The 71,875-nt window shown below is 44.4% G+C and overlaps 1 protein-coding gene across 1 annotated transcript; it reads left to right on the top strand.

Annotated features, from left to right (window-relative positions):
- The first annotated feature begins 19,987 nt into the window (after positions 1 to 19,987).
- Positions 19,988 to 47,779, top strand: Sepsecs (Sep (O-phosphoserine) tRNA:Sec (selenocysteine) tRNA synthase). The gene is made up of 11 exons (XM_051164838.1): positions 19,988 to 20,165; positions 20,659 to 20,813; positions 23,582 to 23,700; positions 24,354 to 24,512; positions 25,318 to 25,471; positions 29,224 to 29,326; positions 33,232 to 33,361; positions 33,512 to 33,603; positions 41,941 to 42,034; positions 44,349 to 44,439; positions 47,473 to 47,779. The coding sequence occupies exons 1-11, from the start codon at positions 20,052 to 20,054 to the stop codon at positions 47,777 to 47,779; spliced, it is 1,518 nt and encodes a 505-aa protein (XP_051020795.1). The 5' UTR covers positions 19,988 to 20,051.
- The last annotated feature ends 24,096 nt before the right edge of the window (positions 47,780 to 71,875 follow it).

Below are 71,875 nucleotides of genomic sequence, written 5' to 3'. Positions count from 1 at the left end.
TAGGCTGCCCACCGCTTCTCTATTCAAGTAAAAAGCCTGGGAGTCAATGACAGGTAACTTCATTTAACTGCTATAAAAGGGACCCCATTTTCCTCAGGGACTCTCCTCTCTCTCTCTCTCTCTCTCTCTCTCTCTCTCTCTCTCTCTCTCTCTCTCTTCCACAGTGTCTATTCTTTCTTAAATCTTTTATGTCACTTCTGGTCTGGTAAATACTCCTATTCCTATGCCTTGAATTTGTTCCCAGCACAAGTTCTAGCATTTTCCAATAACTGGGGACCAAGCATTTAAAATGTGGGCCTTTAAGGGACTGTCTATGTTTACACACACACACACACACACACACACACACACACACACACACACACACACGTGTATATACACATACTTATGAATGTGTGTATATGCAGATGTAAGCAAAGTTTCTTCCAATTTTAATTTTTTTTCTGAAGTATTGCTCAAAAATTGTGGTGTGTGTGTGTGTATGTTTGCAAACGTGTGGAGGTCAGAGGAATAGGTTCTCTCCTTCTACCATGCAGGTTTTGCAGAGTAAACTCAGGGGATCAGTCTTGGTGGCAAGTGACTTTACCTATTTGGGCCATCTTGCTGGCCCTGAAGTTTTTTTTTGTTTGTATTTTTTTTTTTTGTATGTAACAGCAGCATTGTCAGAATAGCTTTTGATTCAGTTATTCTGTGTATATATAAAAATATGTACAAAATTTGGCAAGTACAGTTTTTGTAGCTAAAATTATGATTTTTTAGAACCATAAAACAGTTTTATAATGTAATTATAGATTAGATATGTGCCATATCCAATTTCTGACCTCCCTTTTTAGTAAAAACACCAGATTTTTGAAAATATGTGTTTGTTTTAGAGCCACAAAGCCCTTCATTCCTTCACTTTTGAAGCTTTAATTAATTGTAGTGTAACAACCACAATTACTCCATTTTTTAACCTTCAAGAAGATAAAATTTTTAAAAAGCTTTCAAGTCTATGGACTGAATGGGGAAAACATGAGCAGTGATCAAGATGGGCTGGCTTTTATCTGAGGCAAATGACAGTGGCACATATGTGACACCACAGACATGTGTGGGATAGTTGTGCTTACTGTTTTCAGACAGGATCCTGCTACATAGCCTAAGTTGGCTTTGAACTCACGAACCTCTTACTTCTGCCCCCAAGTGCTGGCATGCGCCTTCATGTCCACTAGCTTTTCCTCTTTTCACATACTCCATCACTTTTTCTACATGCCCGAGAGTAAAAAGGAGACAATAATGAAGATGCTGCAGCTCCCCACTCTGAATGCCATATTGGAGGTCTTCACATAGTCTAAGTACAAGTCTTTGTTAGGTATACATGTCACAAAAATATTTGTCACAGGCTATGGCTTCCTTTTCATTTCCTTAATTGTGCCTTTTAAGAGCAGAAGTATAGAACAGTAAAATAGGTTAATTTTACACTTAACACTTTTGGTGTCCTGTTGAAAATGAATTATTTTATTTTTTAAAAAATATCTATTTTCCTGTGTGTGTGTGTGTGTGTGTGTGTGTGTGCCATCAGATACCCTGGAGCTAAAGGTGGGGGTAGGCCGCCTGACATGGGCATTACGAACTGAATTTGGGTCTTCTGGAAAGAGCAGCAAGCACTCTTGGGCCATTTCTCAAACCCCTAGAGTAGGCCACTTTCTTAAAAGCACTTGGTGATAGGAATGGAGTCCAGGGTATAATTTTTTTTCTTTTAAAGTTAGTGCTTTTGTGTTTTTTTCCTAAGAAAGTTTGCCTACCCCAAGGCTAGAAAGCCATTGTTCCATTTTATTTTTTGAAAGTATTGTAATTCTGTTTGGGTATCTAATTAGTCTCCCACTACTGTTTGTGCATAATGTGAAGTTGGGATTGGAGTGGTTAACTCTAACCTACAGCAAGCAGCTTGTTTAAGGCCTGTGTCTCATTTACATATCTGCAGAGAATTAGCAGTCTGCCCAAGAGCAGACATGGCGCTCAGTAAGTCAGCCGAATTTGTCATATAGTAGGTTTTGAATAAACAGTCCAATCAAGGTCATCTTGATTTTCGTGCCTCCCTGGCAAATGCTCCAAAATCATCCCTTCTTCTCATGTTTCAATTACTAGGCAAGACCATCAATTACTATGAATACACTCCTCAGGCCTTCCTGTGAGTACCGGGAAGGCACTTGCTACACCTCGCACCCGCTGTACCTTAGAGGCGGTACAGTCTATGTCGCCAAGACAAAGCGCAACAAAAGTCAGTGAGTATCGGACTAACGTGCCCAAAGGGGTGGCCAGCAAGTATTGCGACTCGGTTCCTAACTAGACCGAGTTCGATGCTCACCTCCTTTCCTAACTTCATAGCTGGACTTGACATTTCACCTGCACTTTTGGAGCCCTTTGAACATGCTACAATCAGTGCCTATCTGTACCTGGATAGGGATGCTCTGTCGATGATGCTGTGCCGAGCCTCAGCTCCCGCCTCTGATGCCTTGAGCTCCTCAGTCACGTCTTTTCTAAAATTCCCCTTCCTCACCCGTTAGCGGTCCACACCTAGTGAAGCAAATCGTCCAGGAGTATTTGAAAATCCGTGGGTGCATTTTACATCAACTGGTACTGGGCGGGCAAGACTCAGCCTAAAATTGCTGCTCAAGACCCTCAGGATACATCCTCCAGCCCGGGTACCACGAGTTCAGCCTCTAAAATGTTGGTCGAGTCCTGATTATCTCTAGACTCATTTTGACCCACCTCTTCTGCCAGGCTTTGTGCCCCAGCCTCAAGTCACCTCTCTGTAGAGGACACTCCTGTTTCCCTACCCTCCTTCTCTTCTTGGTGTGAAAAACGCCTGTCAATGAACATTGGAAGCACTCTGGCCTCGCAAAGGATGTCTGCCAGCGAGCTCTACCCAGACTTCCACGATGCTTCCTTTGCTGAGTCAAAAACTGGTTTAATAAAGCTTCCATCAGTAGAGCTGTGGGGATTTCTTTAGAGGTTGTATCGAGACTTTTCTATTAGACTGAGTATAAATATGTATGCTACAGGTAGCTGTGAGAAATCTGGGAGCAGGGGAAGTGGGATTTGGGATTTCACCAGCAGCTGACCCATGTCTCGGGCGCGGTGGCAGTCAGGAGAGAGCAGAAACAAATCTCTGGTCAGCACTCCATTCCGCTCTGACAGTCAGTCACTGTGATTCATGTACCAGGCCATTAATCCAGGAAGAAGCCCTGAAATGGAAGAAGAACAAACCCAGGAGGGCCTTCTGAGAGCTGTCAGTCATCTCTCCCAGCGCCTTTACATACTTGAAAAGTGAAGGGTATTCCAGGAGCTTGTGGGAAGTCCACCGAACCCAGGCTCTAAAAGCAACCTGGGAAATATGATTTAACTGCTAATTGGGGGCTTAGTTTGTACAAGTGGCTGGGCTGGCACAGGGATGAATACAAGAGTGAGAGTTCAAACATGGCGAACACTCAGGACTTCTGCCTTTCCGTGCTTTGCTCTCAGCCAGCCTTCAGTTAGAAGCAACCTTTACTGTATCCATCAGTCCCTGGCTGATGTGTCTTTCCTGATACCTGGAGGATGGCTGTGCCAGCCTCTTTCCTGCTTTCCCTGAGTAGTCCTGCCCCATCCTCTGTTTTTAGCACTGGGGATGGAACCCAGGCCCTTGCACACACTGGGGCATACACTCTACCACAGAGCTGCACCCTAGGGCTTCCTGTCCTGTTCTTAGTGAGAAGTGACCACCAGCAGGTTCTCTTTCCTTAAAAGCATTATGGTCCCATCACAGTTACTGGCAGGAAGGCTCTCCCCGGCTCCTTCTAGTTTTAAGGAGGAAACTCAAGACCCTTCACCTTTATTACCCGGCCTGTTCTGGCCCACCGTTCGAAGTCACAGTCCCTCATGGTGGAGAAGTCACAGTGACAAGAGCTTGAGGCTGCTACTCACATCGCCATGAAGCAGAGAGCAGTGGAGGCTTGTGCTCAGTTCACTTTTCCTTTGTATACAGCCCAGGGAATGGTACCACCAGCAGTGGCAGTGAGCAAATCTCCTTTCAATTAACCCAGTCGAGATAATCCATCCTCCACAGGCAAGTCCAGAGGTCCATCTCCCAAGTGGTTCCAGATCTCATTTATAAACATCACGCCAGACCTTTATGTTTCAAGCAGCTGCCCCCCTCCCCACAATATACCCCAAACCCTCATCCTGCTAGCCAAGCCCTTCAAGACACCCCCACGCCTACCTTCTCCTGCTGCACCCTGGGGTGAAGGTGTCTCCTACCTGTGCTTTCTTCTTTATCACATGCACTATACCTGAGCCCTGCTTGTCTCCGTTAACTTTTAATTGTCTCAGCGGGACTGCAAGAACTCTGATTCCTCTCTGCCCTCTCAGCACCTGGTGGAGTCCCAGGCACCTGCCAGATGCACAGTGTTTGCTGACTGTACTTGAATGAGTGCTTCTTGCAAGGTCGTAATAAATAAGGCAAGCACGGTTTATTCAGGGACAACTGTAATGCGCATTTATCTCTGTGTAATCTCTGCTTTCCTTCTAATACTGCACCTAGAAAAATTGTCATGGGCAGTTGAACACCCCATTGTTCCTGATTGATGTACGGGAGTGGTACGTTCTCAGAAAGGACAAAAGGTTTATTATCTGTGAGGAGATCAAAATACAAGTCTAAAGAGTAATGCCGCCTTTCAGTGACATGAACACTACTGCTCAAATGGCACATGTGCAGCAAGTCTACGCCCTGGCGGGTTAATATGTACATAAGTACTTGAGTTTGAAACTTGGTGATTTTAATAAACAATATGCCTTGTTTTGACTCAGTTTTGCTTAACAGGATATGTATCCATTTCCAGAGGATGCCACGACTTGCTATGCTAAAGGCTTATTCTTTGGGGCTGCAGAGATGGCTTAGCATCAGTAGTCCTCGGTGATCTTCCAGAGGACCCGAGTTCAGGTCCCACCATCTGTGTGGGGCAGCTTGTGCAATCTCCCCTCTTGGAGATCCAACCCCCTCTTACGGCCTCTGCAGGGCACCCGCCCACATATGGCAGATACTCACACATGCACATACGTGCACACACTCATACAAACAAACAAAAACAAACAAGCAAACAAACTATTCTTTCACAATTCTGGAGGCCAGAGGCTCAAAATCAAGGTGCTGGCAATCTGTCTTTTCCCATGAAGGATCCAAGAAAGTTCCATTGCCTCTTCCAGCTTTGATGACTTCAGGCAGCCTTTGGCCTATGACTGCATCACTCCAGTATCTATGTTTCTACAGGACTTTCTCCTCTTCTGCTCTGACAGGGACACTTGACATTGGACTAAGGTAATTATCTGAATAGTCCAGAGTGACCTCATCTTGAGACACTTAATTACACCTGCAAAGAGTTTTTTTTTTTTTTCAAATGAGGTCACTTTGACCGGAGTTACAGTGTGGACATATTTTGAAGGCCACAATCACCCCTTTACCAAACATTAGTCATTTTTTTGTTTGTTCATTCGTTGGCTTGGTTTTTGAGACATAGTTCATAGCCCAGGCTGACCTTGAACCGTGTATCTGAGGATCACTTAAGCGTCTTGTCCTCCACTTTCCACTATCGGGTGCTGAAATTGCAGGTGTCTGCCACCGCACGCAGCAAGCAGTATTCATTTTTAATATTATACATCCATCAAGGCCACTAGGTTGGTGCCAGTTTGCCTTATTATTTTACTTGGATTTGTGAAGAACTGTCTGACATACTTGAGAGTAGTGGTCCACAATTTGGAAGCGGCCACAGATTGGGAAGCTTGTAGTGTCAATAGTAAGTAAGGGTGCCCCCTACTGGTTGCTAAGACTCCCACATGGCAGAGCTCAGAGATGACTCTGAAGGCAGAAAAAGACAGAGCAGCACAGATGAGAAACCAGAGCCGTTGGCACCTGTCAACACAGCTCCTTTTCAGCCTTGAGTTTCAGTTTATTTACCTGTCAAGGTCGGGGCTCGCATGCTTCTTCATTCATTGAAGCATTATTATTTGCTCCTTTAGGTGATAGCAGCTGGGAATACGATGGCAAGCCAGCAGAATCACAGTCTCCTTCCGTTATTAAGTCCGTTTTGCTGGACTGTTGTATGAGTAATGAGTAAATGCACTAACTCAAATAAAGGGTCTCCTATAGTTACAGCATTATTACAAGCCATAAACTCTGTTAGTCCAAATGTCCAGGATGCCTGGCACTTGGTTTTATTTGTTGAAGATCTCCAGGTTTGAGGTGACTGGGACTTTTGTTTGTTTGTTTGCTTTTTTCATTCTTGTTACATCTTGCTTAGGTAACTTCATATCTGAACATTTATCAAGTCCCTGGATTTTCAAAGCAAAAAAAGAAGGAAAGGAAAATTCCAAATTCTAATTCTAAAACTGGATATCAAACTCTCTCGGAAGAAAGCTGTTCTTCACTGGGTTTTGGGACACCATTGCATAGGTCTCATGACATATATATATTTTTTTCCTGTGTGTGAGTGTATGTGTATCACCTGTCTGCCTGTGGCTACCAGAAAAAAAGACATCAGATCCCCTGAAACTGGAGTCTCGGATGGTTGTAAGCTTCCATGTGATGCTGGAATTGAACCTGATGCAAGAGCAGCAAGTGCTCTTAACTGCCGAGCCATCTCTCAAGCCTCTTCGGGTCTTAGGATTTCTAAACCCAAACACAATTGTTTCTCCTTCCAGCCAAAATCAAGTGTCCTTTCTGCACTTATCTGCAGTGCCCTCTCTCCAGGGACAGTATATTTGAAGAGCTAGAAAGGTTTGCCCTGATCCAGATGTTGCTTAATACTTTCCCGAATACACGGGGCATGCACCATTCTGATGTATAAGTTTTTAAAAATCTAAATGCAGCACAGTTTCACACAGGCTTGGAATATTCTCGAACATTTATTTTTATCCCCTGCCAGTGAGCTTTCTACCTGCACTCATGCTCACTTGTACTTCAACTCCACTCCCCTTAACATCAGGAGAAGATGTTCCTAAGCTATAAGGAACACGGAATGTATTTTTCCAAAGTACATTTTCCAACATTCAAGACATTTCCTGAACCTCGCCATTTGCCTAGGGGCAGATGACTTAAGCATCTCTCCTGTGATAAACGAGTGACTGGAAAGCTGATGTGTGAGCCCACGGCATTGTTATGTCACAGCGCTGCTTCCGAGGAGGAAGCTGGCTAGGGGAATGTTTTTCTCCTAACATTTTATGCCTGCTGAAATAAGTCAAAACACCTAGTGTTCTTTGTATTTGAAGGTGACACCGGTACCAGCACGACTGTCGGCTGCTGTCAGTCCCCAGCTTTGGAAGCAATGTCATCATGCTTTTAGTTTGCTCAGCATGTCTTTGAAGCGTGGCTGGGCTGTCTCTTCCACAGCTCAGTGTTCAGCCAAATTGCACTGTTTCAGCAGGAAGTCAGCTAAGTACTTAAAAGCTAGTGGGACAGTCTTTTTCTTGTTGAAGATTTAAGCCTGTGCTTCTCGGAGAGACAGCATCAACATCCCTTGGGGGTCACCGTACGCAGGAGATTCCTGGACCTCATCTTCAGACCAATAGACTCAGAAGCGCTGGGAACAGACTCAGGTGAACTGCGTTTTAAACAATGTCTCATGGCAACTCCTATACACTAATGGGTTTGATGTTTGAGCTGAGGGATTCCACGCTTAGCACCCATGCTTGGTTGACTTATTTGTCCTTGTTTACACATGGGCCATCAACAATTTTCAGATGCCAGTTGCCAAAGTGTCTCCACAGGGAAAGCACACTCGTCTGCTATAAGCCTTTCTCCCAACCCTTTATGTCTTAAATAAAGTCCTGTACAGTCAAATAATGTCTTCCTAAATGGCCAGGTAGATCCTGAACAAAGAAAACAACCACATTCAAAATGTAAATGTATTCTGAAAGAAGACAAGTTTGAATAGTGGGAGCTGAGCTATATGTAGTCTTCAATAGCAGGGAAAAGGCCTTTAATTTGGCTGATAGATAGAACCTTTTCTCATATACGTTAAGAAAACACAGTGACTCACGGGGATCATCCTTCTGAGATAAGTGGGCTACAGGTCCAGCCAGGGCATGATGCTATGCCTCCTAGTTCCTTAGATACTATCCCTCTGGCTTAAAGCTCCATTCCCTACCACAGCCAGGAGAATTCTGTTCAACCAGTGTGTGTGTGTGTGTGTGTGTGTGTGTGTGTGTGTGTGTGTGTGTAAGACAATCTTGGCAGTCAATATCCAGATGTGCCTTTTTCGTCTTAAGACAGGCCTTTCCAAACTGATATCTGTGAGTTCGAGGCCAGCCTGGTCTGCAAAGTGAGTCCAGGACAGCCAAAGCTACACAGAGAAACCCTGTCTCGAAAGGTCAAAAAAACCAAACCAAACCAAAAAGAAACCTCTCATGTATTTGCCTCCCCAGGGCTGGAACTACAAGCCTGTGCTACCATGATAGACCTTTCATGTAAGTTTTGAGGGACTGAACTAGGCCCTCTTGCTCACAAGGCAAGCACTGTACCAATTTAGCTATCATTTTAGTATCCTCAGATACCAGTGCTCTCAACCTCTGAGCCATCTCTGCAGCCCTGATTTGAAGGGACTTTACAAACAACAAAAGCAGTAGTGTATAGAGACATTTCATACATCCATCTTCCTCAATAGGAGTTGGTCTGACTATAGTGTCAAGTCAAAGTCAGGAACCATATTGATCACTAGAGTGACCCAGAGGGCTTATTAGTTTTACTTAGTTTTGTGTGCATGTGTGGTGTGTTCTTTGCAATTTTATCACAGGCGTGGGTGAGGAGAACCACCAAAAGGTCTCCTTCATAGTCATGCCCATCCTCTGCCACCCCCATGCTTAGCCCTAGCAACGACTAATCTATTTTCCATCCCTGTAACTTGATACAATCACTTTAATAGCATTTTAATAGCCTTGAAGCAAACTCCAAACTCCAACCAAGCAGTGTTGCCTGCCTGGGCCATCCAAGCATCTCTCAAGATACCAATTACTGTTTTTGTTAACACTCTAGTCCAAGTAGCATAAAATTTTAGTGGTCAAACTATAATTCCTAAAAGTGTTCTTTTTAATGTATAATTTTGCTGAGTGCATGGTTTTCAACCATGTCAACTCTGTGTCACGGGAGAAATATTTGCATAGCAGCTGAAACAATAGGTTAGTTTTTATTCATAGAAGAATTAAAGGAAAATGTTTAGCAAGCATCTTGTCTTCTTTCATTGTCTTTATTTTTGAGACATGGTTTCTTCGTGTGGCCTTGACTGTCCTGGAACTAGCTTTGTAGACTAGATTGGCCTTGAACTCACAGACATTGGCCTGCTTCTGCCTCCTGAGTGCTGGGATTAAAGGCATGTGCCACCGCTGCCCAGTTGCTGCTGCTTCTTTCTTCTTCTTCACCTCCTCCTCCTCCTCCTCTTCTTCTTCTTCTTCTTGTTTTTTTTAAAGTCAGGATCTCAAGTCACATTTGCTGTGCAGCTAAGTCTGGACTTGAACTCCTGATTCTCCTGCTTCCATTTCCTATGTGGTGGATTTACAGAGGTGCACCTCTGTGCCCGCTGATGGCAAGCAATTTTTTAATTGCTATTCTTTTTGTTGTTGTTGTTTTGGTTTTTTTTTTTTTTTTTTTTGAGACAGGGTTTCTCTGTGTAGCCTTGGCTGTCCTGGACTCACTTTGTAGACCAGGCTGGCCTCGAACTCACAGTGATCCGCCTATCTCTGCCTCTGCCTCCTGATTAATTGCTATTCTTGTTCATGGACTTCCAGACAGGTTCTGTATTGATGTAGTCCATTTCTGTTGCAATAACAGAATGTCAGAAGCTGGGTACTGTGTGGAATGCGGTTTATTTTGGTTCTTGACTCTGGAGGCTGCCAAGTCCAAGGCTGAGGAGCCATGTATAGCAAGGCCTGATACTGACATGCTGTGAGGTCCAGACACGACAAACAGCATCACATGGGGAGTGCAGTGCATACAGGAAAGAGAGCCAAGATGGTCTTAAACCAGACCCCCACACAGATAACCCATTAACCCATTAATCCATTAATCTTCAAATGGATTAATCCATGATGGGTGGCAGAGCCTTCCCAAGCTAATCTTCTCTTAATGGGTCTACCTCTTAATACCTAACAATGGGGATTACGTTTTAAATATAAGCGATGGTGGGGCCACTTAGACCATAGCAGTTATAATTAACTTCCATCGCAAACTCTAATATACTTTTAAAACCTCACAGATGATGGCAATCTTCAGTTTTCATTTCAGCAGAAGTTCACAGCATGAATCTGTCTTCACCAAAGAGTGTTTCTAAACAGTGTGGCTCCTAAGAAAAGTCTAACCGTCTAAACTTCTAACAGTTATGACTGAGTTTTCCAGGATACTTCCCTTCCATTGTAACCACTCACACACCGTAAATATCACGGCACTATTATTGAGCTATTGATTTTGTTGGTGGTGATATTGGAGGTCAAACCAAAGCCTTGAGTGTACTGAACACTCGGCGCTGCTGAGCTACACAGCGCAGTCCCTAGCATTTTCCTGCTATGCACACTGTACTACTCTGCCAGTGAGAAGAGGAGAGACTGCCTGGGACAGCACTGACCATAGGAAGACTGTCTAATCAGAGGAAACCCATTTGGCCAAGTCTCTAACAAACGTTATCAGATAAAGATAGCGTTGAGACCTAGACTTTCCTTCTACCCAGCTCCTCTCAGAGTCTTCTGTAGCCCAAGATGATTCTTCGGCTCCCAGCCTGTTGTGTTACAGGCCGGGGGCACTCTACAAAGCTGTCCTCTGACTGTGCACTTTGGGGCATGTGCACCTCCCACCCTCACCCCCACAAATAATAAAATTACTTTTTTAATTGCTAAAAAAACCTGCATATGGAAAGCAATTGTATTTGTTGGCTTCTATTAAAAGTTCCTAAGAAACACACATACACACACACACACACACACACACACACACACACACACACACACGGTGGCGCTGGGTGGGGAGGAGCCTATTTCAGAAAAGGTAACTGTTTTGTTTGAGTTTTTAAATTTTTTTTTTTTTTTTTAAAGACAGGGTTTTGCTGTGTAGCTCTGGCTGTCCTAAAGCTCACTATGAAGACCAGGCTGGCCTTGAACTCACAGAGTTCCTCCTGCGTGCTGGGATTAAAGGTATGTTTGTTTGCTTTTTGCTTTTTATTTTATTTATTTATTTATTTATTTATTTAGATTATATGAGGTTTATTAAATTAGCATGGGGAGAGAAGGAAAGAGGGTAGGAAGAGTATCCAAGAGAGAGAGAGAGAGAGAAAGGAAGAGAGGCGAGAGAGGAAGAGTAAGAGGGCACTTTTTGCTTTTTTAAAAACTAAAATTACAAGCTAGTTGGTGGTGGCGGTGGCAGCAGTGCACACCTTTAATTTCCAGCGGTTGGAGGCCAGCCTGGTCTACAGAATGATGCAAGCCTGGACAGGCCTACACATAGAGAAACCCTGTCTCCATAAACAGACAAACAAACAAATTATGGTAGGGAACAAGGCAGAAGGGGATACCTAAGCATCGAAGTAAAGAGGCCTCATGAGTAAAAAGATGAGGTGACTACTCAGTGTGGTACTGATGGTATCTCAGGGATTACTGCTTGTCACAGGGTAATAATGGCTAAGAAATTCACAAGATCATAAAAGAGGTGTGGAAAGACTAAGAGCCAGAGGGAGTAGGTGTCTATAGTGAAACAGTATTTGCTGGACATAACAGCATGGCTGCTGCACACGTGGACTCACCAGCTGCGTGCACAAGACATCCTCCACATCAAACCAACCAAGTCTCATTCTGGATCGGTAAGGGGCTCATGAAGTTCAGGCCCCCAACTGAGAAGCCATTGCAGCTGATGACAGGGAGAGAGACAGTTTCTTCAGGATAGAGGCCCTGAGATGTTACTTATGTTCCGTAGAGGGTCCTACGCCCGTGCCCGTTAATCCAGCATTCTATGAACTCAGTGGGTATTTGAAAGACAAAGAGATAGAACACATGAATTTGGGAGGGGAAAAGTATGGGAGAGAATGAGGGAGGGATTGGAAGGTAGAGAGTGGAGGTGGCGCTCATCCAAACATACTGTATGCATGTGGGAATATTAAATAAATATTTAATAAAAACAATCAGATCTGGAGTGAGGCTTAGTGATGCAGATGCCTTGAGTTGAAGGCTGAGTTATCCTGAATTACTGTCCTCATCCTCAGGAATCACTTGCCAGCTTGTTTATTTTAAGGCAAGTTTACATTGATAATGATTTTGATGGATCTGCTTATGATGTGTGTCGAGTTTCCTAAGTACACAGACATCTGGATAGCATTTGACCCTCACTCCTGTGGCTCACACCTTTCAACAGGTCCCTATCAGCAGCAAGCTTTTTAGATGGATGTGCATGAGTGTGTCTGGTGTGTGTGTGTGTGTGTGTGTGTGTGTGTGTGTGTGTGTGTGTGTATACATGCTCGTATGAGGGTGCACTGTGTAAGCAGGCATGTGAAGGTCAGAGGCTGGATTTGGGGTGTCTTCCCCAGTCGCTGCTCCTATCTTATGTTTGTTTTGAGAACCTGTGATTTAGCAGTTAACTCCTCTAGACTATGAGTCTGGCCAGCCTGCGCCAGGGATTCCTGTCTTCACCTCCACAGCTCTGAGATTGCAGAAGCTAGCTATCCACCCAGCTTCATACACACCCCTGCTGCCACGCCCCCTCCCCCACACCCAGAGAGACAGAGTCTCTCTGTGTTAGCCTTGGCTGTCCTGAACTCCGTTTGTACACCAGGCTGGCTTTGAACTCACAGTAATCCACCTGCTTCTGCCTCCTGAGTGCTGGGATTAAAGACGTGCGCCACCACACCCGGCTACACACCCAGCTTTTTACATGAGTACTGGAGACCTGAACGTAGATTCTCATGTTTGCATGGCAAAGTCTTCAATGACAGAGACAACACCCTCAGCAAGCTCTCAGCACTTTCCTTCTTTCTGTCTTGTCTGTGTTTTGTTTGCTTGCGCCCCTTCCTTCCTTCCTTCCTTCCTTCCTTCCTTCCTTCCTTCCTTCCTTCCTTTTCCAAGACAGGCTTTCTCCATGTAGCCTTGGCTGTCCTGGAACTCACTCTGTAGATCAGGCTGGCCTCGAACTCAGAGATCTGCCTGCCTCTGCCTACCCAGTGCTGGAATTAAAGGCACACATCACCACTGCCCAGCTTCTCTCAGCTTTTTTAAAAGGTACCTGGATAATTTATAATAATAATTAGAATTATAACTAGAATTAAAAAGAAAAAGGAATTGTGACAGCTCCTAGGTAGAGTGGAGGAGAAGGTTTATTTTACATACGTGGAAGAGTATAGTTAGAAGCAGGGACATCTGGGAGGGTCCATAGTGGTCATGACCAGACTGAGCTGTACCATGTGTGTGTGTCGGGGGGAGCCATGAGGCCCACAGGTACAAAAAGAGCAAGTAACCAAAATGGTTGGATTATATAGGGAAGAGCAGCCCAGCGCCTTGGCCTGGAAAGTTCAGGGTAGGGGGCGAGATAGGCCAGCCAGGAGGGCCCTGTAAAAGGTAGGGGCTAGGGATTACGTGGAGAAGCTGGTGGCCAGGTCCACCCTGGCAAGTAGGCACCTCAGCCATTTGTCCCAGGCCTGAAATCTAACCGTACTCAGCTTAGAATGAGCACCATTGATCTGGTCACAGTTCCGGCTAGGGCTCATGGAGCAGTTGTACATCCCTTGACTGGGATCCCCAGTGCACCTGTGGCCAGCTATAGGGATGGGCTGCTGTGACTGTCAGTGCTGCCTGTTGCCTCAGACTTTTGAGAAGTTGAGGTCACAAGGTTCCCATCACCCTACTGTCTAGAGCAGGCTTGTTCTCATGATGGTAGAATGGTTCCAAGTAGGCCAGTGTAAGCCCTTATGTGCAAGCTCTTTGTTCAATTCCATTTTCATCCTGTTGGCCAGACACAAAGGCATGGCCGGTGTCAGTGTCAGGGTGGGACAGGGAACAGAATTGCCTAAGGACATAGATGCTGCCAACAGGAAGCCTTTGCTACTGCTTTTGAAATCTGACTAGGCAAGTTCAAGTTGCCCTTTGAAGCTGGCCCAGAAAGGTCTGTCAGGCTTGTTTTTAACTACACACTTTCACTTCCTTTTTCCTGGAACTTTCTTTTTCCCTGTCTTTGGCCAGAACCCTAGTATGTTTTAAAAACGCTTCCTTGATACTGGTTTTTAGGTTTTTAGTCTTGTGTTACAACTCTCTACTCAGGCCTTGTAAGATGCCCAGTTAGCAGCTATTTCTCAAGGATCTTGCTCATTTTGCATACTTAAAAGGTCAAATTATACTAATTACTATTATTTTATTTTTATTTTTTCATACATTATGTTTTTGTTTTTCCATTTCTTCAACTTCCCCCAGAACTTTCTCACCTTCTTTCCCAGTCAACTTTATGCCTCCTCTATCTCTTTAAAAACAACAACAACAACAACAACAACAACAAAAAACCCAAAAAAAAAATTCCACAACCAGGTGTGGTGGCACATGCCTTTAATCAGCACTTGGGAGGCAGAGGCAGAGGCAGGCAGATCTCTGAAGTTGGGACCAGCCTGGTCTACAGAGTGAGTTCGAGGACCAGAGCTACATAAAGAAACCCTGTCTCAGAACAACCAACCAACCAACCAACCAACAAAAACCAAAAACCAGCCAAACAAAAAACCAGTAAGAGAAGAAATGGCAAAACAAAGTGGGAAGTTCACAAAAGACTAACGAACACAAACACAAACACAAACCAAAACAAAAGAACCCACCAACAATAAAACCACCACAGAGTTCATCTTGAGGTGGCCCTAAACATTGCCCAGTTGTGGGCCTCAGTGATAGTTTCCCATATAATGCAAGAAGAAGCTTCTCTGATCAGGGTTGAGTGATAGGCACTGATCTGTGAGTATAGCAGTTATGTCATTTGGAGTCATTTTCTTGCAATGCTCCTTAGCAGACCAATAGTATTAGGTTTCCCCCTAGGGCCCATGACCTATCTGGTCTTAGGTTCTTGGCCTGGTGGTAAGGTCCTATTGCTGAAGATAATACTTAGGTCATCAAATATGGTGAAGTTGAGCTGGTACTTAACTAGAATCTTCACCCTGACTGTGGCACTGGAAGGTACTCTGCACGCTACTGGAGGAGACAACTATCATCCAGCTACAAAACCTGTGACCCACAACAGTGACTTGCCTGCAAGATATACTTGAACAGTAGTGGCCCAAATGTTATGGGAGTAACAATGATGTCTAAAGAAATTCCATCTTATGCTAGGCGTACATCTTGGTACCCATTATTCATCTGTCTCTGGCTCTAGTCCCTGGAAGACAAGCTCTCGGCAACCCTGACTCAGTGACCCCCCCCCCCCACTATCTACTTGTTAATGTACAGCATAACCATCTCCTTGTTAAAATAGGACTAGCTGCTTATTTTGACCTCTAACTTGCTTACATGGATACCCAGAGGTTGTTTTGGGATACTTGGCATAACAGACCATCCTTTGCTTGCTTGTGTAGATATTAAAGGTCTTCTTGTGGTTTCCCCCTTTTTAAAAACAAAACAAAACAAAACAAAAAAAAACCTTTTCCTCACCTTGCTTCTAATAGCAATCTCATATTTTACTCAGATTGTTTGCTAGCAGTTGATCAATATTTTTTTTTCTTTTTTCTTTTTTCAAGACCGGGTTTCTCCGTGTAGCCTTGGCTGTCCTGGACTCACTCTGTAGACCAGGCTGGCCTCAAACTCACACTGATCTGCCTGCCTCTGTCTCCCAGGGTTCTGGGATTAAAGGTGTGTGCTATCACCACACCCAGTTAATAATCTTTTAATTATAATTGGATTGAGTCTATGGTCTTTTCCTAGGGGTCACAAACTCCATAACAGTAATCAGTCATTTTTACTTGGATTTAAGGCTCACTCCATGAGATCCATATGCTGCTAAAGTAAAGAACTAATTTCCACCATTTAGGTCCGTTGTTTTATGCTTTTGAGACAAGCTTTCTCTGTATACCTATGGCTAGCCTGGAAAACTCTCTGTAGACTGCCTGCCTCGTCGTCTGCATTTTTAGCTCTGTATAAAGAAGATATTCTGGGGCTGGAGAGATGGCTCAGAGGTTAAGAGCCCTGACTGCTCTTCCAGAGGTTATAAGTTCAATTCCCAGCAACCACATGGTGGCTCACAACCATCTATAATGTGATCTGATCATACTGTATGCATAATAAATAAAATCTTAAAAAAAAAAAAAAAAAAAAAAGAAGGTATTTCTACCGATTCCTTTAAAGGACAGGGAACCGAGACACAGGGAATTGAAGTCACCTACCCAAGATCACTAAGCTAGGACATCAGGGCATATTTCGAACCCCCCACATTTTGATCTTGAGTATGGCTATTTTAGCTAGGTAGCTACTTGAGTGAAAATAATTGCTTTCAAATAAGCCACATGCAGACAGCTAAGAGTTGACCAAGGAGTGTGCTTCTGTTCATGTTTTGACTGCGAGTCAGGCTCGATGGGCACAGAAGACAATTGGAGAGCTAGTGACTTCCCACCTCAACCTCAGATTTTAGATTTAAAGTGTGATCAGGGTGAAACAAGGAGTTAGGGACTTAGGAGAAGAGGCAGATTCTCAAAAAAGGCAGCAGAAAACTTTTCAAATGCTAACACGTCAGCATGCAATTCTCAAATTGCTTGTCACTGCTTAATTAAAAAATGAGCAGCTTGGGTCAGATATGATGGGGCACAATTTTTAATATCAGCACTCAGGAGGCAGAGGCAAATGTACCTCTGTGAGTTCCAGGACAGCCAAGAGTACAAAGTGGGGCCCTGTCTGAAAAGGAAACAGATGCACACATACACACCACACACACACACACACAGCACCGCCACCACCACCACCAACAAAAAAAGTCCTAAACCAACCAACATACTTGTGCATCAACTAGACATTTCCAGGTGGCAAAGATTTGGCCCATTTCCTTACAAAGGTTAGTGGATTCAAATTCAGAAACGCAATTGGTCTGATCAATATTCCAATAATAATATGTTTTTATTTTTTTTCAGGGAGGGATGGACACAAGTGAAGGGACTACGCTGAATCGTTTTTGAGCACTTGTTCATATAATTGCGAGTGGTTGAGATTCCCCTCTGGTCTTGTTTAATGAGGTTGAAATTGCTTGGGTGTTTTAACGATGCGGTTAGTGATGGGTGATCTATGTACCAGTCACTGGGACTGAGGGAAGTGAATGGCGTTAGAGTAAGTATGCTTTGGCCGGCACCAACACAAGAATAAAAAAAGAAAAGAGGCCCAAAGCCAGGGTCTATCTAAACTGAGAAGGATGTGAATGGATTTTATAGTTAAAACAAGTAAATGGGGACCTTCATGTAATAGCTGGAAAGGAGCCATCTACCTTGAGGTCATTGGTTTGTTCTGAAGGGCCAGTGTAGCCTTTGGCCTTAGAAAATGGGCTGTTTATCAAAGATCTCTTTAAAACTCTCAGGTTGAAGTATCTTGTTGGGTTAACTTTTCACTCTGACATAATTCTGATCTGCTTTCTTTTCAGTTAAAAAAATTAGTACACAAAGTAGTAGGGTTCATTCTGATATTTCCATATGCTGTTCTTGATCTTCCTTTCCCTCTTGCTTCCTTACATGCCTTGCCCCATCTCGGTGCTCATTTCCTTCCTTTCCTTTCTTTTTTCCCTTTTCCTTTCCTTCCTTTCATTTTCTTTGCTTCCTTTCCTTCCTTTTCCTTTCCTTCCTTTCTTTTCCTTCCTTTCCTTTTCTTTCTTTTCCTTCCTTCCTTTCCTTCCTTTCCTTCCTTTCCTTTCCTTCCTTCCTTTCTCTTTTCTTCCTTCTTCCTTCTTTCTCTTCTTCCTTTCCCTTTCCTTTCTGTTCCTGTCTTCCTTTTCCTTTCCTTTCCTTTCCTTTCCTTTCTTTTCCTTTCCTTCCTTTCCTTTCCCCAGGAGCCCTGTTTGCATGCATGTTACATGCATTCTGTTACTCCTCTTTCCCGGCTCTGTGACAGGGCAAGACAGTGCTGAGTTCTTCCATCTGTTCTTTCTGAGGCCGTTTTAGGTTTGACTAGAATTTGACTTCCTTGATGGAAGTATGTACCTTGGTCACTATTTGGATTTTTTTTTTTTTTTTACACAAGCTAAAATAAAATCAGATAACTTTCAGAGACTGTAAAGGCTGTATATTTGGCACCCTGAAATTAGGCATACAATAACTAAAAGGTATTTTTTTTTTCAAAAAAAAAAATCAGTCTAAAAATGGTGAAAAGGCTGTTGAGGTCATGGTTCAGTCCACTTTTGGTAATTTTTTCTAGACTATGCTGGAGGCAGGTTACATTCGTCCTCATCTAACCTTAAAGATCTTTGGTCAGCTTCACAGCTAATGTTGACTTAGGAGAGTAACCAGCTTGTCTCTGTCACAAAGAGTGGCTCCACAGAGACATGTGACACCCTTTTGAACTTATCTGGTAGCCCCAAGCAAATGTCCTGGAAGACTTAGAGATTAACTGAGTAAAAGGTCCAACAATAACCCGCCCCCCCCCCACCTCATTATTTCTTTTCAAGGCAGGAACTAATCACTGGAATTACACAATGGTGTCTTTGAATAGCTGTGGCCTTTATGTGGTAGGGTACTGTTACTGGGAAAAGATGGTGGTGTGTTCGTGCTCTCTCAGAGCCTTTTTGTTATTTTCCTCATATCTCCTCTTTTCATTGAGCCTTTATTAATTTATGTATTTATTTATTTAGGTTTCTCAAGACAGAGTTTCTCTGTGTAGCCATGGCTGTCCTGGACTCATTTGGTAGACCAGGCTGGCCTTGAACTCACAGGGATCTGCCTGCCTCTGCCTCCCTGAGTGCTGGGGTTAAAGGTGTGTGCCACCACACCCAACTGAGCCTTTATATTTTTATATGGATTCCAACCTAAGAAATAGGAGTGCACTGTAGAGTCCCTTAACTTCTTGTTCGTTTTTGTTGCGGGGTCCAAAAGAGACGAGGAACTCTGCCTCCCTCAAACACCCCAAAGTCATATAGAATTTGCAGGTCATGTTTAGTCTCTTGCTGGCATACAAATACATATCTTCTGCCACCAGCGAATTCTCATATCAGGTAGACTGCTACATTCTAAACATACACTGTTCATGAACAAGTCACATTAGTACGAGGTTCTCACAGGAATTCTGTGGGCTTAAAAGAAGTACAGAAAACTCCAGATCTCAGGTAAGACGATCATGAGGCTCCTTGTCCAATAATATGACGATAGATTCAGTTATTGCATAATTTGAAATGTAAAGCGTAGCTATCATGTCGGGCGTGGTGGCGCTCGCCTTTAATCCCAGCACTCAGGAGGCAGAGGCAGGTGGAGCTCCATAAGTTCAAGGCCAGCCTGGTCTACAAAGAGAGTCTAGGACAGCCAGGGCTGTGACACAGAGAAACCTTGTCTCGAAATAACTAAAAACAAACAAAAGTAGCCATCATGAGGTAAATTCGCTGTAGGAGTAGGTCTCTATCATTTCGTAAGGTTGTCTGGCAGTAGGAAATGTTGAGGTGTATCGATGTATAGATGTGAAGACTGAAACAACATGGCCAGAGCAGGTAAAAAAAAAAAAAAAATCTTCATTTCTTCAGAAGCCCACACAAGAGCACTTTTGCCTTCTCAAGCCTTTCTTGAAGTACCAGCGTTCCAGACTATAAGAGGGTTTACCTAGCCCAAGTCAACGCCCCTTTCCTCTCTCCTAAAACCCTTGAAACTTGCCAAATCCCTTATGAATGGAATGCTCAAGGCCCCCCGAATTCTTGCTTGGCGGGCGGGGCGGGGGGGGCGGGGGAATGGCAAGGAGCAGGCGTGCACAACGAACCAGCTCTGCGCATGCGCAGAAGCCGAGGTGTGTTGTCCTAGGGTGTTTTGGGTCCTCGGCCGCCCCGTACCGTCTGGGCGGCGCGCTGCATCTTGGGCTTCGCCGCGTGCTTAGTGGGCGCTGTCATGAACCCCGAGAGCTTTGCAGCGGGGGAGCGGCTGGTGTCGCCGGCTTACGTGAGGCAGGGCTGCGAGGCTCGGCGCTCTCACGAGCAAGCCATCCGGCTGCTTCTAGAGCAGGTAGTCCCCTGCCTTGGCTCCTGGGTTCAGCGTCTACGGGGAGGGGTGGAGCAGCGCGCACCTCCGTGTCTGCGCATCTGCCAAAGTCCAGGTGCTTGGCCAGCAGGCAGCTTTCCGCCAGGTGTCCCAGGCCTCGCGCCTGACAGTTGTCCAGAACTTCAGTGCTCCCAAAGTTTGACAGCCCCTAGTTTGAAAACGCCTCATTGAGGGCATTATCTTTTTAGTTCCTGAACTTAACAGAGATTTTAAGACTCCTAGCAAACTTCAGTGTCTGATCTACATCTATTCGCCATCTCTAGTTTGTAGTCAAATAGAATATAAACACGTTTGGCCAATTGGCAGTTTCTCCGTAGTTGCTGAGTTTATTTCTGATTTGAGGAGTCGAGTGTCATTGCACAAAACACATTAAAAATAATTCAAGTACTTTGATGAAGAGTTTTAGGGGGCCGGTAATTTCTCTGAATATACATGTCATTAATATTTTTTTTTCAAGGGCAAGTGTCCAGAGGATGGCTGGGATGAAAGTACACTCGAGCTCTTCCTGCATGAACTCGCAGTCATGGATAGCAATAATTTCTTGGGTAATTGTGGTGTGGGAGAAAGGGAAGGGAGAGTGGCCTCTGCTTTGGTTGCCCGTCGGCATTACAGGTATGTTTTTTTTTTTTTTTTCTTTCTTTCTTTCTTTTTTTTTTTTTTTTTTTTTTTTTTGGTTTTTTCAGACAGGGTTTCTCAATGTAGCCCTGGCTGCCCTGGCACTCACTCTGTAGACCAGGCTGTCCTCGAACTCACAGATATCCTCCTGCCTCTGCCTCAAGAGTGCTGGGATTAAAAGCTACCTGGCGCTGGTATGTTTCATAAAGGAGCTGTGAAAACGCGCCCCTCTACACGCACAGGGGGAGTAGTGGGAGGAGCTTAAAATAACTGTAATGGTATTCTTACTAAATTACAAAGTTGATACTCACAAACATTTTCCTCTCATCAGATGGGCAGGCAAATTAAGTGGAACTGAAACACTTGGAGCAGATGCTTTCATGACAACATTGAAGTTCTAATTTGAGGTGGTTTCCTTTTTCAGACACTGGGTGGTCAACAGTACAAGCTCTGTGTTCCTATTATATTTAACTGAGTAAATCTGTTCACTTCTAAAAAGCTTAACACACACACACACACACACCCCAAAAAACAAAAACCCACATTCCATTCCAAAAGGACTGAGTTATTCTAGAGGTACTATAACTGCAGGTGACACCAAATACCATGTTCTGATGTGGTAGAAGTTTCATGAAATTTTCTATTAAAAAAAAGCACAGAACAAAGAAAATTATTTACCAAGACACTTTTCAATTATACTACTAGAAGGTAGGTTACAGCAAAGCAAGGAAATCCTGTTGCAGGCCTCAGATTCCGTCTGATGGCATTCTTAACCTTTGGGTAGGTGAACCTAGGGGTCTGTCCACTCCAGAAGGATTTACCTAACAGTCATGGAGGTGACACAAGTCACACATGGAAGATAGTTTGGGTCTGGACCTGCAACTTGTTAACTTGTCACAGTTGTAGAAGTTCAGCCAGCCTTAGAGAATGGTTAATGTGCATGTGGCTTTTTTTTTTAAACTTCAGTTGACATACATCATAATTGTTGTGTGTGTGTGTGTGTGTGTGTGTGTGTGTGTTTTCTTCTTCTTCTTCTTCTTTTTTTTTTTAGTTTTTAACATGGGGTCTCACTGTGTAACTATGGCTGGCCTGGAGCTCACTATGTAGATTCTGCTAGCCTTGGATTTACAGAGATCCTCTTGCCTATGCCTCTTGAATGGCAGGATTAGGATTGAAAGAGTTTGCTACCATGACATCACACCTAGCTGTATTTCCTTTTTAACCTGCAGGTTTTATTGGAGAGTAATTATTAACTTGAAAGCATGGTTTATCAGGATCTGAAAGAACAGGTGTAGTAGATGATTGCATTATTTGTATTATTTTTGAAAAAAAAAATTATCCATTCTGAAAAGTGAATTTTTTGTTTGTTTGTTTGTTTCTTGAGGCAGCCCCACCTGCCTCTGCCTTCTGAGTGCTGGGACTAAAGGCCTGTGCCAGCACTGGCTGGCAAAAATGATTTAATCATTAACTGATAGTGCTTTTGGATATGATTGCTTATTTCCATCTTCCAGCCTTTCTGTGAGAAAGATGAACTCTTTAAAAACTTAGTGTTTTCTTTTTTTTTTAAATCTAGATGAAGTTTTTGAGGTATACTAAACCTTTATTTTAATAAAAACATTTGCAGTCAGAACTGATGATGATGAATATGGATGCCGAGCTCCTGTCTAACAATGCCTTGGTAACATGCAGATATATAATATACATAGAAGGCTTATACAAAGGGGTGCGTGTCAGGAAGTACAGCACCGGTGCTCTGTGATATCTCCTTATACACAGTCTCTGGCCCAACTGAATGCAAGAGATCCAGCTTACAGAAGGATTTTTTTTTTTTTAAAACTAAGAGTATTCAGGGGTATCTTTTATAAGAATATAGGGCCATCTTAATTTAAGACAAGTGGATTTCTACACTCATTTTCAAGAAACATAGTTTAAAAACATAGGGAAGTTTTTTGCTTAGGGTGGTAGTACTGCCTGTAATTCCAGCAGGAGTGAGGGTCTAAAGTAAAGGGTCAGCTAGGGCTACTTAGTGAGACCCAGTCTCAGAAGACCACTGCCACCAGTACCAAACGAGGACAGTTTCTGAAGCATCAGCTCACTCAGGTTGGACTCTGCCCCACTGCTTTGGCAGGAAACGGAGGAGGGAATAGGTGTTACCTGTGCTGTGGGTTTAAACAGATCCCTCCAAAGGCTAATGGCTTCAAATGACCATCAGTCCTCCTAGTTCTGTGTGGAAACTGAGCCCAGCAGCCGAGCTGGGATTTGGGTGTCCGCTGTGGTCTTGTTGAAGGTGACAGTGGGCAGTCTATTAAAAATGACTTGCTTATGTGGCTGAGGGCTCAGCTGGCCTCTTCCTGTGCTGTGAGCTCCTCCCAACATGGCAGCTGGAAGGCAGTGCATTTCAGCCAAGAAGACTTTAGTGCTTCTTGGGACCTTCTAGAGCTCAGAGGTTCTTCCCAGTCAAGCAAGTCAGTCAGGGCACCTCCCCCGGCGTCCAGATTTAGGTACGGAGGAGAGTTAACCTGTATGGTGTGGACCCACATGAGAAGAGAGCCCGAGAATGGTGGCCTTTGAGACCAGCTGCTGTAGCATAATGAAACTGTTTCAATTTAAGGTATTTCCACAGTAGTCTTTTATGAAGTGCACCCACAACCGCAGCAAACTACCTCTGCTAGTTTTGGGTTATTTATTTGTAACCCTGTGTATTGGTTACTTGAACACTGAATGTATTTGTACAGTTTTGGCCTTTTTTTTTTTTTTTTGCTTAGGTTGATCCATGGGATTGGACGATCTGGTGATATTTCTGCTGTGCAACCAAAAGCTGCAGGCTCCAGCCTCTTGAACAAAATTACCAATTCTTTGGTACTTAATGTCATAAAGCTGGCTGGTATGTATCATGTCAGTCATAATGTGGTTGATGAGTAGATAGCACACTGGTTTCTTGCATATTGCAAAGACAATATGAATTACCTTTAAAAGGACACATATGTAAGCCAGTTTCAGAATAAGACAGAATATGAGAACTGTAATCCCAGAAATGATTGGGTTTCCCCCCCCCCCCCTTTGTTTGTTTGGGTCTCTCTGTGAATCCCTGGCTATCCTGGAACTTTCTCTGTAGACCAGGCTGACTTCACACTCAGAGATCCATTTGCCTGTGCTTCTTGAGAGCTGGGATTAAAGGCATGCCATCACCCAGCAAACTGCAATGTTCCTGCCATTTCCTCCCTCCTAAAACAGCGTTCCTATGTTGGGCTGTCCTGGAGCTCACTATATCAACCAGGCTGGCTTCAAACTCTCAGAGATCCACCTGCCTCTCTGCCTTCCAACTCTTGGGGTTGAAAGGCATGCACTGCTGCCACCACCACTACCTGGCTTCCATAGTGAGTTTTTTTAAAAGCAAATGAGAAAGAAACACCAGGGTTATAGTTTGTGTTATTTGATAAAGGAAACGGATCATTTCTTCCAGAAGAATGTTGGCTTTTATTTTTTTTTTTAATTTTTAAAAATGAGATAATAAATTGTTTTATTTCCTATTTGTAGGTGTTCATTCAGTGTCCAGTTGCTTTGTAGTTCCTATGGCAACTGGTATGAGTCTAACCTTGTGTTTCCTAACATTACGACACAAAAGACCAAAGGCCAAGTATATCATATGGCCGCGGATAGACCAGAAGTCCTGCTTTAAGTCCATGGTCACTGCAGGTAAAGAAGACATGCAACATATGTAGTATTTTACACGTATATTGGAAAAAGTTGGATTTTTTTTGTATGGAGATAGGCAAATGAAAAATTAAATGTACTATATGCTTTAAAGAAATTGTAGTAGAGTGTTAATAAAATTTAGCACATATTTTGTTCTATGCAACTTTTAAGCTTATGGACACTTACTTTTTTACCATTAAAGTCTATATAATTATGTGTGGGGTGATCTCTAATTATATGTTAGTTAAGTACAATACTTCAATTAAAACTCTGAAGGACTCTTGGACTGTGAGATGGGTCAGTGGCCTCCAGGCTACTGAAATTAATTATAGGTGTGTGTGTGTTTAGTATGTCCCACTCATAAAATTTATGGGTGTGATTTATTTTAGTACTTGAATTTTATTATTATTTATATCTATCTCTGAAATAAATGAAACTGGAATGTTCCTAGAAACTGAACAAGTTTCCTTTCTTTATCCTTCTTTTTTTTTTTTTTGACAGAACTTGAACTAGACTAATTAACTTCTATTCTGTTAATATGTGCTTTTCCATACTATATAAAACCCTCTCTATATCATCTCAAGGTGGTAATGGTCCAGTCCTGTTGCCTACTTGTTTTTCGCATGCTTTTGCCTGGTTTCTGACTAATGCCAGTTCTGAGCTGCCATCTTTATTAGCAGAGGAAAAGCTGTCAGTTACATGAGTATCTAGAGTTCTTGTGTACAGTTTTATTGCTTCTTAAAGGGCTAGGCCCACCTCACATTTAGTTGACACTAACACTTGGATTTCTGGTTGACTTGGTCAGGTTTTGAACCTGTGGTGATAGAAAATGTGTTGGAAGGTGACGAGCTGCGCACAGACCTGAATGCGGTGGAGGCTAAAGTCCAGGAGCTCGGGCCTGACCATATTCTGTGCATTCATTCTACCACGTCCTGTTTTGCTCCACGGGTGCCCGACAGGTAACCGACTTATCTTTAGATGCTCACTCACCAGTCTGTGCACAAAACGCTGTCCACTAATTCTCAAGCATGTTGAGGTAGCATTTGGTAGTAATAGTGAATATACTGGCCTTAGATCCTAGTCACTCCTAGGGAGAATTGCTGTAGAGGGACGGGGAGGTTTGGTGCTGAAGGACAGACATGATGCGGAGGTGCACATCCGCTCTCCAGTCTTAGTTGTCCCATTTGTCTACTTCCTGCTCTCGCTGTCTCTAGTCTCTCAGTGTCCTTTCCTCATCGCGTAAACTTTTCCAAGTGAAACGCTGGGCTTAGTCATTTCCCCTTCCCTACTTCCTTGGCCTTGCAATTCATTTGCTAATAGGAACTACAGTTACGACCAGACACTAACATTATAAATAAAATACTTTAGGATTATTCACATTTCTTTGGAAGATTAAACTAGGTGTGTACAGTGCTTGGTCATATTTTGAAGATAATACAAATGAGAAAATTAAGCCATGGGGTGCCAGATGTTCACTATTCTAAAAGATAGCTATCAAGTTTTTTATTTTGAAAATGTCATCAGGCTTAAGTTTATTAACAGAATTTATTTATTTGCCAGAAGCTCTGCGTGGTTTCATTTTAGCAGAAAGAGCTAATAACTAATAACCATTGTGCTGACTTTGGACTCTGGTTGCTAAGCTCTGGTGGGAGTGTACTCCTCCCCCTGTTGGCAGTGATGACCACATGTTATCTTACAGGCAAATTTTAAAAGATCTTATCTTGAAATCTGCCTTGTGTCATTCATGAACCTATGAATTGTGGTTTAAAATTATTTTGCATATTCTGTAGTAGTTTATTAATGACCATTTAAAATTTCTATCAAAATATTAAATGCTATTCATAATTTTGATATCTAGAAATTTTTAATGGAATAGAAATAAACTCTATCTCCCAAAATAGCTTGTGGGTGTTTATATTAGTTGAATTATTTCTCTCTGGGGAGTTTTGCTTCATCTTGAGCCATGTTTTTAGTGTGTGTGGTGGTACATTGTTTTACACATAGACCTGCTACAGAATCAGGGTTTAACAGTCAGCAAATTAGCTGGGCACGGTGGTGCACACCTGTAATCCCAGCACTCTGGGAGGCAGAGGCAGGCAGATCTCCGTGATTTAGAGGCTAGCCTGGTCTACAAACTGAGTCCAGGATAGCTAGGCTACACAGGAAAACCCTGTCTTGAAAAACTAAAACCAAAATGGGGGGGAGGGGGTAAGATCAACACATTGTCATTTGTTAACTTTTAGTTGTATGATGTAATGAATGTTTTTGATGAGTGAGGCTTAAGAAAATGGAGATGTAAAGTTAGTATATTTGAATTTCTGATCTTATAGTCTTTAATTTTAGTGGTATAGTATTTGTTTTGTTTTCATTGGTCAATTATTGAGGATTATTGAATAGGAAATCTATGTAAAAATTTTAAAGGAATGTCACTTCTGATGGCTATTAAAGTTAGCTTCTGATTTAAAATACAGTGGGATTCACATGGAATATGTTTTCTAATTTCTTTGCTTTTCATTTAATATATTTTAATGTCCTATTAAAATATCTGATTAATTTGATCATTTAAAGTTACAAGTTTTGTTTGTTTGTTTAAGTAAGTTTAATATTATGGTATCTGGTTTTCAAGGAAGTTATTAGAGAATCCTTACACATGTGAAAAAGTACCTTTTATTTTTTGAAGTATATATGTATATTTATTACAAGTCTATTTTCTTCGTAGCAGAAGAAATTTTGGTATTGATTGTGAGTCAGGTGTGCTGTGTATGCTTGTGTGTGTGCTCCAACGGTTGATTTTGGATGTCTTCCTCTATCACTCTCCGCTTTATTTTTTTGAGACAGGGTTTCTCACTGGAGTACCCTGTTTCAGTGGACTGGCCGGCCCTCAAGCCCTAGAGATTGCCCTGTCTATGCCTTCCCAGTGCTGGCATAACAGGCATGTGTGCCTCACCTGGCTTTTATGTGGGTCCCGAGGAACTGAAATCAGGTCTTCTTGCTTGCACGGAGGCACTCTACTGATGGGTTAATCCATCTCTCCAGCCTGAAAACTTAGGTTTAATTCATGTCTGAGTCAGTATTCTATTGCTGTGAACAGACAGCACAGTCTCGGCAACTCTTACAAAGGAAAACATTTAATTGGGCCTTATTTATGGTTTCAGAGGTTTAGCCCATTATCATCATGGCAGGGAGCATGGCAGCGCACAGCTGGACATGGTGCTAGAGCAATAACTCAGAGCCGTACATCCAGATCTGCAGGCAGCAGGAAGAGGCACTGGGCCTGGCCTCAAAATCCACCCCTATGGGCCATCTCCAGCAAGGCCACGCCTCCTAGTCCTTCTTAAGTAGTGCCACTTCCTGATGGTTAAGCATTCAAACAGAAGAGCCTGTGTGGACCACTATTGTCTAAACCACAATTCATAGTACTTGAAGGAAGGAAGTTTCTGATAGATGAACATGATCTTACTCCCGGTTATAGTCTGAAAACATACTTGCTCACAGCTAGAAAAAAAGATCTGTCATGCATAGCTTAGTAATTAAATTATACCACTCATGACTTACTAGAGACAAGGTGTTGCTGTGTATCTCTGACTGGCCTGGAATTTACTGTGTAGAATAGACTGGCCTCAAACTCACAGAGATCTGCTTGCCTCTGCCTCCCCGAGCCTCTGCCTTCCCATGCCATGTATTTTAATACCTCCTTTTGGAAAGAAACATAAAATGCTTTGGTTTCAAATTGTTCTGTTTTATGCAACAAAACATTTAAAAATAATTACCGTACTTAACCTAAGGAAGACTCTCAGATTGCCTTTATATGAAAGGGGCCAAATGAAAGAGTGAAGAAGTGTAGGATTTTTTTGTTTTTTCTGAGGCATGATTTCTCTGTGTAGCCTTGGCTGTCCTGGGCAAGAAGTGTTTTTTTTGTTTGTTTGTTTTTGTTTTTGTTTTTTTCCCCGAGACAGGGTCTCTCTGCTGGGATTAAAGGTGTGTGCCACCACGCCCAGCAAGAAGTGTGTATTTTAAGCCAGCAATTTTTGAAAGACTGTTTCCAGGTTGCTAGGCAATGTCAGTGGTCAGTGATTTTTGGTACAGGACTATTTTAACTTTCCTTTTTTTTTTTTTTTTTTTTTAGTTAAGGTCTATTTGAAAGTGCATTTTTCTTTTCAGTTTTGTGCACTTTCTCAAGGCTTCTAGATATGCTATTGCTTTGCCAGTACTAGCTTTTATTTGGTGACCAATTGAAGCAATAAGGAAAGAATCGCAGCACTTCATGAGGTGTCATATTGTCTTTGTCTTGTATGTAAAGAGTTTGGGAATTATTTAAAAGCTACCATCATAAACTTTTTTGCTGTTTTTTACACCCTTTGAGACAGGGTCTCGCTATGTAGCCTGCCTGGCCTGGAACTTACCATGTAGACACAGCTGGCCTCAAACTCATAGAGATCCTCCTGCCTCTGCCTCCCAAGTTATAAGCTTTTATAAATGTTTTTCTTATTTATTGTTAACATTAAAAGGCTTTCCAGATTTTTCTAAAGTGCTTGCTATGCATTTCTAGGCTGCTGAGTTACTTGTAAAGATACTACATAGGGAGTTCACTTTGTCATTCCTTTGCCTTTTCCCCTGATACACCGTAAGATTGACTGTTAATAAAAACTTTCCATAATTATTTATGAAGCACAGTATGAGTATGTCTTTCTGTAAATGTTTATGTTTATAGATTAGAAGAACTGGCTGTGATTTGTGCTAATTATGACATTCCGCATGTAGTCAACAACGCTTACGGATTACAGTCTTCAAAGTGCATGCATCTCATTCAGCAGGTGAATCGTTATGTTAATATTACGTACTATAGGATTATGACTTTTTCCTATAATCCAGGACAGTAATAGTTATGTCTCTACTTTAGGGAGCATTAGAAACTTGTATTCAATATTCTCTTAGTAAAATTCATTATTCTTAGGTAGTATGATGGTAATTGGATAGTAGCTTTTAAGGGTTTATGTGTTTATGCATATATTTTATGTGTGTGCTTGTGTCTCTATTTGTAAGTGCGTGCACCCCTATGTGTCTGAGTGTACGTGTGCTTGTTGGCAGGTGGGAACGGAAGAGGGTGCGAAGTGTCCAGTTCTCCTCCTCCTATCCTACTGCGGCAGGGTCTCTCCTGAACCGTGGGTTGAGTTTTCTCAGCTAGGCTGAAGGCAGCAAGGCCTGGCGAACCATGATCCTCATGGTTGCACAGCAGGTATTCTTAGTGCATGAGCCATTTCCCAGCCCCTGTGAAAGAGCTTTGGTGTCGTGACCATGACATGGACCTGACATGGATGGCAATCTTAATTTTCTGAGAGTTGTCCCCCACCTCCAGATGCTTACTTTTCTAATATATTGAATTACAGTGTTTAAAAAACTATATTGATAATTATATCTTTATACAGAAGAGAAAAGAACCAGGAAGAGTAAGAATGAACCATGTGAATACATAGAAATACATTTTGAAATCTTAAAAAAAAAACAACAAAGCATTTAAACATTCTGTAGGATCTAAATCTCTTAGTAGCTGCTGCTTTCTGAAATTTACTTATTCGCTGTCACCTTTTCTTTGGTGCCTTTTCATCATTTCTCCACTTTTCAGGGCTGACTCACAGGTCCAGATTGGGTCATGTATAGATGTGTATGGAGCAGAAGAAAGATAAACTGGGTTCTGTGACCGACATCTGAAAGCACCAAACACACATGACTCACTTCTGTGTTCCTCACTTCCTCATGTTCTCTTTAATTTCTTTCTTTCTTTCTTTTTTTTTTTTTTTTGGTTTTCCGAGACAGGGTTTTTCTGTGTAGTCTTGGCTGTCCTGGACACACTTTGTGGACCAGGCTGGCCTCGAACTCACAGCAATCCACCTGCCTCTGCCTCCCGAGTGCTGGGATTAAAGGCGTGCGCTGCCACCACGCCCGGCTCTCTCTTTAATTTCTAATACTTAAAAATTACTATATTTGTGTATGTGTGTGTGGTGTGGTGGTGGTGGTGGTGGTGGTGGTGGTGGTGTGTGTGTGTGTGTGTGTGTGTGTGATGTTTCTCAAATGGGATGCTGTCTTGTAGGTATTATTTACCTTCTAAAATTGATTTGCCTTTAAGTAGTAAATAAACATTTCTACAAATTGGCCTATATGAGGACAGGTCATGGCACTGTTGGTTTAAACCACATAAATACATGGGTCTTGTTGAGTCTGCTGTGTCATGACATCTAAATAGCTGTGATAATGCAGTTTTCCAAGGACCCACCATGTGTGTTAGGCATCCTGTCAGGCTGTTAATGTTTTTAACCTAATTCTAATAAGTTACGGTGTCCTTTTCATCATTCCTGTTTGTATATGAGGAAACAAGCTCAGTGGTTTAAGTGATTAGCCTGAGGTATCATAACTGTAGAACAGTGTGTATAGCACGGCCTGTCACCAGGGCCCAGATCTCCTCTTAAACGTAATGCACTAAAACCACAAGTGTTTAGAAAACAGTATCATAGTAACTGTGTCATATCTGAAATGCAACATCTTCCAGAGATGCCCCAGAATGACTTAGGTCTGAGCAGATAGGATATTCTGTTCTGTAGAAGAAGTTTCAAGAAAGTACCCTTGTCTTATTTACTGAAATGCCTAGTTTGGACTGTTAGGACAGGTTAATAGACAGGCGCATAGTCGAGCTGTAAACTGTGTGTGGGATTGACTGTTTAGAGTGGAGGGTAGAGTTCCAAAGTGTGGGAAGCAGCGACTTTACTTGTTAGGAGCTGGAGCAAAGCGTGTTACTGCTCCTCCAGCTCCTGTCTGGTTGTCATTTCATTCACTAGATTATTCTGAGTTCCCACTACTGTGCAAGCGACCAGAATATGTGCTGGGAACACAGCGATGCTGCCTGTTCCCCAGCAGCCTCTGCTGCTGCTTTTTTCGTTTCTTCTACTTCTTTAGTGGCAGCATTTTGTTAGTGTGAGGAGTGTACCCTTAACCATTTCTGAGATGTAGTGTGGGCTGCTTGTTCTCTCTCTCTCTCTCTCTCTCTCTCTCATGGGGGAGGGGATTCAAGACAGGATTTCTCTGTGTAACTTTGGCTGTCCTAGACTCACTTTGCAGATCAGGCTGGTCTCGAACTCACTGCTATCCACCTACCTCTGAGTGCTGGGATTAAAGGTGTGCGCCACCACACCTGCTTGTTTTCTTGTGATGGAGTGTGCAGTCTTCATGTTGAGAGAATGGTGTTGCAGTCTGGAGCACTGATTTTCCCTTCTCTCAGACTCCCACTTCCAGCTCAGGTTCCTCTTGGAAAGCCTAGACTGTATTTTCAGCCACTTTTTACCTGGTGGCCCCTGCTGTGCTTTCTCACCATTTATTCTGTTGCTGTTTATGCTGCTCTCTCTTCCTGAGGTGAGGTGGGTTTTTCTCTGTTCATAGTTTGTTAGGATATAAGAGTCACGGCAAGAATAAGGCTGAAGCAGTCAGGTGATGGTCTCTGAGTAGTTCGCTCCCCTCCCGGGCTTCTGCCTCCTCTACCTGTTGCCCACATCTGGTCTGTCAGATTAGACCAGCTATCTGCCATTTCCATTCTCCCTGAGTACAGAGGTGGGCAGGAAGTGTGAAAATGAAGGTCAAATGTGGTTTAATATTAATAGGAATGTAGATTGCGAATACAGATTGAAAATCTGTGGCTGAAGATAAAGAAAAAACTATGTGAGTTGAAATTTAGATAGTATCACCATTTTTAAGAGGAGAAAATTGCAGCACGTTAGACAGAAGGTCATAGCTGTGTCTGATGGGAAGCAAGACTTGTTCCACATTTCCTGTAGCTCCATGCTCAGCCCGTGCCGGGATGGTAGACTTCATTTGAAGTTCATTTGCAGTGGAAGGGGACTGTCTAAGATCACGTTGTTAAGGATGACAAGTTGTGGAGAAGTACCTCTTTTGCAACTGCCAGGAACAGCAGATGAAGTGGCCAGTGGTTCACTAGAAACATAAAATTTGGCTTCTCTTTTGTATCCGAGCCATTATGGAGTAGAGCTCATTTAAAGGCTGGTGGTGGAGGTGCCTGTTGCCTGGCCCTGGGGTCAGTCTCCATCACTGAGAAACGAACAAACCAACAAACAAACCTGAAAAAGAAAAAAGTTAGTAGGTTATCAGAGAGATAGTTTTTTTAGTTGCTTGGCACTTTGGGTGGCTGTGGTTTATTAGACTGTATTTAAACCACGTAATCCTATAGACCTTATTGTCAAGTAAAGGACACATATGCAGGACATGCAAAAATGCATTGTCTCTTTCTCAGTCTTAGGGTAAAAAGCTGCTACACAGGGATTCCCACTTGTGCTGGTAATGAAATCCCACCTGCTTCACAGGGCTTAGGAGTTGGTGATTAATCTGAGAAAGCCGGCATCACTGCAGAGTGTGGTGCTCAGCTTATAATGAGCACCGCCCAGAGCTGTGCTTTGGTTCTGGGAACCCTGGGCTCCACTGCTGCAGAGCCAATTACAGCCTTCACAAGTGTCTATGCACTGTTTTAGAGTACTCATTTTTACTTTTTAATTAAGGTAAAATTAGTAGCAGCCTTTGCAATTGTGGGGATGAGATTAAATTGCACGTATCATTTTGTACAACCTGATTTGTTGTTGTTGATGTTGTGGCCTTTACTTGTTCATAGCAGTTATCTGTCCTCCTAGGACTAACATGTGCCCCACATGTTATTTGATTCTAGGGGGCACGGGTTGGTAGAATCGACGTTTTTGTTCAGAGCTTGGACAAAAATTTTATGGTTCCAGTAGGTGGTGCTATAATTGCTGGCTTTAATGATCCCTTCATTCAGGAAATCAGCAAGATGTATCCAGGTAAATAGATCACTTTTCTTTTTTCTTTTTTTTTTTTGGAAAAAGTAACTACTGGACAAAAAGGCATGTGCACACAGCCTTGTGTAACGAATCGTATTTTCCAGAGCCTCCCCCGTCAGTCCTTCACCCACCCTGTCCATCTGTTTTCAGGGAGAGCTTCCGCTTCGCCGTCCTTAGACGTCCTTATTACCTTGTTGTCACTAGGCTGCGCCGGCTACAAGAAACTGTTAAAGGAAAGAAAGGTGAGACCTGCTCCTGTGCGGAGAGCTGCTGCTCTAGCCTGTGTGCTACTCAGGCCAGAGCCACCGCCCGTGTTTTGCCACCTCTGATTTGTCCTGTAGAAGGTAATCACCCTGTCTGTCCCTAGGCTGAGGAATAGTTCAGATGCATTACTTTTATTGCTGGTATATGTTAGAAATATCTGTCTTGGGAATTATCTGTTCATTTCTCACCTAAAGGAAAGGGGCTCTCCTTTATATGTTTTTAAAAACATTTTTATTAAGCCCTTTTCTTTTACATTTATTTGTGTGCTCATGTGCATGTACCATGGCGTGTGTGTGTGTGGAGGTCAGAGGACAGTCTATGGGAGCAGGGATTGAATGAGGTCACCAGGCTTAAGAGGAAGTGCCCTTTACCTACTTTGCGGGCTCACCAGCTCTGATTTTTTTTTTTTTTTTAGGACAGGGTCTTGCTGCGTGGCCCTAGCTGGCCTGGAGCTTGTTTATGTAGACAAGGCAGGCCTCAAACTTGGGGCAGTCCTCCTGCGTCTGCTTCCTAAATACTGGGACTACAGGTATCTCTCAGCACTTCTGGCATAGAGTCTTGAAAGACACTTGTGCTGTGTCAGGCTAGTCCCAGGAGGAAGAACCATTGGGAGCTGGCCACCTTCTTCATCGTTGCTGGAACTCTGGCCTTACATTGGCTGTGGGGGAAACAGTGATAAACTTGGTGGTGTGGGCCGTCATCATCCCAGCTACGGAGGCTGACGAGGAGGATTGCTTGAGCCCAGGAATATGTGACCAACATAGTGAGACAGAATCTTTTTAAAAACAAACAGCACAGAGATTTATTCAGGACACTTCTGTAATTGTTGGTGAGTCAGGTCAGATTAAAGTTTATTCATCTACCTGGGCGTGCTAGAGACCCCTGGCATGGCATTTGTGTCTGTACACCCTTATGGTGCCAACTAGCAATTAGAATGCTTGGGATGCACTTCACGTGTTTTAAAGCACGGGCATAGCTATTATCGCTTAGATCCTCTAATAGTCTTACTCCTCAGACAGGTTTGATGTTTGAAATGTTTGTGGCATTTTACTTCAATCTTCCTTTCCCTCTTAATTTAATCCATGGGCAAGTAGTTCTTTACTTTTTAAATTGTAAGGCTATTTCTTAACATTTACATTAACGTTAACATTCTCTAATGTCAGAGAAATGCAAATTAAAACCACAGTGAGCAACCTTACATTACATACTTACACACTTACTAGAAATGGCTAGTGTGAGAACAAAACATAGCTAAAACAACAACAAAAACCTGACAGTGTTGCATCCTGAAGCAGGCTGACACTGCTGCTGGGAATGTAAAATGCAGCGCAGCTTTGGAACACACTGCGGCACTCCCTAAAAGTTAGGCAGAACTCAGGCAGAGCAGCCATTCTACTTCTAGCCTTTTGCTCAAGAGAATGAAAGCTTGACTTTGTATAAAAATCTGTAGTTGGGTCTTATTGTAATGATGCAATTTATAGTTGCCTAAGCCTGGAAGCACGTATCCACCCTCTGGTGAAAAGAACACACTGTGCGTCTGTCTTAGCAGTGGAAAGGACCAAACTGCAGATGTACAACAAAGTGACTCCAGTGCATCATAATAATTGCAGGACGCAGACTCACAAGGCTCTCTCTCGTGGTTTCATCTGTATGGCACCTTGGGAAAGGTAGAAGAGACAGGGGCAGGAGAAACAGATGCATGCTGGATGCTGCGGAGGGCTGCGGAGGCACCTTTTGGGAGGTGGTGAGATGTCTCACAGTTAAGTCTTTAGTGGACATGGTTTCATAGCTATGTATGTTTTTCAAAATTCAGAGATGTGAACATTTGGAAAGTAGACACTTGAAGGAAGTTTTACCATGCATAAATTGTTCTTGGCTAAACCAGACAACAAGCTTTTACATAGTAGGAATAAAACGATAGTCTTACACTCCCATGAATCTGTCACTGTTACAGACTGTTATGGCGAGAGAAGACAACCCTTTAGAGGAACCTTATTCATATAACCAGGATCCTCAGGTGATGGGTTCGTGCTTGTGGGGGTTAGAGGACAGCTTTCAGGACTTGGTTTCCACCTTCCACTGTGAGTTCCAGGTTTGACCTCAGGTGGTCAGGCTTCTGCAGCCTGCTTGCTAAGCCATGTCACTGGTCCTCTGCTGGGGTCATTATATCTGTTCCTTGATGTAGTTTTCATCAAGTTCATGCGGCAGGAATTGTCTCCATTATACATATGAAAGTGGGAACTGGGAAAACATATAAGCCTGAGGACTGGTCAGCCATTTGCAAGTCCCAGAATGCTGCTGAAGGCCAAGTGTGGGTGCTGCTCAGGCCCCTGTGTATTCTGTCTTCCCACTGTCTTCTCATGTTTGTAGTTACTCATAACAGCACTGAGGGAGTGACCGGCCCCAGCATGTTAGAGCCGTGAAGATGATGGCTAATCCTTGGCCCTCCCGTTCTATCTAGTGGAAGTGTTTAAAACCCCAGAAGCTCTCACGTACACTGATTGATTTTATCTAAAATTCTTCAAATAGAATTTACTTAGAACAAAAGCTTTCTAATGGAGTAATTTTCAGAATACTAAAGGCTTGGTCTGAGAACTCTGACATTGCATGTAAATAAAATTGCTCTTTAACGTTTTTACCCAGTAGGTCTTCCTACAGAAAATGTAGATGTCCTCCTTAACCACAATTGCACATATATAGCGTAAACATTGGGTTTTATTTTATTGGATTTGGTGCAGAAATGTAGCCTTTTTTTTTGTCTAAATGGACTTCTGTCTGCTGTGAACATCTCATCATGGTAGTTTATTGGTTCAGCTGTGGAGAAGCTGAGGCAAAGCTATTTTGTGCCAGCCAGAGCTATTTATAAACCATCACTGAGAGCGCCTTTTTATGTTATTGCTGTTATGCGTACTAAAAAAAGGAGTGTTAAAGAAAAACTTCAGATTTCTTTTTATTCTGTGCCCTTATTCCCCACAATGGTATTTTTAGAGGTTATTTCTTCCAGCTATGTCTCTTCAGAAAAGGCTTTACCTTTGTCACAGTAGAGGCAGACAAGAACTCAGCTTGAAGCCATTCCTTTTCTCAAACCTTCCTTTTTGAAGGGTGACAGGATCAGAGAGAGTGGAACTTTGTGTGTGAATTGAGCCTCTTTGCCCTTAGCCCCTTCCTGACCAGTGTATCTGCTTTATAGTGGGGAGGAATGGTCAGGAGTTGAACGGAAGAGGCCTTTAAGAAAAGAGGTTAAAATACAAGGCACTGTTTCTCTGAGTTTCTTTATGCAAAAAGAAAGATCAGCCTTAGAAGTTTGTCCTCACTCTGCCTTACTCCCAGAGAAGCCCATTGTTCTGCGTGGCTCTCCTTAGAGAAGAGTGCTTTGCCGAGCATTGATTGTTGCAAGTATCTGCCGGACTGGACAAGTGCAGAAGAGGCATGTAGTAGAACAGCTGTTGTGAGCTGCAGCTTAGAGGACAAACCAAGCTCCAGGAGAACACCGGCTTCGTAACTGGAGTGTCTTATAACAGAGCCAAGTTGGGAAGCGGTACTGCATTTGTGCCCTAAAAGTGGAATTCTTGAATCTCTTGCAGATGTCCGATCTGGGGTCTGCATGTGGGACTTCAACACCTTGAAGGCAGTGCTTTTGCCGCTGAGGCAGCCCTTACCGATAGCTCCTTGGTGCCAGCCACAGTGGGGACCACAGTATTTAGTACCGTTTTCCTTAGCTGTAGACATCTGTGTATGTGGATATGTATCCATGCCATTGCCCATCTGTTCATTCCCTGGCTCCCTACACATTTTCCGAGGCAGATGCGGACCCACACTTTCTGCTCACCCCGTCCTGTGAAGCAGTGTGTTTCCCAGACTTAGCTTAAGACCTTCTTTTGGAAGTTTAGTGAACTGCGCGTGTCTGGATTCTGTCAAGGGATAGTATGGATGCTAGTCTCATGACTACAGATCATTCAGCACTCAAGAGGCCATACAAAAGATAGTGCTTAATATGAGTCAGTTCCTTTTTCATTAATATCCTGAACTATGGTGTAAGGTTTTGTGTTTTCTAGAAATATAGCTGACATTAGCGGTCAGGTATACAGTCCAGTTTATCTGTAGTGAAGGTCTTCTAAAACGAAGTTAAATATAGCACAAAAGACATAGAAATCAATATTATTTCATTTCTTGTAAGTAAGATCTTTCTATACATATTTGCTTGGGCTGCTTATAAATTTCTTCTGTTACAGAAGTATTTTATAATAAATGTCAGTTATAGATTTAACCGCAGCAGAAAATTGTACAAGTTCTATAGCACCTTCATGCGTCAGGTAAAAACTGCTTAGCTCAGTGTTAGCATAGGATAGCCATACACTCTCCTGAAAGGTTTTTTTTTTTTTTTTCTTTTCTTTTCTTTTTTTCTTTTCCTTTTCCTTTTCTTTTTCTTTTGAGACACAGTTTCTTTGTGTATGTAGCCTTGGCTGTCCTGGACTCACTTTGTAGACCAGGCTGGCCTCAGACTCACAGAGAACACCTGCCTCTGCCTCCCGAGTGCTGGGATTACAGGTGTGCGCCATTGTGCCCGGCACTGCAAGGTATTTTTAAAGTGTGGTGATATTAATAGGACATTTACTACTCTAATGCCTGGGCTGTTGTACAGTTCCATATTGTACTTTGAGATAGTAGTTTACCTATTACACCTCTAGACTCAGGAACGATACTATAAGTACTTGCTGTTGAATGTGAACTTCATTCAAAAATAATTTTTAAAAATTGAGTTACCTTAATGCTAATGATACAGGAGATTTAGTTGCCTTATGATTATCTTTATAACACAGAGATTTCTATTCTGATGTTACTTACAGTTAAAATTGAATTCTGGCTCGGGATGGAGACATGTATGTGTAACTTCAGTCATCCGAAGCACTAGGCAGTCTAGGCTACATAGTGTGACTGGGTCTCAGCAAGTCTCAACCTCTGAATTTTGCTGGCATTCGCCAGTGATTGATAGAAAGGTTAAAAGTAGTTTATTAATGGATTAGGATTGAACATGTGCAAGTTCAGTTTTCTAATAGCCTTATATGCATAGTCACATTTGCAGGCACCCTCCAGGGGTGTTGCTAAAGAAACATTTCTTCTTCAGGAAAAACTAGCTCAGATACAAATCAAGTACTCATTAGCTCCGCTCTACAGCCACTCGTGACAGCCACACAAGATGGAAGATTATTTTAAATTGGGTGTCAGCACTGAAGTACATAACTGAAGAATTTTGTTTCTTTAATATATGCTTAATAATAAGTGAAAGGCGTGGGTGACTTGTTGCTAGGGGGACAAAGGGATCCATAAAGGGCATTCTCTGCCTTCCAGCTTTATTCCTGCTAGTGAGAGTTCCAGGGGAGGTGGCTTTGATTCCCTGTACTCACATGGTGGCTCATATCCATCTGTAATTTTGGTTTTAGGGAATTCAACCCCCTTTCCTGGCCTCCCCAGGCACCAGGCACACAGACATATATGCAGGCAAAACACCTATATATGACATTTTAAAAATAATTTATATTTTCAGTAGCTCATGATCATGATTTTATATATTTATATACATATTATATATAAATATATTTATGACCAGAGGAAGTCTTACCATATCTAATAGATGTCAGTTATGATTTTGTTGACGTTTTGGTTATAAAAATAACTAATATAGTATTTTATGATTCTGACATGGTTAAGAATTGTTCTTACAAAGTGTCTCAAAAGTTAAGAGTGATTATTAGTCTTAACATTTTAAATGAGGCTATAAAACACATATTGTTGGCATGGGTTGAGGTCTTTGTAGCTATAAGGAAACTGGTAATTCATTGAACTGGACAGCATCTTCCCTCTCGCAGTCTTTATCTTAACCAGATAGAGCTGTTCATCTGTGGGCCTGGAAAGCTGCTCTCAGAGAGAGACCATAGGGAAGAAGCAGAAGCAGCGTTTGTGGCCTTTGACCTCCAGAGTATCATTTCCTGTTAGCCTTGGTGTCTCTTTAGACTTTATGCTTGGCCCTGGATGGAGGTCGTGAAAGTAGACTCATCCGACTGCAGGTGGTCTTGGGCAGGTTTCTATTTCACACCTTTTCAAAAGCAGACACAGAAGAAAATAACTTCAGTTCAATAGCTGCTGCTTGTCTGCCATGTCTATATGTGTGACATTTTAGACTTAGAAACGCTTATTACGTTTTGAGCTATTGGCAAAGTAGGACTCGTTTTAGTTTTAGTTATTGTAGTCTTTGAGTTAAGAGAATTGTTCATTTTAGCTGCTTAACCTTAAACAGAATAGACTTGGGACTGGGAATATAGCTGAGAGGTGGAACTCTTACCTAGCACACACACCCTGGTTTGACCTGAGGATACACACATGTGTGCACACATATATGGCCATGCACCTTTAAAACTACACTTGTTGTGTAACTTGCGTACTAAATCCATTGTAGTTTTGAAGAGATTTTTTTTTTTAGAAGTTACACGAGGAAGTCACCTGAGAAGGACAGGAACTAATTATGGTGTGGAAGGCCCACTCTGACCTCTGTGTAGAACAGTGCGGAGGGCAGAGGGGGTGGAAGAGAAGTCATCTGTTGTGCTGTGCTCAGAAGTGGATGGTTATTTAGGCAGAGCGCTTGCTCTTGCCTGGTGTGTCAGTGCATACCTGTAATCCCAGCTACTTGGGAAACCAAGACTGGAGGATCAATGAAGAACATTAGCAAGTATTTGGGATTAATTCTGCAGATAGATAAGGCTTTCAAAATCCTCAGAGACCTACAGTAGATGGCATTTAAAGATGTTTTTGTTATTTTAAAGATTCTTTGACAATAAGACAGGTTAACTCCTGACAACACCCAGCATACCTCAAAAAAGATGATAAACATGGAAGAACCTCCTTATGGAAAATGGCTTCAAATGTGGCAAAAAAAAATCCCCTGGACAAAAATGTCCTTGTATCTGTCACAGACAAAATTCTTCCTAAAATGAACAAGCTTAGATACAGGCAAACTCTGCCAAGACAGGACAAACAAGTCCTCAACAGTTCCTGCTTCACAAATATGCCTGTCAGCTATATTGGGCCAGAAGGCTGAAGATGATGCTCCAGTGTTAGAGAGAGTTTTGGGTGACTGTTCAGACAACAATCTGTCTCTGTCATATTTTCATTTTGGAAGATGCTAACCTGCACTTCCTATTTACTCAGGTAACTAAATTTATTCCTTCTCCAGTCTCTGATGGGGTTAAAGGTCAGATAGTTAATTTTAAAATTAAACTTAGTTGTTTAGAAGTTAAAAAGATACTTTTAGGTTGATAGATATAAACTTTAATAGATACTGATTTAGGTTCAAAACTTTAGACTCACCAAGATAAAATAGACATCTCTTCAAGGTTGCTAAGTATCTTCTGATTAGACATTATGTGTATAAGTCTTACCTTTTGGTTTTTATAATTTTTCATAATTGTTCTTACTGTATATAAAAATGGCCTTTTTATTTAGACAGAAAAGGAGACTTGTTGGAGGTTGGTCTGATGTATTTTGATGCTAATTACTGCTTGCTGTCTCTGTGACCCACGAGTACCTTGCCTAGAGCCTAACCTGTTTGACTAATAAAAGGCCGTCACACCTGGGCAGGGCAAATGAGATAAGCATGGCTAGGGTTCCCTGGTTTGGGGAGACAGAGAGAATCTTAGAGATCCGAGGAGAGGAGAAAAAGGTTGCGCCATCATGGGTTAGGTGGAGGAGAAGCACATGGCCAGTGTGGATGGAGATTTGGCCCAGATGAAGAGCCTTAGCAAGAATTTGGGATTATGGATGGGAGGTAGCTTGATAGAAATTATTAAAAGCAGATAACATGGAATTGGGACAGGTATCCTAACGATGGGAAGTAGTTTGGGGGATTAATATCTGCCCTGCCCCAGGTTAACTAAGGCTGTTTTAAAATATAACAGGTGTCTGTCTTGATTGTTAGAGGGTTAAAAAATACTGCTGTAATAATAATTATAACTGGTATTATAACTGCAACAGATCAAAGTTCATCTCTAGCCTGCGCAACTTAACATGCTACCTTTCCAATCGAAATGATTCTAAAGTGTTAGCTTGGAAAGTTTTGCAGAGATGAGATATATTATAGCCCAAGACCAGAAGTGGGCTGTGACTGGCTTTTCCCCTGCACCCTGCTCTGAATCTCACTGTGTTGTGGGAAAGGAAAGGTGTGGATAAGATGGCAAATAGCATACATTTTCCACCAGTCAGATTTTGTGTTGAGGTTGAATTGTATTTATTTGACTTTTAAATGTGATATTTTGTTATTTCAGGAAATGTTTGTCTATTTATCCACCCAACTAAAGAAGTTGGCAGAGGCCCACAATGAAAGACTGCTGGAGACACCCCACAACCCCATATCCCTAGGTAATTTTGTTTCCTTAATAGAAAAATATTTCAGAGATATTCTTAGGAGGACGTTGTCATGGATAGAAAGCGTGAACTTGCTTTGATTATGCTGATATTTCTAAATCCATCCCAGTATTAATTGGTAACTGAGGTTTTTCTTAGCTGTTAGAAATGCTTTAATGTTTCTTTAAGGTAAAACCTGTCTACTGAGGGAATCAGATCGATAGTAAATATAATGATATGCAGATAGCAGTTAAGGGCTTGCTTCTTACAATGGCAGCTCCCTCAGTTAACACAGCACCACCATAGCAGTTTTTAGAGCCCTTGCTTGGTCTCCGAAGCTTCTGCACGTTAGGAAGAGCTGCCCTGTGAACTGCTTTGCTGATATAAGGACCTGCATTTCTGTCATGTAGTTCCGGGACTGTTGACGTGAGTGTAGTAGGCTGGAGGGGTGCTCAGTGCTTAAGAATGCTTGCTTCTCTGCCAGAGGTTGCAAGTTCAGTTCCCAGCTCTGGCAAGGTTAGGTCTAGAGAGTCTAACACCCTCTTCTGGCTTCTCAAGCGCCTAAACATACGTGTGCATGCTTGCTAACAAATACATAAATGAAAAGCATTTTTAAGAAAGTGAATAATTGAGCCAGTCGGTAGTGGCACATGCCTTTAATCCCAGAGGCAGGCCAGAGTTCAAGGCTAGGAGTGAGTTCCAGGATACACAGAGAAACCCTGTCTCAAAAAACCAAAAAAGTGAATAATTGACTTTTAGGTACTTAATTAACTTAAAAGGTTCATAATTAGTTTGTGAATATATGAAGTAGACTATGTTTTGTATTTTTCATCCAGTTGAGGAAAGTGAATCATTTAGAACTGCAGTCTTTTAAAATGGGCATTCATGGGGAATCACGTGAGCACCAACACCTAACACAAGGCCTCTAATTCTTTGCCCACATAGCAGGTCGTGTTAGGTAGTTGGAACATCAGTTCTTCCATGTTTTAGTTGCCAGTTCCTTTTCTCCATCTCTAAGGTAGAGATAATAATCCATCATACAGAACTGCTCAAGACTGGCAGAGACAGTTTGTAATATGTGTAGCATGGCAAGCCAGGCTTCAGGAAATGAGTGGGGAGGGGCCCAGGGTGCAGTTTGCCACATGGTCTCGGAGCGGCAGTTTGACATTCATGTATGATCTTGGTCTTACACGTACCAAGGTAAAAGACTTTACATTCTCACCGCTTCAGTTCGTTCAACTCGGTTGAATTCGTTTAGCGGCTACATTGATCACATCATTGTTTTATGTGGTTAGCAGGAACATTAACTTTCTAAAGGGGAGACATGGAAATCTTGTCCATGATTGTGAACATGTTTGCTCAAAATTATGTTTGTATGATATGGAAACAGCACTTGCTACAATTTCTCAAGTACAGTAGAGTGCTGTTGTGCCATGGGACAGTGAATGAAAATGGTTTCCTTCTCGGTATTGGTCTTGAGTGGTTTTTGTAACCCATAAGCTTGTTTGTAGAGGAATTTTAATTCAGAACATGGCTGTTCTGGCAAGAGATCACATCCAAAGACCTTCTAGGTCTGTTGATCTGGCTGGAATACGAATACACCGTTAATCCAGGAGACAGAGGCAAGTCCGGAGTTCAAGGCCAGCCTAGTATAGAGCAAGTGTCAGGTAGAGAAAAGCTTAGGTGCAGATATGGTGGTACAAGCCTTTAATCCCAAACAATGAAGATAAAGTTAGTTTGTAGAAGAAAGCACCCATGTTTGAAAGTGATGTTTACCTGAGTGGCGGAAAAAGAAAGTGAGGAATCAGACAAGATTTGCCAGAATAGGATATACCCAATTATGCTGAGGAGAGAGAGGAAAGGGAAGCTAAGGGGCAGTGCAGAGAGAAAGGAGACAGTTTTACTGGGAGAATTTTACAGAGAGAGGTTGAATGAGAGAACAAACTAGAAACAGGTGAAGATGGAACAAGCCAGAGAATGAGAAGGAGCCAGAAGATTAGAAAAGATTGCTGGAGTTAGTTTGAGGCCAAGCAGAGCAATTCAGAGGCCGAGAGAGAAGCCAGATTGAATAAGTTAGCTGGGAGAGGAGTTTGAGCCAGAACAGCTGGGTTGAACCAGCCAGCTATGCGCTCAGAAAGAACACGAAAGGGTGAGCTTATCCAGCAGTAAGTCTCAGAGGCTGAGACATTCTAGGCCTGCGTTAAATTGGACTGAGGCGAGGAGCTTCTAGGACCAGGCCTAGGTTAGTAGACTGCGGCAGTAATCCTCCAGACAAGAACTGAAACAGGCAAATAAAAGGTCTTTTTACACTTTTTTTCCCCCCTCCTAGCTATGACACTTAAGACACTCGATGGACACCATGACAAAGCTGTCACTCAGCTTGGCTCAATGCTTTTTACCAGACAGGTGTCTGGAGCTAGGTGAGTAGATGAGTTCATTTGCTTTCACTGTCACCGCTAGGACACTGTATGTGTCTCTGTCTCTCTCTTAGCCAGCAGGGACATACGTAGCTTGTGTGACCTGTTTTGTTTTCATCCTGTGGTTTTTCTAATGGATTTTCAGGACTTCTGTAATCTTAGGCCTTCCAAGCTCCACTTCCTAAACTGTAAGGACTTGAAGTGAAGGTGCTGTTTATGAGCGGATCCACCAAGCGCAAGCCCAGTCATGCAGAAGAGTGTCTCTGAGACAGCGAGGCTGGCGCTTGGCCTCGGTCCCTCCTGGGCTTGGTCCTTGGCTTTCTGCTGATTCCAGTTTCCTGGCTTTGCCTTCTTTAGCCCTTCTTGCCCTTTGCTGTCCTGTATAGTGATTTGGTGAGATAAATTATTCTTTTGTCTGACTCTTTTACTCCACCCCATACCACATAATGACTTTCAAGTTTTATTACAATAAAAGTGCTTGTGTTGGCTTTTCTTTAAAAAAAAAAAAAGTTTAAACAAGGACTTCTCATCAGTAGTCCTGAGAATTCTCTGTAGTCCAAGAACAATAAGTAACGAGCCTGTGAGGCTGCTAGTGCCCCACCTCTGGACTCTGACCAAAATACAGGAAGACAGGAGTCTCGTTTTAGGATCTCTCTGGATGGATTGTTGTTGCTCCTGCTGCTGCAGTTTTAGGGATCAAACCTAGGGCCCGAGGCAGGGTGGGAAGCACCTGACCATGGACACATTCCCAGTTCTTTATTTTCAGACAGGCTCTCACTAAATTGTTCAGGCTGCACTTGAGCTTATTATATGGCCCAGTCAGGCCTAGAACTTGGAAGCTTCCTGTCTCAGCCTCCCCCATAGGCCCAGCTTCTGTGTACAGTTTTGTCTAATTCTTTCTTCAATGATCTTCAGTACTGGCACATTATGATAGTAAAATGTGCCATTTTTACTACCAATTTCAAGTGGAAATGTTGCTAAGGAAATACTGTTTTCCAATTGTTCTAGTTAGATTTCTGGTGCTGTGATCAAAACACTCTGACTGAAAGCAAATCGGGAAGGGAAGCCTTTCTTTACCTTATACCCCAGGTCGTATTCCATCAGTAAGGGGTCAGGGGGAGCTATTCAAGCAGGGACTGAAGTCAAAACCATTGAGGAAAAATGCTCCTGGCTACTTGACTCACTTAGGTTCAGTCTAGTACTACCTGCCTAGAGATAGTAATGCTGCCCACAGTGGGCTGGGCCCGCCTTTATGAGTTAGTGATCATGATAATATTCTGAAGATAAGCCCAGAGGCCAATCTCATCTACGGTTCCAGTTGACTTTAGGTTGTGTAGGTTGATAATAAAAACAAACCAAAACACTAAATTAGGACCAAGTTTTACCTTAGAAGCATACTTTCTGCTCACATCAAAATAATCTTATTTTTCATCGAAGAAACACAGTGTATGTTGCTCTAAATGCTTTTCATTATATACATCTGTATAAAATTGTCTTAGTGTTCTATGGTTTGAAGAGACATCATGACCATGGCAACTCTTACAAGGAAAGCATTTAATTTGGGCTTGCTTATAGTTTCAGAGATTTAGTCCATTCTCACTGTAGAGGAGAGCATGGCAACAGGCAGGCAGACATGATGCTGGAGAACTAGCCCTGAGTTCAGCATTGGGATCTGCAGGCAGCAGCAAGGGGGAGAAGCCACTGGGCCTGGCTTGTGCTTCTGAAACCTCAAAAGCACACCTACTGAAGCAAGACCACGCCTCCTGATCTTTCAGTGTAGTGCCACTCTGATGACTAAGCGGTCAAAGCTATGAGCCTATGGGGGCTATTCTTATTCAACCACCACGCTTGCAGAGGATAAAAGGCCTACGTCAAAGGACGTGGTTCTTGTTTGTGCTTTGATTGGATCTGCCTCAAGCTGGCATCAAAGGCAACTTGTGAGCTAGCCAACATGGGAGCTGGTAATGGATCCTCTGGGGGCCTCTACAAGAACAACTCAGCCACTGAGCCATCCCTTTGGGCATGTTTTGTTTTGTTTTTAGCCAGTGTCTTGATGTGTAGCCCAGCTGGCCTTGGGAACCTTCTGCCTCTCTTCCAGTGCTGACCACAGCTGGCTAAATGACAGCTTCTTTTAAATATATATATGACTCTTAGATCAATTCAGCTTTTACCTTGAGAATCTGTCTGTATGCCAAATTCTCTCTCTCTCTCTCTCTCTCTCTCTCTCTCTCTCTCTCTCTCTCTCTCTCTCTCTCTCTCTCCTTCCCTCTCTCCCTCCCTCTCTCCCTTCCTCCCTCCCTCTTCTTCTCCCTCTCACTCTCCCTCTCTTTCTTTTTTCCAAGACAGTATCTCTGTGTAGTAGCACTAGCTGTCCTGGAACTTGCTTTGTAGACTAAGTTGAAACCTCGAACTCACAGAGATCTGCTTGCATCTGTCTCCCTAGTGCTAGGATTATAGGTGTGCACCACCATGCCCAGCCTTTAATTGGCTTCATAAAAAGTGAACGATTAGAAATCTGCTTGTGTCTAAGGATGCCGTGGAAGTCAGCCTTAAATAATGTGTATGCTATTGGTGGCAGTAGCCGTCTGCTGGCCACAACCCATGGAAGCAGTTATGTAGTTACTAGAACCCACTGTGAGCCCTTTCATTGCATAGTGCGGGGTTGCGTGACTGAAATGTTCATTTGTTGGTGGTGAGGTGACAATAAACCAAAGCATTTTCACTTACAGTTAAAGTCAGATTCTAGATTTGGCACAAAACTAAGTCTCTTATTATTTCTTTGAAGACGATGCAAAACTGAGCTTCTTGCTCTCTATGATAGAAGCCGAGTAATTGCTTATCACTAGGCAGGACTTGCAATTGTGTTTTACAATTTCATTTTAAGCTGACAGTTTGTTTGCCCAGGCCACAATTTATACCTCTTTCTCAGCTTCTTAATTGGTGGCTGTATGGCTTAGTGAGACAGGTGTCTTGTTTCTGGGTGGCATCTATTAACATCACCAGATATGTCGGGTTGATAAATCTTTTCCCTTTCAGGGCTGTGCCTCCTGGGTCTGTGCAGACTGTGAGTGGCCACACTTTCCGCGGCTTCATGACCCACACAGATAATTACCCCTGTGCTTACCTCAATGCCGCAGCAGCCATCGGGATAAGGATGCAGGATGTGGACTCGTTCATTAAGAGGCTTGACAAGTGCTTAAACGCAGCGAGAAAAGAGAAAAATAAGGCAAGGGCTGCGGCTGCAGTTGACGAGGACAACAGAGCTGCGGATGTGGACATTGAGGAAATGGCTTTAAAACTAGATAACGTGCTTGGCGACGTGGACCAACACCCTTCTCTATGACACAGGTTTCTTTTTGCTACAGTTCATACAAGCAGTTTAAATGATATGTATTGGGAATTTTATAAAGAATGTTCCGTCAAGGAAGTGGCTGCCCCGAGGATAGCCATTGGTGATTGCTTTTTATCCTCAGAATGCCTCAGTCCTCTGATTCTGCACAGTTATAACATGCAGCTGCACTGATCACTTTCTGATTGTTATATTCGTGAAGCAACACAATTCAGATGATTCTTACTAATATAAACTGTAAAGTTACATGTACTTCTCACTGAAATACAAAGTGCTGCTTCTTAGCTCTTCTCCAGCATTCAAGGGTTTTTGTGTCTGACCACACAGAATTGAGAAAGATCTGTTTCTAATGCTACTAAATATTACGTGTTTGTTTAGCTGTCTCTGTGCCTGTAGAAGCCTAAGAGCAATTGTTCGCAACTGCACTGGCGTGGCTGTATACAAGGGACATGTAGAGACTCCGAGTGGATGCTAGTGACACTAAGTGGTGAAAGCAGGCAGGCCTGCTCCATATCTTACCTTCTGCCCAAAATGTCAGTAGTGATGCCGCTTAAGGAAGTGAGCTCTTCAGTAAAGAGGCGCTGCCACATTGCTTTATACAGCAGCTTGGTCGTGTGCTGCCTGAAGACATTGCTGTTTGAGGTGGGCTCACTGGAGATTGGTGGTCCCATGAGACACAACGCCTAGCACCATGATGGGTGTCTTGGTTAAGTATGTGCTGTGCTGTTCACATATCTATAAAATCAGCTAATTATACATTTTTAGACCATATCTTAGTGACATATGACTGAAAAAAAATAGATCTATATGTTACCAAGCCTACTTCATAGAGACTTTCTAATATCCATAGTCACTAGTTCTAAACAAGTTGTTAAAAATTGCTTTATGCAGTACCTTCTCATTTTTCCATTTGGGCAGCTGAAAACTTTATTCTACATACTGCCTTGGCTTTAAGCAGTATTTGTGTACTGACTAGTTCACTCAGGTGTGGTGCACAGCCACCATCAGGACTAGTTAATATACCTGGTTTTGAACATGTTCTTGCTAAGAAGGTCCAAATGATATACTGCTGTAAGCCAGTGTATTTGCTTTACACACACACACACACACACACACACACACAAATGACTCTGAAATTCTAGGCCAAGTAGCTCTTCAGTGATTTATATATATAAACCACTGCTATATATAAATATAAATATATATACAAACAAACAAATACCCCAGACTTGGGGATTAGTGAGGCATCTTGGAAACCCCACCATGCCAAAGCTGTGTTTCTCAGAGCTGCTCTGTGGAGTGTCATTCCACCCAAGATACTCATAGGGAAAGGGTCCGTGGAGAAATAATTTGGGGAAATGCCTTTGTAAATTTGCTTATGGAGTATTAAATGCTGCAAGAGGATTCCTTTAGTAAAGATTGTCCTGCTTTTCCAACAAGGAGCCTGTTGTCTGAAGTAAACACTCGCTGTCTTCTCCTGGGACATACTCCCCACACAGTGGCCAGATGTGCTACCTCTGTTCACTGAAGTGGCAGTCAACAATTGAAAACAGCAGCAGTGAGAAACAGTAATGGCGTCCGTCGCTGTGTTGGTTTGGCACTGAGCTGTATGTGAAAAGGAAGGGGGTGGTCTTCCTGTGCATGGTCTTAGTGGGCCTGTAAATGCAAGCTCAACCAGATGCTGTTTGAAAGTGTAAGTTGCGCAGCACGAGCCACTGATACACATGTGAGTCAGGCTGAGTGGAGAGAAAGGACTCACTTGCAGCCGTCTAGGTGATTCCGAGCTGTAGCCTGCCAGACGCTGAGAGGGCTCTTAGTTAGCCACAGTAACATGGAAGTAAATTTCGGATTGTAAAAGTCTGCTCTTTTCTGTGTGGGTTTGGGACTGCTCTGTAGACCAGAAGAAGCCATTGAGGCCCCATCTCCGAGGAGCCCACAGGGCCAGATGATGCTGCCGATGGAAATGCTGGCAGTGCAGCTCCCTACGCACCAGGCCAAAATGATTTTCTAGAACAAGTGATCTATATTGTGTGATCATCATTTTGCTTAAGAAAGGCCAGAGTCCAGAGACGGGAGAGATGATTCCTCATCTGCCGAGTATCAGCAGTTCCTGGGCTTGAGCTGCTGAATTGATAATAATTCTAATTGAAGATAAACTACATGAACCCACACGTAAATGATAGATGTAGCATGACATTTTATTCCTGGCGCATAAAATCCACCGCAGTGTAGCTTATTAACCCTTTCTTTTTTCAGCAGTTTGAAATTCCAGCTCTGTTCCTCCTGGCTCCAAGCTTAACCCTACAAAGAACTCAGTTTTTAAAAAAGGATAAGACAGTTCTTTGTCATCAGGCTTATTTTCTCCCCAACCCTGCAAAACTGCCTAATTCTTTCATGTTCACATATCCGTGATAAACTATTCCTAATCTATGTTGTGAAGCACCTGCACTGTTTGTGATGCTTCATGGTTTGCCTCTGTCGTCCTCAGCCTGTGGCAGTGAGGCCCAGCTCCCCTTATTAACAAGGCCATAAGGTAGAACTTCGGAGATTGGTTTTTAAAGTTGTTGCACTGGAATAGTGTGCCTAGAAAAGAAAACTGAATCAAGAAATATTTGGTCGCTAATGCATTGTACTCCCACTGCAGGGAGAGATGTTTTCAATTGAGTCTTAATTTGAGCCCAGGTCTCTGCTGATGTATTCTACTGTCAGGGAAAGATGAGACAGCAGCCTTGTAATCCAGTGCTAACTCTGAATCTTCCTGTTAGCATATGGTAATAGTTGAATTAAGTTATCCAGGATGAGTTATACAATACAGTTCTGTTCTACCAATAGGCCATTGACATACAAATGGTGAGTTTAAACACGATTTAAATTAATTTTTTTCTACAATCTTGACCCAGCACATAATTATCCACTGATTCTCCTTTAACCTCAGGACAGTAAGAACTGTCACTGAGGCCCTATCTATAGAATATGCCAAAGGCTTCCATAGGTGCTAGTGGAACTTATGCAAATGTACTTGTGTTTTAAACTGGTGATAATATTAAATAGGTGACCTCATCCTAGCAAGTTCCCTTTTGAGTCTTTTCACTGAAGTGGGCCACCCAAAATTGAAAACAATAGCAGTGAAAAGCAATGATGAATCTCATATTGCTTTCAGAAGAAAATTTGAAATACACACACATATGGTACATATAAAAACTGGATTTGCTTTGTCTCACAGTCTAAGATGCATTAATTTCTGCCAAGTAGTTATATATACCAAAGTTGGTTAACTTTAGAAGTTTTATAGCCTCTGAATAATTTGAGAAGAACCGATTGACCACGCTAGTAACAGAAGTGCTCGTGTGTGTGTGTGTGTGTGTGTGTGTGTGTGTGTGTGTGTGTGTGTGTGTGTGTGTGTGTGTGTATGCATGCAAGCCTGGGGGCATGCCTGGGTATGTCAGGGGACCATCAGACAGGTGCCTCTGTCTGTCTGTTGGTCCTGCTCTCTGGTCAGCCTGAATCTGCAGGTCTCACCTACCGCCTCCTTTATGCCTTACGTTGTACTTTTATTTTGGCCTCATGGTCTATGTAACATAACACAGTGATTTTACAGCTAAGTAATATTAACTTATCAGATAGTAGTCTACAGTTCAGGCTAAGGCCTTGGACAAAGCCAGATATGTTTATATCATCTTTAAAAAAAAAAAAAATTCAAAGGTGCCAACAGTAGCCTTCAGGAAAAGGTGAAGGAATGGGATAAGTTTAACTGTATAACTGAGCGAGCTGCTGACTTGTATGTTACCAAAAGGGAGAAACACTTCTGGAAATATTTTTGGTATAGACTGTTTAAAGATAAAAATAAATTGTATAATTTATTACATGAACTAAATTTTTAATAAATCACCGACAGTACTTTATATTGCTCCATTGAATCATTACTACAGATAAAATATGAAAGTGCAAATAACCTGCAGCAAATATTTTGCACTCTTTTGTTTTCATCGTCAGGATCAGCTTGCCCAGAAGTCAGCAAGAAAAGTCTGGCTTGGCATGAAACTCATGTGTCATGGCTATTGACTGTAGAAGGTTGATACTTAAGAGTGTTTAAAATGTAACACTCAAGGGCCACCCAGCCTTACACACCTAGTGACCAACATCATGGAAAGAGAGAATTGACTTCCGCAGTTGTCCTCTGGCCACATGCATGCACACACACCATTGTGCAGTACACACACAAAATAAATTTTTAATTTTATTTTAATAAATTTAATTTTAATAAAATAAATAAAAATTTTTTAACCTGTCATTTATGTGAAAGTAGATTCCTGTCAACTTTACATGTTAGTGTTGACTTTTGCTTTTAAAGTTAGGCACTTGCCATTCATTGGGAATCTGAGTCTCCTTGGATACTTCCTGTGAACTCATGATATAATGTTTTCAAATCTTGGTCTCATCAGATGTATAAAGGGGACTACCCTAAGCACTGAGTGGATAATACATGCAAATAATATTCACAAATGTTTTAGGATCCTCTAACTAGACAAGACTCTTAGTGGAGGGAGGAGAACATCAACCCACCCACAAAAACTGTTATCCAAAACTTACCTGCCTACAAGATATGCAGGGATAAAGATAGAGCAGATAGAACAGAGATTGAGGGAATGTTCAATCAATGCCTGGCCCAACCCAAGACCCACCCCATGGAAGAGAGCCAACTCCTGACACTATTAACAATACCCTGTTATGCTTGCAGACAGAAGCCTACCAGAGTTTTCCTCTGAGAGGCTCCACCCAGCAACAATTTGAAACAGATGCTGAGACTCACAGCCAAACATTGGGCAAAGCATAGGGAGTCTGGTGGGAAAGTGGAGGGAAGGATAAAAGGACCTAGAGGTGACAGGAGCTCCACAAGAAGACCAACAGAGCCAAACTAACCAGGGCTCAGAGGGGCCTGTGGAGCCTGATGTACCAACCAAGGACCACGCAGGGACTGGGCCTAGGCCCTCTACATAGATGTAGCCAATGGGCAGCTCAGGCTTTATGTGGGTCCACTAGTAAGGGGAGTGGGGCTGTCTCTGACATGGACTCTGCTGCCTGCTTTTTTATCACTTACCCCTGACAGGACTGCCTCGCCAGGCCACAGGGAAAGAGAAGGCACTCAATCCTGATGTGACTGCATGAGCTAGGGTGGGTAAGGGGCCGCCCCTTTTCTGAAAAATAGGGGAGGGATGGGGTTGGGACTGGGAGGAGAGGAGTGATGGGGCTGTGACCATGATGTAAAGTGAATAAAATGATAATAATAATAATAATAACAACAACAACAACAATAACAATAATAATAAATCTAGAATCAAGCCTTGTGTCCTTCTCTGTAACTGGTTTGAACTGCCCGTGGTTTTGTTGATGTTACTACAGGACCTACTTCCTGCTCCCCTAAAAAGGCTTCTTTCTCAACCCTGCTGTGCAGTCTCCATGGTGTAACAATCCATGTGACCCTTCAAAAGCATTACTGTGTCACTTGGTTCAAGCTTTTTCAATACCACTCAGACAGTAAGCCAGAGTTCTCATGGTCCCCAGAGGCCCTCCACATCTAACCACCTTGACTCCATCCCTTCCACCTTCTGGACTCTCTTCCCTTTTGTTCTTATCACTGTCCAGCCAAACTGGTCCCCTGGTGGCTGCCCAGTCCCCCAGAACATGTCGCTTCAGAGCTTCGCGTTCGGCCTGGGAATGTCAACCCAGGCACTGGGTTAACTCACTTTCTTCCTGGTTTTATTAAATCCCCTTCTCAGAGAGGTCTACTCCCCTGACCTTTTCAGAGCTCCAGCTGTCTTCTCTCCCTGGCCTTCAAGGGGCTCTGTGTCAGTGTCCTGTGAGCCACCTGGAGTTCTGTGTATGGCAGATTATCATTCGGGGCATGTCAGGGCTTATGCTGTGTGTAGCATGTGCCTCCATGATAGCTGTCTGAGTGGTCCTAGCCTGTTGGCCGTTCCTCATGCTGAGGAGCAGAGGGCTAACACAGCGTGTAATGTAAAGGTTGATGGAAGCATGTTTTCCTCTGTGCCCCTGGCTAGGGCATCAGCACCACCAGAACAGCGTTCTGTTCACTCATATTCCAAGCACCTAAGCAGCAGCTGCCGTGCAACACTCAGCTATTTATTGTATGAAAGATTGAAGAGGGTTTAAATATTTATGCAGCTGTGAATCCTGGCCGTGTCTGATTGAAACTCTCCAACTGTTCCATCTCTAATACATTCCAGAATCTTTCCTTGAGATGCGGATGCAGAGGCCCTGCTTAGCTCTCCTTGTGCAAGAGGGGCCTCACCCCCAGCCCCCTCCTGCCAGCTGCCAAGGAACAGCCTCACCTGGCAGCTTCCTTTTTCTTAGCTCCAGGCTCAGCTTTATCCTGTCAAGCCAAAGTCACAGTCATTGGCCAGTGTCTGAACATGGCTGGGCTACGAGGCCACCCACCAATGTGTCCTCCTAACAGGCTGGCCGACTTTGCTTGGGGACTCCCACCTGGCTGGCAAGCTGTCAGTCTGATGACTCCTCTGCCATGGCCTGCTTTTTCTCTTAACATGGCTGCTTTCTCTGCTCATAGGGTCTGACCTGTGGTACCTGTGGGCTTCACTGCCCTGCCTACCTTTCCTTTGCTCTAAACTAACCCTAGCCTAGGATACACCCACACTGATAGTATTCAGATAATGCTAATCTAATATGGTTCTTTAGCAGAGTGAATCTCATGTGTTAGCCATTGCAGATTATGACACTATTTTAATTTCATATCAGTGTGTGGGTGTGTGTGGGGGGGGGAGTGCGCTCGCTTGTGTGCATGTGTGGCAGTCAGAGATCAACCTTGGATATCTTTCTCTATCGCTCTCCACCTTATGATTTGGGACAGGGCTTCTCCCTGGAGCTGTAACTTGCTATTTTGACTAGACTGGCTGACCAGCTAGCCCTTGGTACCCTCCCCTGTCCTCCTCTCTCGGTGCTGCCATGCCCAGCTCTTATGTGGCCCTGGGGATCTGAACTCAGGTCCATATCCTTGCACCACAAGCAAGTTACCCACCTAGCGATTTCCCAGCCCCTAGTCTGGCATCATTTTGTAAGTTAGGATTTTTTAAAATTCCCAATTGCTATTTTTAAACATGGGTTAAGACTTCAGGTCTAACACATTTTTGATAAGTGGCCTATAGACCCTGAATGAGAGGTAAATCATCCAATGAAGAATCTCTAGAAAAACTTTCTGTCATGTTAAATAATGACAACAAAGTGAGATGGCGACAAGGTGGCCTGGTTAGCTTTTATGGTCAACTTGATACAACCTAACCTCACCTGGGAGTTGCCTTCGCCAGACTGGCATGTGGCAGTCTGAGAGGAACCGTCTTGATAGATGATCAGTCTTAGAGGGCCTGGACCACTGTGGGCAGCACCATCACTAGGCAGGTGGGCCTCGGCTGTATTAGAATGTGAGCGGAGAGTGAGCTTGTAGCCACTGCCCTGTCTGCCCTCCATGACAGACGGAGGCCTGGGAGCATAAAATGACATAAACTCTTCCCATACGTTACTGTAGGTCAGAGGGTTTTTATCACTACAGCAGAAAAGCAAACTAGAACACTAAGTGGCCTGACCTTCCGAAAGCTAACTTTTGACTCATCTGAAAGGATAACAAGCCCTCCCGGGACCGAGATAAACATCCAGTGAAACTTTATGTGTGTAAAATGGCATGCAGAGGATGGATGTGTAGCCCCTGGTCTGATTGTCGCTATCGCTGAATGGCTGTTAACACAGCACACCAAAATGGAAAAGATCTTTAATGAAATAGCATCGGAAATGGGCTTTATGCAGTGCAGCTGTGTTGGCCTGGTATTTATCACATCCTATCTATCCCAATAAAACCGGAGACTGCCGCTATGGGAGATGAGCCTCCGTCTCAGCCGGCCTTACTCCCACTCCTTGCCTCCCACTGCTGGATTCTCAGCTTTGTCTTAAGGCCTTTTTTGTGTGTGCTGTTTAAAAACACAGATGCCTCCGGAAATAGATAACTGCTGATTCTTATCAGTTAAGGACTTCTTCTTTGGGGAGAGTTTATCAGATGTTCCTGAAGAACAGTTTAAAAAAAAAAAAAAAAAAAGCCAAACTTTAGCATGGAAACTTTCAAAATCTCCCAGAGAGCCATTTAGTGCCCATTGCTCTCAGTGCCCATCAATACTTCCTGGACATGTCACTGGCACACACCAAGCTCCACTTCAGTTCACTAGCCCCACTAGCTGTATCTCTGGTTGCAAAGTAGATCTGAGACATTTGTGGGTGAGGCTCATAGCTCCACCCAGACACAGCTCCAAGGAGAGGGAACACACACACACACACACACACACACACACACACACTCTCTCTCTCTCTACTGGAGGTTGAACTTAAGGCCTTGTGTGTGCTGAACAAGTGTTCTATTACTGAGATATCCCCAGCTCTCATATTTTGAGACAGTGTCTTGCTAAGTTGCCCAGGCTGCACTTGAACTCATTCTGTACCCTACTTTGAACTTTGATCTCCTCTCTTGGGTAACAGTAGAATATTTCAATGCCAACTCTCCTAATAGGACCCCTGTAGGATTGGCCTTCTAAGGTGGGCTGGCAGCAGTTGGCCTAGCTATAGAGACCACCTTTATTCTGAAATGGATGGAGGGAAATGGATGGAGGGAAATGGATGGAGCTATGCTAGGATTCATGAGCAGGTGAGCGTGTACATCTTAGCAGTTGTTCAGAGGAAACAAAACAGAAAGGTATGCCTGGGAAACATGAGAGGAGGGCGGGGGCTGTCCCTGGGGAAGAACCCTTCCTGGTGTGTCTCCTGGTCAAACTAGAAGCAAGAGTATTGGAGAGGAACTTGGAACATCCACTCAGACCAAAGCTGATACTCTACTCCCTTAAAACAAAGAAACAAAGAAACCCTTGGCAATTAATTACTGGGTCACAAGCCTGCTGACTGGAATGCAGTGTCCAGGATCCACATAGAAAGCCAGATGTGGTGACACAAATTTATAATCCCATCACTGGGAAGCCAGGTGGCTCCCTGGGGCCCGCTGGCTAGCCTGCATACTCTCCTCAGTGAGTCCGTGAGTCCCTGGTGCAGTGAGATACCCCACAGCAAAGGAAGTGGCCTATTGTTCAAGAACGACACCGATGGCTGTCTTCTGACCGCCACGTGTGTCCACCACCACGGGCATGCACTTGCATGTACACACATACATAGAGCAATTGAGGCGGGGGTGGGGGTGGGGAGCTAGAAGGGGAGAGAGGGAGGGAGGCAGGCAGGAAGGGAGGGAGGGAGAGAGAGTGAAAGAAAAGGAAACCAGACCTCCCTATGGAAGAGTTTGCCTGGAGAACTGAATTCAAGATCCTTGGGTATCTGTGAGCCTCCCTGAATTTCCCAGGTAAGAAATGAGATGTGGAACACTGCTCAAAGCTGTCTATGTGGGAGGGTGGGGGTGGGGGAGGGGTGAGTGTGGTGGGGGGAGACAGAGGCTGGAACTACTCATGGCCCAGTACATCTTTCTGGGTGCATGGAGCCTTTTCTTGCCTGTGAAATGCACCCCTTCTTTTTGTTCCTTCGCTTCTTCTGTCTGCACTCTGCCCAGCTCACTTGATTGATTCATTGTCCACTGCCTGGAGACTCACTTCTTGGGGACTAGCCGGTGGGGTGGGGTAAGGCAAAAGCCTCCAACAATGACTTCAGCTGCTGTTGAAGGCCAGAGAAAATACGCCTCTGTTTTTATTTACTAACTCAGAGCAAATGGACCTTTTAACACTGGGAAATTCAGCAATTTTTTTTTTTTTTTTGGTGTGTGTTTATGATCATTGTCTATTTTCTGTTTATTTCCATTTATTTGCAGCCACTGTTTTGGGGCCAAGTTGATATCTGCCAGTCCCTATGGGGGAGAAAAGGGAAAATAAAGTAGAACTCATAACCAACCACACTGCTTATAGAGCCGTCCCCACGGAGCCCAGCGCTTCCTAGGCATGAAATTGACTGACGCAGGGAGGCAGCAGGTGCGGGGCCGCATGCCACTTGCTGCCTTTTTTTTTTTTTTTTTTTTTTTTCCCACTGTGTTTATAATCAGTAAATGGCTGTGGATGTTTAAACGGTTCCCTAATACTGATGGAGAGCGGATGCCATCACAACCTGAACTTGTATTGCCACGCAGATGGTGGGAATAAACATCCAATTCGGCACACAGTTTTGTTTGTCTCACTTTTAAAAGATCGGCTGAGTGTCAGACATCTATGGTGCCAGCAGGGGGTTGGGAGGAGCTGAGCTGAGCGCCTCTGTCGGTTGATGACTTCCAGACTAGTTATGTACGGAGGGAAGGAGGGCAAGGTGGTACTGCAGCCTCCCCTGTGAGGAGAACGGGGCTTCGCTGCAGTATCTGTGATGCCCCCCGCTTCACAGGACCAAAACTTGTCTTCATGACACATGACTTACAGGTTCTGCAGTCCCCTGCCACCACCACCACCAATTGCAAAGTGATCCTACCCCAACTACTCCTGGGAACTTGGTGTGTGCTTCTTCTTTCATGGTCTTGAGCATCTTGAAGCATGGCAGTGCCCACCACATCAGAATCCACCTTCTGCTTCGACCTGCCACCTGTCCCTCAGATTGCTGCTCTCCTGGGGGTCCCTTGCTTCACTACATCTTGGGGGGGGGCCCTTAGCAATGAACTGTATCCTTCATGCTGTTGCTAGCAGCTATGGTGCCAAAGCTTACTCCAGGAGTAACTTTGACCAGGTTTGACATTTTGTGAGTCTGAGCAGAAAGAGCAGGGTGACTCAAAAGTCAGAGACCCTGCCTAGTCCTCTTAAGGTCATCTCAGGAGTAAGTCTCCCTTGAGAAAACCCACACCCCACTTGGGTGTGTCTTCTACTCCCCCTCCCCCAACTTTGGCACCTCTCTATATATGTTAGCCTGGTATACTTGAATCTATATTAAAGTATCTTAATAAATTCCAGCTCTGCTGAAAACAAAACAAAACCTGAGGCTGGAGAGATGGCTCAGTGGTTAAGAGCACTGGCTGCTTGCTCTTCCAGAGGACCCGGTTCAATTCCCAGCAACAACATGGTGGTTCATAACTATCTGTAACTCTAGTTCCAGGTGATCTGACACCCCCACATAGACAAGCACATGCTGGCAAAAACACCAGTGCACATAAAATAAGAATAAATAAATCATCCAAAAAAAAAATTTTTTTTTTAAATCACCCAGGGGAGAAAGCCTACACCTTGGAAGAAGGCAGAGGCTGGGAACATCTGGGTCATTTCTGGGTTGGTGACAGGGGCCTTGATCCCAAGTTTTAGTGCTGAAGAAGCAGTCCTTCATGGTAGGAAAATGGAGGTGAATGCTAGTGTTCAGCTTTTGTGGCTTGAATAAGATGCTCTCCTTTGTCTAGAGCATTTAGGTCCTTGGTCCCCAGTTGGTGGCACTCTTTGGATAAGTTTAGGAGTATGGCCTTGCTAGGGAAAGTATGTCACTGGGGATGGGTTTTGGGATTGGAAAGACTTGTGCTAGTTCTGGTTTGCTTTTTGCTTCATGCTTGCGGAGCAAGATGCGAGCCATCAGCCTCCTGCCTTGGCTTTGCCGTCATGGACTCTAACCCTCTCAAACTGTAAGTCAGAATAAACCCTTCCTTCTATAGTTGCCTCGGTCATGGTGTTTTATCACAACAACGGAAAAGGAACTAATAGAGCTTCCCATTCAGTTTGGGACCCACAGCCCATGGAATGTATTGGGAAGGGCGTTCCCACCTTGGACTAATCTAGAAACTTCCTCATAGTCACACCTAGAAGTTTGTCTCCCAGGTGGGTCTGTATCCTGCCTAGTTGACAGTGTAGCCACCGCAGTCTGTTTTACTGACATATCATACAAAAGCAAGACAGCCCTCACCTCACCTCCTCCACTGGCTTATGTCTTTTCCAGGTGTGTCACACACTTCCTCATTTGCATTTCCCCATATCCTATAGCCTGTGGTGGGCTGGGCTGGGAGTATCATCTTAATCTTGCACCTAAGTACCAGACATGTTGGGTGACTAAGAGGGCTTGTTCGGAATCATGCCAAAGGTAGAGGCCATGTTGTCTTGTTTTTTGTTGCTGTCACAAGATAGGGTAATTCACTAGAAACGGCTTGGCCCAGTCCTAAAGGTGGGGATGTCTGAGCATGTGCGTTGCACCAGCAACACTTGGCATATATATCCATGGTAGGAAGCCCTTGCCCGGGAGGCACCATGCAGTTTGCCTTAGAGCAGCCAGCTCTGCTCACTAACCCAGCCCTAGAGATGAAGAAAGCTCTCCCAAGTAACAATTCCCCTTCAAGGCAGTTGCTTTCACCTTGTGTCCCAGCATTTCCAGAGGCTAACCAATTCAACTGTGATTCTCAAAGGGCACAAACTCCATTCACACCCTGAGTAGCAGTGAGCCCTGGGCTCGGGTTGTCTCTGGCCTTGGAGTTTCTTTAGACATATTGGAACACAGGCTTAGGAGCCAGCACCTCAGGGCAGTATTGTCTAAAGGAAGGTGTCTTATCTAGAAGGCCAGGTGGCAGATTTGAGGCCACTCTGCTGTAACCCCCTGAGAGAGCCACCATCTGAACATGAAAGAGCTCGGGGATCCCAGTGAAATTTAGATGTGCATGCTGAATTAAGATTCCTGTTGTATAGCAGTTTCCTCTAGATTTAAAGATAATTTTGTTCTTGTTTTGTTTTTCAGGACAGGATTTCTTTGTGTAGACCAGGCTGGCCTGCACTCACTTTGTAGACCAGGCTGGCCTTGAACTCGAACTCACAGAGATCAGCCTGCCTCTGCCTACTGATTTCTGGGATTACCTTTCATCATGGAGGAAAACTTCTTAAGACAGGAAGTAAAGAGAAAGGCTCTAGGAGGAGAAGGTGAAGCACTCCATCCTGAGGGAAAACTGCGGTAAAACAGGAAGCATACAACACAAAATCACTTCAAGAAGTCCCTAAAACTAACCAGATTCACTAGGTTCCCCCAAAGTACAGAAACGGTAAAGACTGCTGTGAGTCGCTCTCTGTGGTGGTTTACGTGAGAATGGCTGTCATCTGCGCATGTGTTCAAATGCTTGGTCCTAGTTGCTGGAGTGTTTAGGAAGGGTTAGGAAGTGTGGCCATGTTGGAGGAGGCGTGTCCCTGGGCGTGGGCTTGGGGGCTTCAGAAGCCCTTTCCAGGCTCAGTCTCTCTTTTTGCCTGCAATGTGTGGATCAGGTGTGAGCTCTCATCTACTGTTTCAGTACCATGCCTGCCTGCAACCTACCATCTGCCCCACCACGATGGTCATGGACTCACTCTCAGAAACTGTAAGCAAACCTTCAATTAAATGCTTTTCCTTAAAATAAGCTGCCTTAGTCATGGCGTCTCTTCACAGCTATAGAACACTATCTAAGGCACTCGCCGATGAGCCAGGTGACAAAGATTAGCCAAGCAACCTGGAAAAAGTAGGGTCCAGTTGAGCTGACTGGAAGGGGCCCTGACCAACAGAGCCATCTGAAGGGACTCTCCCCAACCTGTTGAGCTGCCCGCAGTCCATGCAGTGTGGCCTAGGTATCTAGCTTTTGCAAGTTGTCACCCATGCTAGGGTGGCTTTGGTGAGGCAGCTATCTTTGAGTCATTTCTGCTCCTGTAAATAATCCCTGACCCATATTCCTGTAAGTAACCCCAATAAAACTCATTTGTTCATTAAGATGGACTGTGGTGGTAGCAATGCTTTTGTCTGTCATGGGCTGTCTGTCTGGGCTGAGTAGATGTGTGTGTTGCAACATCCCAGGAAAAGTCACTCTCACAACATAATCTCCCATGGTTCTCACAAGTCACACAATGCTTCTCTTGATTTTCTTTCTCCAGTCATTTAAAAGCATCAAGTCCATTCTCAGCTCATGGACCATCGAAAAATAGGCATCATGATGGATCTTGCCAGTAGGTTAAGCTGGTTCGGTTGGCTGTCCAGCATGTCTTCTTGAACAGGTCCCATGGTTTAGCCTTGAGGCCCTCAGCTACGGTCGTTCAGCATCTGGCAGGTGAGCCTGTGTTCCACATCTCATGAGGTGGTCCAAATGCTACTTGCTTCCAGATGAGGACAGATAGACCTCGGGACCAAAGGTCCAGAGGGCCCATTTCTCTCTCAGAGGTAGCTAGAGGGCTTTAGGGTGAGTCTCGTGGCCTGGGCACTAAGCCAGGTTTTCAGCCTCTCCAGGGGAGGTACAAAATGAGTTTCCATCTGCTGTTACAGTTAGCTCTTTTAGGATGAGACTGTAGGTCTCAAAAGGCAGTGAAGACTCAGAGCTCCACAAGCCCCTGATGATACCAAGTGTTATAGCTTCTTGTTTGAGCTGCTGTGTCAAAACCCGGTGGCAGGCAGGTCTGGTGAGGCACAGGCCCTGCAGTCCCTCACCGGGGTCAGCACTGAGCAAGTAGCAGTGGTGGAGCAGGCCCCAGGGGCTGCAAAGGCAGTTCTGCCATTGCTGCCTGACCCCCAGGTCTCCAGTGGCGGTCCATCCCCCCGCCCTAAAATAAAGAGAGTCTCAGATGGTCATGGTGAAGGAATGGCAAGCAAGAAAGCAAGCTAGCCAGCCTTTGTTTATAAACCTTGGACAGTGGTGAGGGGTTTTGAGGGTGACTGTGTCTGCTTTGCTAGGGCTAAGGGTGCCAGGATACTTAATCTACATACAGTGGTACCGTAACACCGGGTCCTATCACAAGGAGGAGAAAACAGTACTTAATTATCGTATGTGTGAGGCCATGACTTCTGGGCACAATTAAAGGTCATTTGCTGGAGGCTACACTCTCTTCAGCATAGGGTGGGGTACTTCCAAGGAATTCCCTGTGCTTGCTGATCAAGTTCCTTATTAGGAAAGGGTCTGGCTTGAAATCTTCCCTGAGGGCTATATTACACTCCTTATAGGATATGGGGTTACCAGAATCAGGTGAAGTGGGAACCCGGATGAGAAAAGGGAGTCTACCAACATAGACGGAGTGCAAAAATGGCTATCCGGGGAAGTCAAACTTCAGAGTCCCACAAGCTATAAGGCTGAGCACAGCACACATTGCTGCAGCCTTCTGGGACATAGGAATGACAGGCAGTGACTCAGATGTAGCCCTGAGGAGATGGGGCAATACTGATTAGACCACACTTGTTCCCCTGAATAGCTTGTGCTCCCTAAACCTACAGATTAAACATCTTGGCCCTTCAAGCCACCTCAGCCTTTCCTACTTCCGGTGCTGATGGAACAGCAAGGAGACACTCCGGCATGCCCTTCGCCCAGAAATGATTGCTTTTCTTTAAAGCAAAGGCAAGCTTAAAAAAAAAAAATACCTTAAGAGGGACAAGAGACACCAAGGACTGAAACCAGATGCTCAAACCACTGAGCTAAGTGCCAACTGCCCTTTGTGGTGGTGCATGCCTTTAATCCCAGCACTCGGGAGGCAGAGGCAGGCGGATCACTGTGAGTGTGAGGCCAGCCTGGTCTACAAAGCGAGTCCAGGACAGCCAAGGCTACACAGAGAAACCCTGTCTTGAAAAAACAAACAAACAAACAAACAAACAAAAAAAGAGGGACAAGAGAGCCCCATTGAGAAGGCCCCATGGTACCTGCTGACGTGGAAGGAGTTTCTACCCTCTGACCTCACTGTTCCCATCAGTGAAAGCAAGATTTAGCAACAATTCTCTCCAAGATTGACCCATCCCTTCACCCACATACCCAGAAAGTCATTGAGAGACCTAGAGGCAAGTTCATAACGGCACTGCTGCCAGGCCAGCCAGAGGTGTCTGTCCTCTGCAAGAATCATCCTCCCTGCATGTGCCATTCTCTGTAGAAAGTCATTTTATACCTCGACTTCCTCATCTGTAGTGTGGGAGTGCTGACAGCTTCTATAGTGAAATGCCAAGGAGAAAAAAAGGTGAGGCACTGGGTACAGTGCCCTGCTTCTACAGCAAGTATGATGCATTTAGTGTCCAGCGCCACCTCAGCCCACCTCTCAGCTTTCTCTCTCTCTCTCTCTCTCTCTCTCTCTCTCTCTCTCTCTCTCTCTCTCTCTCTCTCTGTGTCTGTCTGTCTCTTTCTCTCTCTCTCTCTCTCTCTCTCTCTCTCTCTCTCTCTCTCTCTGTCTCTCTCTCTCACACACACACACACACACACAAACACATCTCCCATTCCTGAAGACTAAAGAGGCTGAGAACTGTAGAAATCTCCTCTCCCAGCTCTTAGGAAACTCAGTCCCAGAGGCTATGGCTGCTGGTAGAGAGGACCCAGACTGCATGCACAGGAAGCTACCAGTGTAGGGGCCCAGGGGAATTCCAGGTCTGTCTGCTCAGCAAGTGGGGACCCAGCTGAGTCCCTGTTCTTGTTCACCTTTCAGAGGTGGAAGCTGTGATGTGGCTCCTGCTCTGGGGCCCACCGGTTCTCAGATGTCGCAGGAGATTCTTCGTCCTCAGACCTCGGGGGCTCTGGACCTGGAGGTTAGAACGGGACACGTAGGACCCAAGCAGCCTTGTGAACACTATACCCAAGCCTGAAGAGCTTCTGGTCAGCAGGCTTCTGCATCTGCCCAGAGGACTACTGACATCCTCACTGTCCATTGCTGCAAAGTGACACTCTGCATCCCATGGGGGTGGATGGTGACAAGCCATCAAAGGCCACGCATGGGAAATCCAGCCATCATGACAGCCCTGTGGCAGCTGTCCCCGTCACTGGACAACACCCTCATTCACCATCCATCCCTGCGGGTCTCTGGCACTGGCTTTGGGACCAAGAGTAGCTTTTCCTTGCGCACCTTTTGAACGCTCACTCAATCACGTTGCTCTTTTCCTGCTAAAACCAAGTTGGAACCTGTCACAGTCAAGTGTAGTTTGATCTGCTGTGCTATGAGACCCTGGGGCAAGCTGGGAGGTGGGGGAGGGGGGGTACTGGACCACTTGACTTCCTGACTGAAATTCACTGATCCTGGCCAGAGGCTGGCGTCTCAATATTCCCCTCTGAGGACCATGACTGAATTGAGAATGCTGGACAGGAGAGATTTGAAACAAGACAAGCTCATGGGATGTCTCCTGCCCAGAGTCTCCTTGCACCTCTCCCTCTCAGGCCCTCTGCACAGAACCTTGGTGATCAGCCAGGGCAGCTTTCTCGAAAGTGAGGGGGGCAGTTGACAGATGTTGCTTGCTGAGCTTCTTTCTATGCCTTTATTACCTGACAACGTATTGTTGAAATGCCTCAGACTGGGCGCATGTGTGGGGATATTATGAAGTTCTAGGAGTAAGTACAAAATGCTGCAGGCTGGCCCCTCCAGGCCTCTCTGATTTTCAGAGGTTATTGGCCATCACTGGGCCTCCCCACACGTGTCTTTAGTTTTCAGTGATTTGTCTACATGGGCTTCTGGGTCTAAGGGTCCCTGTTTATAAGGATGGGGGCCCACCATCCTTGTGTCGCCTGAGCTTAGCTGGCTGTACCTGCGGTCTGTCAGAGTGAGGTCACATTGTGCCATACCAAGGCTTGAGGCTCTGTGTCCACGGCAGAAGCATCAGCCCCCACACAAATCTTTTTTGTGGTGCGCAGGGCGTAACTTCTGCTGTCTACTAGCTCGCAGGGCCTGTGGCCTCTGTAGGGACCAGGGGTGTGTTGCCGGGTGTGAGGCTCATCAGAGGGCTGCTTGGGTTTCTAGGTTAAGAAGAGGTTCAGGAAGGACTCGTTATGAGGATGAGCCCACAGATGGGGACTTAAGTGTCAGCAGCATCTGTGAAGGCTTTAAAGACAGCTAAGTCACCCAACACAGAAAAACAGCTGAGAAGAGACCGCCTCTCCCCTTCAGCCCAGAAAGGAGACAAAGTGTGGACAGTGCTGTGAGGGTACCATGGTCTAGGGTCTGGGTGTGAAGAAAGCTCTGTCCTTGTTAGCTGCACAGCCTTGAGAAGTTACCTGCCTTCCCTGTGCTTCAGTGCTCCTCTGCACAGGAGCGTTCACCAGAGCTGAGTCACTGAGCCCTGGCTTAAGTGTGCTCTGGAGAGGATGTTTCTGTCATTGAGCAGAGCGTGAACAGATATTGAAGCCTGGAACAGCCGTGGACCACATTAGCTTTGCTTCTGGCTTCCTTAGGGATTGAGCTCACTAACCCTCGAGACATAGTTTAAACTAGTGCTGTTCCCAAGGCTTGGCTAGCGCATCTCCAGGATGCTGAAAAATCTTGCTGATTCATCAAGAACCACAGCCTCCGTTCTTGAGAAAGCATGAGATGCTGGCGTGGGAGGAAAGAGACAAGGTGCTAAGATTTTTCCTAGTTCCTTTTGGGGGACAAAGGGGAGTGAACTGTGGGATCTGCAGCCTGATGTGATAAGAACCCCTTAGCAAGATGCTGGACCATTGGGTCACGATTGTAGAAGAAAGGAGGAGTCACCCTGGAAGCACATGGGGTCACTCACTATGAGCAAGCCGAACCAGATATATCACATCTCTCTTGAGAGTGCGCACACTGTGCATTTGGGAAATGCTCGTGGCTTAGTGAACCTTGACCTTAAAGGTGTTTGCCAGAGACCTTCACAATAGAAAGGAAAAATAGGGTCCCACACAGTGGGCCACTTTCTCTTTAGAAGCATCAAGAGTGTTGAATCGTTTTCAGATGAAGAAGGTATTCGGAGCCATCTCAGCAGCCCCAGCCTGCTTCCCCACACGCCAAACACACTCCAGGACTCTCTCTCAAGCCCCCTCTGTGTGGGGAGTCTCCTAGCTTGCTTGGGCTCACAGATCTGAATACTAACAACAAATGGAGGGTAGTTTTGTATTTGCTTTTTTTTTTTTTTTTTTTTTGGTTTTCTTTCAAATCTTTCCCCAGTGGTGAAATATTTCATCAAAATTCAGTTTGGTAATCATTTCATGCTTTGCATAATATTGAAGGTTTTATGGAGTCTTGCTGATGAAGAAAGCTAGTTGGCCAATAGACAATCCTTCTGCCCTTGTTTCTTTATGTGTGTGTGTGAATACACACAAATATGCATATGTATTTACTTGAGCATGTATGTGTCCTTATATTGTGCATATATACATATATACAAATATGCATATATACATATGCCTTTACTTGAGCACATATACATGTATCCGTATATTTTGATGTATGTGCCTTTGCATAAAGTTGGCCACATGCCAGGCACTGTGCTCCTTGAGAAGCCTGGAGTCTTGAGATGGGAAGGTGCTTGTGTTTTGAGCAGAAGTAGAGAGTCCTTTCCCCATCGTGCAGGAGGTGCAGATGCCCTGGAACTGTAGACCTCTGGATTCGGCCTCCTCCTCCTCTTTTTCTCCCCCACTCCTCCTCAGAAGGAATTCAAGCTTCCTTCCTTTGTGCTGGAGTTTCACTTTTGAAATAAAAGCCAATCTCTGGGGAGAGACCATAAAGGCCAAATTACAGCACAGGCAGGCATTGTTTTTGCTTTTGCAAAGAATGATCAGGAAAGAATTCTGAAGGAGGAGTATGTTTGATCAACCTCTGCCAGGGGCCAGGGGTGAGGGACAGGAAACCTCTTTCCCTCTTCCAGTCACTAGAACCTGGCCAGGTCCAGTTCCCTGTCTTAGCCGGGGCTACCCCTGTCTTTTGCTGTGCAGTATGCATGGTGGTGGTGGTGGTGGTGGTGGTGGTGGTGGTGGTGGTGGTGATGGTGGTGGTGGTGGTGGTGATGGTGGCGGCAGCGGCGGTGGTGGTGGTGGCAGTGGTGGTGGTGGTGGTGGTAGTGGTGATGGCGGCAGTGGTGGTGGCACCTGTGTGTGCTGTCCTCCCCCATTGCTGGGGAACTTGTTCTTTTGAGTCTGTGGACAGAACATTGCCCTGACAATGCAGAAGCTGATGGCTCAAAGTCTCCCAGGGCAGCAGGGTGCTGTGTGGGCCTGTGTTTACAGCACCTGTTCTAGGAGACAGATGACGCTGAGCTCCCTGCCTCCAGTGCAGTCTGCAACTGCCATCACATCCTCACATCAGCCCTTTGTTCCAGCAGATAAGTGACACAGTGGCACCACTACTAAAATACAGGCTCTTCAAAAGCTTGGAGTTTGAGAAGTCATTGTCACTTGGTTTTTAGACAAGTGGCCAGAAGAACTTTCAAAGGATTTTGTTTTATTTTTGACTCTTTTGAGACAAGGTCTTGATATGTAGCAAGGCTAGCTTTGAACTCACAAACCTCCTGGCTCTCTCTCTGTCTTCCGAATGCTGGGATTACACATGTGTGCCATCATGCCCAACAGCTTACAAGAAGATAGAGTGTCATCCTACATGACCTTGCGCCACAGCTCCTGACCCTGGCTGCTCATTATGAGTGTCTTGTGGGGGTGCTAGAAGGACACCAATGTGGGGCCACCTCTTAGCATGTGGCCTGAGCCTCCAGGGTTTGGTGTGAGAACTCTAATTTCTGAAAACCTTTCCTGGTGGTCTTCAACTACTGAAGCCACAAGCCCTGGGTAGTGGGACTTATACTGCAGACTACACATGTGTGCATGTACGTGTGTGTGTGTGTGTGTGTGTGGTGGGGGAGCGTGCGGAGACAGAAGGATGTCAGTACCCTGTTCTATCACTCATTACTTCATTCCCTTGCTCATCAAAAGCTAACCATTTCAGCTAGGCTGGCAGGTCAGTGAGCCTCTGTCTCTGATGCTCAGTGATGTGCCTCCACCCTAGCCATTTTGTTACATGGGATGTGGGAATTTGAACTCAGGTCCTTGTGCTTGAGTATCAAGCACTCTTACCCACCCAGCTATCTCCCTGTCCCACTGCCAACTCTTGTGGGGGGGCCCTAAAACTGCTCCAGTGGGTGGTCATCACTACCATGTCTTGCCACAGCCTTCAAGGGGAGGATGTGAGGGAAGAGGAAGGGTTCCACTTATGGGCCTTATCTCTCAAACTAAGCTGAAAGGCCCAACATGAAAGCCAAACAGGGAGAGGGAGGGAGGGTGGAAACAGGAAGATACAAGCGAGGGGATAACAATCGGGATGTAACATGAATACATTATAAAAAACGAAAAAAATTTAAAAAGAAAACAGAACTGTAGTTTCCACAACCAACGTTGTGGGACAGGCCCTGGCAACTACACCAGGAAATTCCTTCACTCTCCAAACCCAGGCAGCCTGGCTTGGGGCCCACATCCACCTCAAGGTGCTGGAGTGAAATGGAGATGGGATTAAGGTTTACAGGAAACCAGCCAACCAGTTTGTCTGCACAGCGCTTTACCGCCACACCTGGCCATTAGCCCTATTGTTCTGGTGACAGGCTGACAGCAAGGATGGCTGTCCCCTCTGGCTCTTGCAGGAACCTTGTGAGGCAAAAGGTGAACATTTTTTGTCTGAGGGGTGTAGACAACTGGCTCAGTGTGAGTGGCTCTGTTCTGGCCACAGTTAGCCACTTTTTCCATGCCTCCCTAACAAGCCTGCTTGTGGCTCACTTGTCTACACCTGGGATACTCTCTCAGAGTTTCTTTAGCCACCCAGAAGAGGACCTCTGGGCCTCTTCAGTAACCCAGAGATGGGCACACTCCCCTACCTGTCTGTTTTCAAAGAGTTTCCCCTTGCCTGTAAGGGACAAAGGTAAGGGCAGTGGCAGGTTCTGGAACCTTCTTGAGCTTCAGGCATGAGACTCAGAGCCCTAAGGAAAGCTCAGTCCTACTACCTGCCACGGACAGTGGCAGGACACAGGTCAAGTTGGAAGAGTTGAGAACTCCCATAAACAATTGACACTGTCAGACCATGGCACCCACTGTCCTGGGCTTGCCCTCTGACAAATATCCTCCCACAATCTCCCCTACCTGTGTCCCCTAAGACCACACTCTTTCTCTCCTTCATCCCGGAAGTCACTCTGCCTCTCAGACTCTTCCTAGACAAACTCAACCCCAATGGCCAACCACCCTTCTCTTAGAATTACTTCCAACCAGAGTAAGAGGGCTTTTTTTTCACTGTCTGAATACCTTAGGGACCCTCATGCTGCTGGGAAGATGGCTGGAGTTAGTATGCAAAGCCTGTAGAATGTGCTGGGGCAGAGGTAAGGACATTTTCACAACTGTTAGGTATAACGTTAGGTATAATGTGTGTACACACATACCATGAAACATATAGCTACATGACCCATTGTTATGCAGGTGTGATACATATACACACACAACACAGTCATTATTAGCTCCACATGTATGCATTAAGTACCACTGTGCCCACCATGGTGCTGGCCACTGGCACATCAAGGAGTTTGGGAAATGAGTGTAGAACAAAATGTAATACCACCTCTTCCATCTCATCCATCTGATGCCAACTAAAAGATGAACGAAATACTTCCTAAGCAGAGGGTGGGCGTGGCACTCAGGGAAAGGTCTAAGGGAGACAGGAGAGGGCTCTGTGATAGCCCATATGTCTGACCTAGAGGGCAGTAGGTTCTCTCTCCCTCCCTTCCCCCCATCTCTCTCTCTCTCTCTCTCTCTCTCTCTCTCTGTGTGTGTGTGTGTGTGTCGGGGGGGGGGGGGGAGAGGTCATAGACAGGGAATCCCTGGCCAAGGAGCATAGGACATTATTACCCTACAGAGCATTAGTAAGCCAGGCCCTGGCCATGATGCAGGGACCAAGGGGGATCACTTGTGGCTTACGGGAAGAAGAAGGACATATGGCATTGGCCTGAAATTTCAGCTACTCAGAATGCTGAAGCAGAAGGATTCAGATTCAAGGCCTGCATGAACTACAGAGAGTTCAAGACCAACCTGAGCAACTTTCTGAGGCCATGTCTTAAAATAAAAACTAGAAAGAAGGGTGAGATGTAGCTTAAAGGCAAAAGTCCTTGCCTATCATGGACAAAGCCCTGGGTTTGATCCCCCAGTACTTCAAAACAGCAGTGGCAGCAACGACAACAACAGCTTTGATAAAATGAAGTAAAGCAGGCAGGGGCACCATGGTCCCTAAAGGTCTGTAGGAGGAAAAAAGCACTGGAGGTGGGTTGAGAGAGGTGTATGGAGGCAGGCTGCAGGCGGAGAGGGCATCTTGAGAAACGTCTAGGCAGGCTTTGGTGCACTGGAACTCAGGGAACATTTCTCCTGATGCTCTTGGCTCAGGGGAGGCTGCAGGCCCAGAAGTCGGCTTTCCATATACCTGGATCTGCAAGGGTAGTGGGGAGGTTGAAATAATAGCACCAAGTGGTGTTTTACAACCTTGTAGTTTGGGATTTTTAGCCCTTTTTGATCAGGTTGAAAAAATCCAGGCACTAGACAGAGAGAGCATTAGAAAAATATATCTTTATATCACTGTTTAACATAAATAACGGCCAGGAACCAGAAGATAGGGGAGGCAGACCCCTGGTTGGACTGCATTTTCTGAAGGCCTGCTCCTCCTTTCTGGAGGCCCTGAGCTTGGTGGAGATGTGTCCTCTGGGATGAGCTGGTCCAGAACAGAGCCCTCAGCCAGGAGGAGTGTGGAAGCCAGAGATGGTTGGAGAAGCCGGAGGGCCTGAGAAGTGCTGAAGATCAGCAGTGAGGAGGCTGGAGGTGCCCTCAGGGGGATGGAGAACATGCTGAGGAGGCTGGAGAAAATGTCTGTGAGGCTGGCCTCGCCACCCACACGCAGAGCAGGCATAGCTGGGGATCGTTGCTGAGTCAGTCTCATGCACCTGGGGTGGCCCAGAGGACCCAGAAAGGCACTCATGAGGAGACTGGGAGGAAGCTAAGTCGAGGCTGTTCTACTGAGGCAGGTGAGGAAGACATTCAAGGCCTGGACTTAGGCCTGTGTATTTTATTTATGGAGTTTTCTTGCAGCTAAGGGTTATCAGTCTCGTATTTTGGTGCAATGAGATTTAGGAAAAGTCAATGGGGGAAGACACACACACACACACACACACACACACACACACACACACAGAGGAATGTGCATTCTGAAAGCCAATAAAGATGAAGCAATGTGGGGACTGGAGAGATGGCTCAGCTGTTAAGAGCACTGACTGCTCTTCCAGAGGTCCTGAGTTCAATTCCCAACAACCACATGGGATGGTTCACAACCATCTGTAATAGGACCTAATGCCCTCTTCTGGTGTGCATGAAGACCATGTACT

The sequence above is a fragment of the Acomys russatus genome, chromosome 22 (genome assembly GCF_903995435.1).
Source record: "Acomys russatus chromosome 22, mAcoRus1.1, whole genome shotgun sequence".
Lineage (NCBI taxonomy): Eukaryota > Metazoa > Chordata > Mammalia > Rodentia > Muridae > Acomys > Acomys russatus.
This window is presented reverse-complemented; position numbering and strand designations above follow the sequence as displayed.

Coding starts and splice junctions, on each gene's coding strand:
- Sepsecs (XM_051164838.1), top strand. CDS start 20,052: ATGAACCCCGAGAGCTTTGCAGCGGGGGAGCGGCTGGTGTCGCCGGCT. Junction 25,472..29,223: donor GCTCCACGGGTGCCCGACAG/GTAACCGACTTA, acceptor TTATGTTTATAG/ATTAGAAGAACTGGCTGTGA. Junction 42,035..44,348: donor CCACAACCCCATATCCCTAG/GTAATTTTGTTT, acceptor CCCCCCTCCTAG/CTATGACACTTAAGACACTC.